The sequence below is a fragment of the Malania oleifera genome, chromosome 12, assembly GCF_029873635.1.
Source record: "Malania oleifera isolate guangnan ecotype guangnan chromosome 12, ASM2987363v1, whole genome shotgun sequence".
NCBI lineage: Eukaryota > Viridiplantae > Streptophyta > Magnoliopsida > Santalales > Ximeniaceae > Malania > Malania oleifera.
The window spans coordinates 46485599-46557687 of NC_080428.1; the positions used below are offsets into that span (position 1 = coordinate 46485599).

At 37.0% G+C, this 72089-nt stretch overlaps 2 protein-coding genes across 5 annotated transcripts in view; one reads left to right on the plus strand and one right to left on the minus strand.

The window, feature by feature from the left end:
- Positions 1–25809: 25809 nt before the first annotated feature.
- On the minus strand, positions 25810–51052 carry LOC131145036 (pentatricopeptide repeat-containing protein At5g12100, mitochondrial). 4 transcript variants are annotated; one of them, XM_058094073.1, is made up of 3 exons: positions 48093–51052; positions 27476–27614; positions 25810–26408 (listed from the first exon to the last, which is right to left on the minus strand). In XM_058094073.1, the coding sequence occupies exon 1, from the start codon at positions 50606–50608 to the stop codon at positions 48161–48163; it is 2448 nt and encodes an 815-aa protein (XP_057950056.1). In that variant the 5' UTR covers positions 50609–51052; the 3' UTR covers positions 25810–26408; positions 27476–27614; positions 48093–48160. The 4 variants fall into 4 exon arrangements, with proteins under 4 accessions (XP_057950056.1, XP_057950055.1, XP_057950053.1 ...); XM_058094072.1 differs by having other exon boundaries at positions 25810–26442; XM_058094070.1 differs by lacking the exon at positions 25810–26408 and adding an exon at positions 27235–27361.
- A 19624-nt stretch (positions 51053–70676) lies between these two features.
- The window catches only part of LOC131144606 (ER lumen protein-retaining receptor A), a 9783-nt gene continuing 8370 nt past the window's right edge, over positions 70677–72089 (plus strand). Inside the window, exons 1-2 of the mRNA XM_058093339.1 lie at positions 70677–70982; positions 71138–71403. Coding sequence (XP_057949322.1) covers positions 70892–70982; positions 71138–71403 — 357 coding nt within the window. The 5' untranslated portion in view covers positions 70677–70891. The remainder of the gene's footprint in view (positions 70983–71137; positions 71404–72089) is intronic.

Below are 72089 nucleotides of genomic sequence, written 5' to 3' on the forward strand. Positions count from 1 at the left end.
AAATTCGAAGACCTCAAAACGAAGATCCATTCCACAAAACATGTAGAGATTCCTTCCCTAATCCTTGCAGTAATGTCAGTTCGTCGATTCTAGCGATGAACGACGGAGAAATCTAGAGAGAGAGAGTGGATTTTTGAGTTCTAAAGAGAGAGAAAGAGAGCGAAATTAGGATATCTTAGCTTCTAAGAAACCCAAAATGATATTTATAGCACCTTTGACTTAGCCAATTTCATCGAAGAGGCGGCATCTTCGTCAATGAGCCAGCAAAGGAAATTCGTTAACGTAGTGGTGGTCTCGTCGACAAGCCTAAGATTTCAGGATTTCCCAAACCTCTCGGCTTCTCTTCATCAACGAACCTCTGGATTTCGTCGCCGACCAGTAGAAGGGCCTTCGTTGACGAAACTCTGGCTTCGTCGACGAAGCCTGCTTAAATTACTGTTTTAACTTTTATTTATTTATTTATTCCATATCTCACGCTTTGGGTTCTTATAACCTCCCATCCTTACAAAAATTTCGTCCTTGAAATTTGTAATATCTCATTTACGAACTCATCCACCCAACCAAATACATATACTCGACTCTAGGAAGAGCCGATGACCACTTACAAAGCAGCCCCATCACAATACATACATACCCTCACTTATGGCGGAGGAATATCATGGTTACATACATATACCGTCTCAGGAGTTCACAATAACACACATACCCAAAGACTAACGACCGATCACAATACAATAGCAGCATTACTTACACGTACCCAACTAACTCTATTACCCAAGCTACCTCTCAGAACAATCGTGGATACTTCTAGAATATCTTCTTTCTAATTCCCAAGAAGCTTCCTCAACCTTGTGATTCCACCACAATATTTTCACTAATGGTATATCCTTGGTACGTAGTTTTTGAACTTTACGGTTCAGAACCTGAATAGGTACCTCCTCATACGCTAAAGCATCCCCAATTTCCAAGTTCTCGTAACTAATAACATGCGATAGATCCAACACGTACCTCCTTCACATGGATATATAGAACACATCATGGATCCTCGAGAGCATTGAGGGTAGTGCAATCTTGTAGGCCACCAAACCCACTCACTTAAGAACCTCAAATGGTTCGATATACCTTGAGCTCAGCTTGCCTTTCTTCCCAAATGTCATCACCCCTTTCATCGAAGTGATTCTCAAGAATATCTTACCCCCCACCTTGAATTCCAACTCACGTTGGTGAACATCCACGTAACTCTTCTGCTGATTCTAAGCCGATTTAATACTATCCCAGATCAAACCCACCTTCTCAGATGGCTGTTGCACGAGTTTAGGTCCTAAAACCTGACGTTCACCAACCTCATCCCAACACAGAGGAGACCGACACCTTTGACCATACAGAGCCTCGAATGGTGCCATCTCGATACTAGCCTGGAAGCTATTTTTATAGGCAAACTCTACTAGTGGCAGAAACTGCATCCAACCACCACCGAAGTCTAACACGCAAACCCGTAACATATCCTCCAAGATTTGTATTGTTCTCTCCGACTGTCCATCAGTCTGGGGGTGGAACGCTATACTGAAAGTAAGGTTTGTCCCCAGTGCTTCCTACAAGCTCTTTCAGAATCGAGAGGTAAACCTTGGGTCTTGATATGAAATAATGGACACCGACACCCTATGCATTATGACTATCTCTTGCACGTACAGGTCTTCCAACCTACTCAAAGGGTAGCTAACCTTCATCGGTATAAAGTGAGCAGATTTCATCAACCTATCCATGATTACCCAAATGACATTCTTTTTGTGAAGCACTGGTTGCAATCCGGTAACGAAGTCCATGGAAATATGCTCCCATTTCCACTCTGGAATAGCTAAGGGTTGTAATGGTTCTACTGGCCTTTGATGTTAAGATTTAACCTGTTGACACGTCAGACATTGCTCCACGAACCGAGCAATCTCCCTTTTTATACCACTCCACTAGAAGGTCTCGCACAAAACCCGATACATCTTTGTGCTGCTAGGATGTATTGTATACAAAGAATAATGTGCTTCCTCCAGAATCATACTTCATATCTCATCATCGTTTGGACACATAGCCTGATTCCAAACCTCAACACAGCTCCCTCAAAATATTAAAATTCGTAGTCAACCCCTGTCCAAATTTCTCCACAGTCTCAACTAACTCCACATCACTAGCCTGCATGACTTTAATATACTCAAACAAAGTGGACTGGATCACCAAGCTAGCAATCAAAGTCTAATGATCTCTGGCCACCAACTCTATGCTAATGCTTTCCAAATCTCATCTGATATGATGCTAAACTACAACTGCAAATACTGCTGCATGCTCCGACTTCCAACTCAACACGTCAGCTACCACGTTAGCTTTCTCCGGGTGATAACTAATGGTGCAATCGTAGTCTTTGATCAGTTCAAGCCACCTACACTGCCTCATGTTCAACTCCTTCTGCGTGAAAAAATACTTGAGGCTTTTTTGGTCAGAAAAAATCTCACACTGAACACCACACAGGTAGTGTCGCTAGATCTTCAGTGCATAAACTACAGCTACCAATTCCAGATCATGTGTAGGGCAATTCTTCTTGTATTCCTTGAGTTTTCGAGAAGCATAAGTTATTACTTTACCCTGTTGTATAAGCATACATCCCAAATCCTTCAGAGATGCGTCACTATAGATCACAAAACCGCCATCCCTAGAAGGAATGGTCAAGACCGGAGCAGTAATCAATTGCTGTTTCAGCTCCTGGAAACACTGCTTGCAATCTTCGGTCCAATCAAACTTCACCCCCTTCATGTTCAATCGTGTTAAAGGCCCAGAAAACTATGAACCTCCTGCACACTCTTTGGCCTCACCCAGTCGACCACAACTTCAATCTTGCTAGGATCAACTGAGATACCGCCATTAGACACCACAGGGCCTAAAAACCCAACCTGATTCAACCAAAATCCACACTTCTTCGGCTTGGCATACAACTTCCTTTCTCGCAAAATCTGCAGTACCAACCTCAGGTGGTTTTCATGCTCTTCCGGACTCCTCGAGTATACCAGAATGTCATTAATAAACACCACCACAAACTCGTCCAGGTACTCATGGAAGACCCTATTCATTAGATCCATGAACACCGTCGGAGCATTCGTCAGCCCAAAAGGCAGGACTAAGAACTCGTAGTGGAGTGGCCATATCTGGTTCGAAAAGCAATCTTTGCAACATCCTCAAATCTAACCCTCACCTGATGATACCCTGATTGTAGGTTGATCTTCGAAAAGATCTGCTTCCCTTGTAGATGGTAAAAAAGATCATCAATTAAGGCAACTGGTAACGGTTCTTTACAGTCACCTTGTTGATCTCACGGTAATCAATGCACATGCGCATCAACCCTTCCTTCTTCTTCACGAACAAAAGTGGAGCTCCCCAAGGCGAAACACTAGGTCGAATAAAGCCCTTGTCCAGTAACTCCTAAAACTTCTCCTTCAACTCCTGAAATTCTGCTGGAGCCATCCGATATAAAGCTTTAGAGATCGGTGCCTTGCTAGGCAGCAAATCTATCACAAACTCCACCTCACGATCCAGAGGTAAACCGGGTAAGTCTTATGGAAACACATCCAAAAAATCGTTAACCACTCGAATATCCTCCAACTTCAACTCATATCGTGGTGGTTCCTTTATGCAAACTTGGTACCCCTGACATCCGTCCAAGAGTAACCTCCTCGCCTGTAATGTTGATAGAATCTGTGGCGTCAAATGCACACACGATCCTACAAAGTCATACTCCTGCTTCCCAAGAGGTCTGAACACTACCACCTTTCCTCGACAGTTGATCACAACATAACTGGAGGATAACCAATCCATCCCCAGTATGATGTCAAAACCAGACATATCGTACAACACAAGATTTTCCAGTAGTAGCCTTCCCTGAATTTCCACTAGGTAGCCTCCCAACATCCTTCTACAGGACTTTACACTCCCAGTTGGTGTAGCTACAAATAACTCCTTATTTATAACTTGGGTCTTAGCCCCACACAACTTTACGAAGCTCACAGATACAAAATAATAGGTTTCCCCCTAATCAAATAAAACAACAGCTCTATTTGAAAGCAATAACAAGGTACCTGTCACTACATTCCCCGCACGGTCTACATCCGCTGGAGTAAGAGAATATACCCTCATCGGAGCTGTGTTCGCCTGGATGGTTCCCTAAGGTATCTAATTACTACCTCGGTTTACACTAGATGCAAGCGTGTCTCTCTTCGGTGCGCAGCAGTCACGAGCCATGTGACCTGGTTTGCCAGAACTAGAACAGTTACCCCCAAATGACTGGCACTCACCCTTATGCCATCTGTGGCACCTGATACAACGATCATATGACTAATCCACTTAAACACCCTGATGCTCGGTATTCTGGCGGTAACCCGAGCCCTTTTTCTTCTTCTTCCATGATCCCTGACTAGAACCTAATGGCACTGGCCTCTTTTTCGATTCCTGATCCACCTCATCCTCCTATATGCCAGTCCTGATCATAGTGGCCTTATCCAACAAAGCCAAAAACTCACGGATCTGCAGCATACCCACTAATCTGTGGATGCCTTTCCTCGGGCACTTCTCAAACCTTCGAGTCTTCTCGTACTCGTTTAAGATCAAGTACGATGCAAAATGGGATAGCTCTATATACCGAATAGCATACCCTTGCACTGTAATGTCTCCCCATGTCAGAACAGAGAACTCATCAACCTTAGGCCGGAAAGTATCTCTCAAAGAACACTTCCTTGAAGCGACTTCATGTCATTTCTATAGGACCAGCTCTCTGCTTCTCCAGTAGACTCATTGCATTCAACCATCGCCCAGCCTCCCCAGACAACTAGAAGGTAGCGTAGAGGACTCTTTACTTATCTGTGTAGTGTAGGACCTCCAGAATCCTTTCGGTCTTCTCGACCCAGTCCTTCGCTATCATCAGATTGGGTCCTCCTAAAAATGTCGGAGGGTGCATACGTGTGAACCTATCGATGGTACACCCCGCAATAGTAGGAGAATGTTCACATCTCCTAACACTTCGCCTAATCTCCCGCATAACCTGCCTCATCAACCCTCGAGGCACAGAAGGAGACTCATCGCTCCCAATCTCCTCGAAGCAACTATCGAAGTTTTTATCCTTGGGCTCAATTCAAAAAAGAGAATAGGAATCAGTTAGAATTCCTACGTCATGTACAATTTACACAATCACTGACATCTAACCATGTTAACTACCAATCTCACGGGTCCAGGTTTTTCCTATCACACCGACACGAAACCATCAATGATTTGTCATGGTTTTACTGAAATCATCATTCTAGGAAAAACACAGAACACCACCAATGAATCCCTGTCTAGCAACAAAACAACCCTCGACCTACTTTACCCATTCACGACATCCTATGCTCTCGTATGTACACACATTAACGCCTAACTAAGTCTACAAGACCTAAAAACTTGGTTAGCTCTGATACCAAGTTGTCACGCCCCGCACCCGGCAATGGGACCTAGGGTGTGATGTAGTAACCTAACCTGCCCCTGTATCATACAAAACACAAATGATACTAAAATGAATGAGGGTCCGACCTCGTGGGGTTCCCGTGCACCTTATACACATTCACATACATGACATATACGCAGCAAAAAAATTTATTCCATACACACTTAGTACCATACCAGAGTTTATACAAACAGAGTCTAAGTTCCACATTACAAAACATAACCCACTGTTACAGTCCTAGTACTTACACAAGTACTTCATGCAGTAAACCAACCACCACGCTCCCAACACAAGGACGCTAGTTCCGGTTGAAATTGGAATAGCTTTCCCAAGAGGGGGATGAATTGTGTTTTTAAAATTTTTATTTTCCTTTTTAATACTTCTGTGTTTTAACAATTAGCACACCTCAAACACAATCAAAAAATTAATTCAAATCAACCACAACAAAAACAAAATAACCAATCACTTGATTCTTGTAACAATAGCCCTGTAGCAATATGTAATGCTTGATGAATATGTATAAGCCCTGTGTCAAAATTCACAAACACACTTCTTCCCAAAGTTCAGCTTTTAAATAAACTTTTAGTTTAATAAGTTAAGGATGATCAACCAACGTAGTCCCTTTCGGTTTCCGAAATCAATGCTGATCAAACCAAAATAAATTATCCTCCAGTCTATTTAACAACCAAACACTAAGAATTCAGAGTTTTATAAAGCATCCACGCAATTTATAAACTTTGCTGAAAAATAAAAAGTAGGGAAGAGAGGGAGAGAAAAACAAGGTTTTACAAGGTTCAGTTTCAACACAGCCTACGTCCTCGCTTTTGGCAAACCACCAAAGGATTCACTATTGTAGTTCCTTTACCGGGTAGAACAACACCGATTACAGCACTCCTTTGTTAAGGCTAGAGTCGGCCTTCTCCAAATGATGTACCCTCGTTCGGTCACTCCTTCAAATAGGTTAGAGCTCGCCTCTCTAAGCAATATCCCCTTACTTAACCAACGATCCAAACAATCCTTGGAATCGTCAATCTACAAGATACAAATCAAATAGATGTATAAAGAATTGCTCCTCAAAGAGCTGATTAGTACAGTTCAAAACTATATACTTCAATATAATTCACAATACGAAATTCAGATTGAAACTCTAGGAATTTTTCACCGTATGATTCTTTCAATGGATGAAAGAGTTGATAGTTGAAGCACAATATCAGTGAGAAAATTAGCAAGACTTCAGTAAACTTCGTGCAAGATTTGACCAATAAAAAGCTTTTAGAATTTTAGAATGCTTGAGAGAAATTTAGAATGCTGAATTTTGATTCTTGGTATTGAGTCAATGTAACTTGGGTGTATTTATAGATGTAGAAGTGTATCTAACTTGTTCCCCAAGTTTACTTGGAGTAGGGTCCAAGTTTTAAATAAATTTGAGCCTCACGTAATTTTAAAATTTCAAAAAATGATTGTTTGTTTTTCAATTTTACCGCGTGAAAGATGATTGTTAGTACCTTGGCAGTCGGCTGACAGTGTTTTTCACATTTAAATTGCACAACCAGAGAGGTGGCAGTTGCCTGTCACCAGCCAATCAGGCGTTTGTGACTTGAACAACCTGGTTTTTTAAAGCATTCAGAAAGGGGGCAGATGACTAGAAAAAAACACACAGTCATCTCAGTTTACCCTAACAGTCACTTTTCAACACTAGACAACTGACTATCATGCTTCTGTCTTCTTTATTAAAGTTCTTTAATATGGCAGTTGACTATCCATTGACAGTCAGTCGTCTGTCAACCAATTGTTTCTTAGTTTAAAACATTTTTTATCTCTCTCTTCTTTGCTTATTTAATCTTTGTTTAACTTTGAAAAATATGTTCCAAGACTTAAAACTAAGGTCTCTAAGTCTCTTTGCCTAATGAGCTTCAAAATGAAAAATCATACTTGAATCATATTTGAAGTACTTACAAAGCTTGTCCTAAAAACTAATTTGACTCCTCTTTGCATTAAGTTCACTTTGTCGCAAATGTTTGATCTTTCAACCTTCTTTGATGCTTTCATTATAGGTCACTTTCTTTTATGTAAGACCTTCCATATTCCTTGATTCTTGTGAGTTTTCAAGATATGTCATTTGAAGTCTAAGCTGAATGAGCTTTTCGGAATTTTCCCTTTTATCATCTGAAATTATCTTTGTCTTCAATAACTGAAATAGCATCACTTTGAAACAAATTAGATATCCTTACTTTGTTATCATCAAAATCAAGAGTCGTAAGCCTAGCTAGGCCAACAATCTCCCCCCTTTTGATGATGACAAAGAAAGAGCAAAGATACAAAAATACTCCCCCTTTCAATAAGCATAAATTTTAGAATACTCCCTCTTTCAATAAGCATAATTTCAGAAAGTATTATCACATTAAAGCTCAATTTCAAATTTAACATAGAAGCATAAAAATACATAAAAACATAGTTCAACAAACTAGAAACATAATACTTTGTGCACACAAATACTCCCCCTTTTGACATCAACAAAAAGGCATAATACAACCATAAGCTGAGCATGTGTTGCGTACAAACATCAAAACGTTTATACATCACAAAAGAAACTTAGACAAGCATAAGAAGCTGTATCACTATCAACAGCAACTACTTTTCCTTTAGATTTCTATGATTCTTCTTCTTCTTTTTCTTATTCCACAGAACCTTTATCTGAATTGTCTTGTGAACCTTCATTTGATGATTTTTGTGATCCATCATTATTTTCGTCACTCTCTTTATCAGAATCAGAATCATGAGGTGTTGAACTAGAGACACACTACTCTATTTTGTCAAGACGTTTATCTAGTGAAGAGTACTTATCATCAATATTTGAGATTTTGTCTTGAAGAGAGGTGAAGCTAGCCCTCATGTCAGAACTGAAATTGGAATAGTGCTGATAGAATGGAAGAAACCATACAGGCATATCCGCTTCTTCTGGAGCTGGATTAGGTTCTTCTGTTGCCGATCGTACAAGCCTATTTCCCCTAAACATCCATCCCTCAGTGTACTTCTTGTAACCCATTCTTTTTAGAGTAGTTGAGGAAAATACAATATAATGGGTTCGTTTTACTAGCTTGGAAGATGGAGTGATAGCTTGGAAGTGAGCAAAGACTAAAGAGAGAATGCCACCATACGGAAGTCCAATTCTAGGGGATTCTAGCTTCATGACCATCCACTTAAGAATAAGGCTTGCTAAATCTAATTTCTTGCCTTTGAGAATGCACCACAAAACAAAAAAATCGAAGAAGGAAATATAATGCACCACATAACAAAACAATCGAAGAAGGAAATATGATCAAAGGATCCTAATCTAGGAAGAATATTATAAGCAACAATTTTGTGAAGAATTTGAGCTTGCAAATTGAGCTGCTTATATTGTGGACGATTTCCAAAATAGACAGGTGGATCATTCATCACAAGAGGCAGAAATTCTTGTGGAGTAAAACTCTGCTCCATTGTCCATTGTTTTTCAATAGGATTGCATTCAAAATCACCATGCTTTATACGAAGTATTTTTCTTAGCAAATGTGGAGTAAGGGTAATCTTTTGGCCTAATACTTCAGTAGAAAAACCAATATCTTTCTTTACCAAGTTGGAGTAAAAAAGGTTGATCTGATCAGGATAATATCATTTAACTTGATGTAGAATAAACTTGTCCCATCCTGTGTTTTTAAATAGCTCAAGAATCTCAAGGAAATCAGCTTCAAAGAAAGCAACATCTAGTACCTTACCAAAAATTGGATCAATAGTGGAGATGTGATTTTGGTACAATGTTTTTGCATTAGTTGAAACCAACCATTTTTCAATTTCGTCATTGCTAACGGGCCTTGAAGAAGATGCTTTGTCCTTTTTCCCAACTATTTTAGTTCTTGGCATGTTGATGAAGCAGAAATCCAAAGAACCCTAGGTGAGGATGATTTAGGGTTTGATGGAATGAAGTGGGAAGAGGTTTGAAGAAGAAAAGCTTAGAGGGGATATGAAGAGAAACTGGTTTAGGGAAGGTTAGACAAGTAGACAGGCGTCTGGGACTTTAAAAAGAATGTTTTTTTTGTTAAGTGAGCTTGAACTGCCGCAAGACAGTCGTCTGTCTGCAAGGTGACAATCGACTATCAATTATCTTTCCAAATAGGCAATAGCCTGATAGGCGCCTGCTTGGTATCTTGGCAGTCGTGTACCCTGTAGAGAATTTCTTCTTTCTCTTAGTTGACTTCACGTATATGTAATATGCTTGATTTTTGCTTTCATATGAATTTTCTTTCAAAACTCTCTATCTTATGCTTGTATGAATCATCCTATGATTTTGGCCAACAATGTTATTTAATCTTTTTTATGTATTTCAATAAATACTTTGAGATTTTCAAGGCTTTTTATCTAGGTACCCATACCTTTTTGGGTCCGGTAGGTTTAACAAAGGATGTTTTTTTTACTCTCCATATTTGTTTAGTCTTCACACCCCTTCTTTTAAATGGGCATTCAAACTTTATATGTCCTTTTTTCTTACATTGATAGCAAATGGTGTTAGTGTAGGCATTAGAGGATGTGCTAGCATAATCTTTGGATGTTTTCGAAAAATAACCCATGTAAAGATTTTTTTTTCTTTTTTATTTTCAACCCCATTAAATCCAATACCTTCTTTGTTTAAGGTCATATTTTGTGAGCTTGTTGACCTTATAGGTCACGCCCGATTTTGATTATGATAAATACTCATTTTATCTAATAAGTGTTTGAGATATTGTGCAGGAACTTAAATTTTCAGATTATAATGCACATGGAATGAGTAAAGCTTGAAGACCAAATTTCCATTAAAGACTAAATTTTTTATGCTATATTATAATTCATTTTTTGTAATTGGTTTGTAATAGTAATTAGGGCTTTCTGTATGTAATAATCACACACATCACATGCATGTCTTAATACGTATGCTCATAATACAAATGACCTTAGAAAGACCTTAGGGTTTACCTTCGGTCGACCGACACTGGATTTTTTCGATGTCTTCAAAAGGACCCAAAAATGACCCTAGGACACTCACCATTGCACCTATGAATGTTAGACACTTGAATAGGGTTTGTGTGAATCATAATAGGACCGAAATGCACACTTTGTGCACTTTCGGTCGACCTACCTTGGCAGTTCATTCTGCCCCGGTCGATCGAATAGAGTTCCAAGTCACGGTTAACCAATGCCCCAGTTGACCGAACCATTGTAGTTCAAATTTCCTAGTCGACCGAAACCTCCTGAGGTCAACAATTTGATCACTTGGTCGATCGAGCCAAAATTGAATACCAACTACCTGGTCGACCAAGGGTCCTCAGGAGAAATCTCAAATGTCTGGCCGATCGAACCATTCAGTTCAAAATGAACTGATCGACTGAACCTCGAAAAAATGGAAAAATCGCCTCGAACATACTCGTACGGTCGACCGAGTCCCCAGTTCAAAAATGGCCCAGTCGACCGAACCATATTAACTTCGGTCGACCAAAAAGGTTCTGGTCGACCGGACCTCTCGGGTTGCCCTGATTTTTTACCATGGTTAAAATATTTTAAATAGGGTTAATTATTTTAAAATGATTTAAAACTTTCCAAATTATTCCCAATAGGTCCCTAACGGTTATATTTCAAGGGGTGTCTATAAATACCCTCTCATTTGGGATAATTAGCATGAGATTAGCCACTTTGATTAGGAGAGATTCTCTGAAATTCCCAAAACCTATAATACTCATATCTAAGCCCCAACCACTCATACTTATCTTCTATTATTGCCTACATCATTTGTAAGTTGATTGAGTGTTTGTGTTGAAAGGTTCGCTCTCCTTGTTTGGTGATTATTTGATATGATTTTTCTTGAGAGCTAAACCTAAGTATTCTTAAGGGACTTTGTTAATAAGTCTCTCCTAAGAAGACTTGTATTAAACTTCTAAGTATTGCATATCCATTGCAATATCTTGTGAAGTTTGTATTTGTTTGTGGATTGCAAAATCTCTTCAAAACATTTCCAAATATCTTGTGGGATTTATTTTGATATAACTTTGAAAAGATATTTGTTTATGTGATAGTGATTTTTGTTGCAATATTCATTCACTCATATATAATTTGTTGAATACAAAGATTACACATCTTTTACAAACCAAGCATATACATTATTTGATATTTACAAGCTTGAGACATCCTGCTGATTGAAATATTTGAGACTTGATATCTTTGTGTGAACTTATTGATTGAATATCTTGAGATACAAAGATTGTCTGTTGATACTCTCACGCACTCATCACATTGATAGAAAATATATTTGAAAGCTAAAACATTAGACCACACTGAGCTTACACATTAAATCATACTATGGTGTATGTAATTGCCCGTAGTTGGATACATATTTGCCTTACTTGAAAGCATAATCACTGTACCATTTCATTGATTGAGTGAATCAGTTGTATTTCCAGGCACGGGCCTAAAGAGGGAGACTAGCCCTGGAATAGTCTCGGATTGACTTAGACCCGGTTAGGAAAGTTAGGTGCGTCATCCTGTTAAGGCGTGTAGGTTAAGGTCAGCCCCGCTAATTGACCTAGTTAAAGTTGAGGTCAGCCCTGTGCTAATTGATCTGGTTGTAATCGGTGCCGCTCCACCCTTAAGTGAGCTATTAGTGGAATCCTCAAGCTTGCGAGCTAGAGGCGGGGACGTAGGCACAGTTGGTCGAACCCCGATAACATATTGTGTGTTTGTTCATATTTCCGCACTTTATATTTACCGCACGTATATGTTATTATGTGAATGATGCGCTTGATTTGAAGTTCTGTATATTATATTTATCAGCGTATTTGGAATTGCATAGAAAGACCCTAGGTTGTAATATTCTGCTAATATCTAACTCAACCTAGGAGAAAAGTTTAAAATTCCAATTCACCCCCCCCCCCTCTTGGGAATACACCAATTCTAACAGAGCCTGTCATTTTTTCAAAGTTTGCCTTTCCTTTTGTGAAGTTATAAATGATTTTTTCTTTATCTTCAATTTGATTTTTGAGATCATTTATCTCTATCTCTTTCTTGTCGTCAACCTTCTTTAGTGATTTCTCTAATTCTAGAGATAATTTTCTTATTTTATCCTCTAATTCAGAAATATATATATCTTTCTTATATTCCATAGAGGATAGGGATCGAAGGTCCTCTATCATCTTTTCATTCTTGCTTTCTAATTCTTTAACTTTCAAGTCTTTTTCTTTTTCAGCAAGATTTTTATATTCGAAGTCCTTCATTATACCTTCATTCTTATTTTTCAATGATGTGTTTTGTTTAGTTACTTTAATTAGCATCTTATGAACTTTGAATAAATCATTTTGTAATTCATCATAAGATGGCATACACTCACCATTAGATTCATCACTACAAGAATTATTTAAAGATTTAGATGAGGAGCTTTCCTTATTGTCCCAAACCATAAAGCACATATAGGCAACGTCTTGGTCACTTGATTCATTTTTCGAACTACTTGTACTCATGTTGTCCCAAGTAGTAGTTTTAATGGCCTTTTTGTTTTTATTTTTAGACTCTTTCTTTAGTAATGGACATTCCAGTTTTATATGTCCAGTTTTGTTACAATTATAACATGTAGGAGTTTTACTCTTTGATTTCTTTTTGCTAATTTCTTCTTCTTCTTTTGATTCAGAGCCTTGGTTTCTTCTTTTGAATTTATTTTTCATTCTTAGGATTTTCGCTAGCTTCTTAGATATGAAGGCTACTTCATCTTTATCCATCTCTTCTTCACTACTAGAGTTTTCTTTTGAAGCTTTGAAGGCTATAGATTCTTGGGCTTTAGTTTTTCCACTTCTTTCATTCATTGTCATTTCATAGGTAAGTAAAGAACCTATAAGTTCATCTAAAGAAGTGGTTTTAAGGTTCCTACCTTCCGTTATGGCAGTGATTTTTGGTTCCCATTTAGGTGGCAGCCCTCTAAGAATTTTCCTTATCATCTCATAAGTAGTGTAGGTTTTTCCTAAGGCATTTAGGGAATTTATTATGTGAGTGAACCTAATGTACATGCTAGTTATAGATTCATCTGGGTTCATCTTAAAAGCTTCATATTCACTTGTAAGCATATTAATCCTAATATCCTTAACATCTATAGTGCCTTCGTAAGTAACTTCTAACTTGTCCCAAATTTCCTTAGCCATTTTGTAAGCCATTACTTGATTAAATTCATTAGCATCTAAAGCACAATATAAGGCATTCATAGCACTAGAATTAACTTGCAACATCTTATGATCTAAGTCTGTCATATCATTTTTCTCCTTAGGAACTTGTCTTCCATATACTAGTTTAAAGGGAATTTGGTCACCTTCTATGACATTCTCCCATGCTTTCCAATTCATAGTTTGAAGATATATTTGCATTCTTTTTTTCCAAAAGGTATAGTTATGTCCACAAAAAATTGGTGGATGGGTTGAGGATTGGCCCTCACCAAAGGGAGCTACTCTTATATGTGCCATTAGATCTTCTAGTTCTTGTTAAGAATTACTATAACTAGTCTCTGATAACAATTGAAATCAGAATAGCTTTCCCAAGAGGGGGGTGAATTGCATTTTTAAAAATTTTATTTGCCTTTTTAATACTTCTGTGTTTTAACAATAAGCACACTTCAAACATAATCACAAAATTAATTTAAATCAACCATAACCAAAACAAAATAACCAATCACTTGATTCTTGTAACAATAGCCCTGTAGCAATATGTAATGCTTGCTGAATATGTATAAGCCCTGTGTCAAAATTCACAAACACACTTCTTCCCAATGTTCAACTTTTAAATAAACTTTCAGTTTAATAAGTTAAGGATGATCAACCAACGTAGTCCCTTTCGTTTTCCGCAATCAATGCTGATCAAACCAAAAGAAATTATCCTCCAGTCTATTTAACAACCAAACACTTAGAATTTAGAGTTTTATAAAGCATCCACGCAATTTATAAACTTTGCTGAAAAATAAAGAGTAGGGAAGAGAGAGAGAAACACAAGGTTTTACAAGGTTCGGCTTCAACACAGCCTACATCCTCGCTTTTGGCAAACCACCAAAGGATTCACTATCGTAGTTCCTTTACTGGGTGGAACAACACCGATTATAGCACTCCTTTGTTAAAGCTAGAGCCCACCTTCTCCAAATGATGTACCCTCGTTCGATCACTCCTTTAAATAGACTAAAGTCCGCCTTTCTAAGCAATATCCCCTTGCTTAGCCAACGATCCAAACAATCCTTGGAATCGTCAATCTACAAGATACAAATCAAATAGATGTATAAAGAATTGCTCCTCAAAGAGCTGATTAGTACAGTTCAAAACTATATACTTCAATATAATTCACAATACGAAATTCAGATTGAAGCTCTAGGAATTTTTCACCGTATGATTCTTTCAATGGATGAAAGAGTTGATAGTTGAAGCACAATATCAGTGAGAAAATTAGCAAGACTTCAGTAAACTTCGTGCAAGATTTAACCAATAAAGAGCTTTTAGAATTTTAGAATGCTTGAGAGAAATTTATAATAATGAATTTTGATTCTTGGTATTGAATCAATGTAACTTGGGTGTATTTATAGATGTAGAAGTGTATCTAACTTGTTCCCCAAGTTTACTTGGAGTAGGGTCCAAGTTTTAAATAAATTTAAGCCCCAAGCAATTTTAAAATTTCAAAATATGACCGTTGGTTTTTCAATTTTACCTCGTGACATATGACTGTTAGTACCCTGGCAGTCGGCTGACAGTGTTTTTCATGTTTAAATTGCACAACTAGAGATATGGTAGTCGCTTGTCACCAGCTAGTCAGACGTCTGTGACTTGAACAAACTGGTTTTTGAAAACATTCAGAAAGGTGGTAGACGACTGGAAAAACACACACAATCGTCTCAGTTTACCCTGACAGTCGCTTGTCAACACTAGACAGCTGATTGTCATGCTTCTGTTTTCTTTATTAAAGTTCTTAAATATGGCAGTTGATTGTCCATTGACAGTCAATCGTCTATCAACCAATTGTTTCTTAATTTAAAATATTTTTTATCTCTCTCTTCTTTGCTTATTTAATCTTTGTTTAACTTTGAAAAATATGTTCCAAGACTTAAAACTAAGGTCTCTAAGTCTCTTTGCCTAATTAGCTTCAAAATGAAAAATCATACTTGAATCATATTTGAAGTACTTAGAAAGCTTGTCCTAAAAACTAATTTGGCTCCTCTTTGCTTTGAGTTCACTTTGTCGCAAATGTTTGATCTTTCAACCTTCTTTGATGCTTTCATTATAGATCACTTTCTTTTATGTAAGACCTTCCATATTCCTTGATCCTTGTGAGTTTTCAAGATAAGTCATTTGAAGTCTAAGATGAATGAGCTTTTCAGAATTTTCCCTTTTATCATTTGAAATCATCTTTGCCTTCAATAATTGAAATAACATTACTTGGAAACAAATTAGATATCCTTACTTTGTTATCATCAAAATCAAGATTCGTAAGCCTAGCTAGGCCAACACCGATTACTCGAAGGACTTGAAAAAATGTACGTACGATAGGGGTGAGACACCTCTCGGTAAGAAAGAATAAGGTTATATCAGTGTGTGGCATATAAGTGTTATCATGACATGAAACATACACTGTTCCATATAATTCCAGTATTTTTCACCAAACAATTCCAATATCGTTCTCAACACACACATGATCAAGCAACCCGGTGTTGTCACATCCTTCGGCACGAAGCTGATACGCATTACACGGCATCCTCAGCACATGGCATAGCCCCAGGCTCCCATGGCATTGTATCGGTACATCTAGTGGATCCACACCCTTCGGTGATCAGCCGGTAAGAGGCGATAGTTCACTACCTCGGATATAGAGCGGGACACTCTTACCATTGGCAGGTGGTATTTCACACTCTCGGATATAGAGTCAGACACTCTTTCATAACCTGGAACAATTCAGAACTCACGTTCCTATATCTCATTTCAGCAAATCACAACCCAATGCATATTCATATAATAGTTGATTCCTCACTCATTTGGTAATCTCAAAATCATGATTTTCAAAATACAGTTTAAAACAAGTCAAGACACAACCATCTCCATAACACAATATATAACACAATATATCCACGGTTTTCTAACGAAACTAGAGATGCAACTCTATGCCCCCTTTTTCCCAAATCTGTAATATGAAAACCTTGTAATTTTCACCCGTTAGATTTCCCCAAATAAGTAGCCAAAACATACACAGGATCGTGAACCACAGTTCTACTGAATCCGATTTTAAAAATAATTGATATAAACAGAATCCTCTTACCTTTCCCCGAAAATCCCAACACGAACTCTATAACTTCTAAACCACGAACCGAGTTCCCAAAATCTATAAATCACAGTACAATAATTACTTACAATCTTATGCTCTACAGATCTACCAAAATGGAAATGAAATCTGAGTCTTACCTTGATTTTTAGGTCAAAACCTGAAGACCTCAAAACAAAGATCCGTTCCACAAAACACGTAGAGATTCCTTCCCTGATCCTCGCAGTAACGTCGGTTCGTCGATTCTAGCGACGAACAGCGAAGAAATCTAGAGAGAGAGAAAAATTAGGATATCTTAGCTTCTAAGTAACCCAAAATGATATTTATAGCACATTTGACTCAGCCAACTTCGTCGACAAGGCGGCGTCTTCGTCGACGAGCTAGCGAAGGAAATTCGTCGACGTAGTGGTGGTCTCGTCGACGAGCCTGAGATTTCAGGATTTCGTAAACCTCTTGGCTTCTCTTCATCGACGAACCTCTACATTTCGTCGCCGAACAATAAAAGGGCCTTCATCGATGAAAGTCTGACTTCATCGACAAAGCCTGCTCAAATTATTGTTTTACCCTTTTCTTATTTATTTATTCCATATCTCACGGGTCGGGTTCTTACATGTATTGCAACAATGTTATTATAGTTATAAAAAAAATAGTATTGCAAATATTTGGCAATAAATTAATAATAATTTATTAACTAATTTTAATAAATACATATATTACAAGATAATATTACAATTATAAAAATAATACTACAAAATAATTGGTCGTAGATTAATAATGACCTATTAACTAATTATAATAAAATAATAATTACTAGCAATAATCACCTATTAACTAGTCCAGTCCAAGTTTTAAAATCATTGATTTGAGGAATGGGACGTAGAGAACTCTTATTTGAGAACCATCCTCCAAAAATAGTCCCTTCATCATATTGGCCTTTTTTTTTTTTTTTTTTAAGAGCCAAATATCAGCTTAGTGTCAATTGTAATTTTTTACCCATTAAAATAAAATTGAGCTAAATATATGGAAAATTAGGTAAAAAAAATGCAAAGGGAAAGAAAAACAACATAAGGCGGTCAACCACTTTTGCTAGTCAACTGGCCCCTTTTCCCACCATTGTTGTTTGGTGCTCCCAATAGGTGGTTGATCAACTCATTCGGGCAATTGACTGACCCTAACAAAATTTGAAGTTTTGTGTTGTCTTTTATGTTTGTCCCAATGATGCCACATGTCAAGTAGCGACATTGACAATTGTTGGTTGATAGTTATTATTAATCAATTTTGATTTAAAATTTTAAAATTAAAATGATTTTTCTCTCTATTTCATTGGAGGTCTATACAAACACCTATTGGGAGAGAGACGAGATGTAGTGACCCGAAGAATAATAGTATTTAAATAATAAGAGGGAGGAAAATGGGAATAGGAACAGAATGAGGTAGTAGATTTCATCGATGAAGGTCTTCAAGATCTCGTCGACAAGGTCCCATTTCGTCGACAAGAAAATACCGAGCAACGGATTTGGGCTACTCTGAATTTCGTCGACGAAGGGTGAGGTTCGTCAACAAATTTACTGAAGAACTCATCGACGAGGTGACGTGTCTCGTCGACAAATCTAACCCTATAAATAGTGCAAACTCAGATTTTTAACCCATTTTCAATGCTCTTTCTTTCTCTCCTCTCTCTCCTACAGCCCCTCTCACTTCTCTCTTCGATTTCGGCCCCATCAGTCACTGGATCGACGATCCGCAGCCACCACGATGCTCTTGGTGAAGTCCTCTACAAGTCTGTCGGAGCGGATCATTGGTGAAACGAAGTTGGATTTCATTCCAAATTCAGGGTAAGGCCTTTTAGTCCATTTTTGACCTTCTGACAGTTATATGAAATGATGTAGGCATAGGAATACTTATATTTTGTTCTGGAAAACGTTATTTTCAAGGTGTTATGTAGGAGGCCCTGTGGGTATTTGACCAATATACCATAGGGGCTTTTCAGTAGTCAGGTAAGGGAAATATGCTATGTTAGGAAATTTTAAAGTATTATACAGTTTATTAAATTATGAAAATTATATATTAAAGTATTGTGTGACTTGAGAATATGAATATAGTACAGAGATATGTTTTATGAATTTCAGTATCACGATTTTATGAATTTCAGTACCATGATTATACGAATTCTAGTACCATGATTATATGAATCTCAGTACCATGATTATACGAATTTTAGTACTATGATTATGCAGTTATCAGTGTTATGATTATACAGTTCTCAGTACCATGACGTATGTATTACAGTTACAGTTTATGCAGTATCATGGTTATTACAGTTATTTCAGAATCATGGTAAATCAGATAGTGGTATATAGAAATATACTATATAATATCAGACCCTGTTGGACTATGCAATTACAAAGCACAGTACCATTGCTACAGATATTATGTTATGTTATGAGTGCAACCACCTATTTAGATAATACGTGGTAGTAGGTCGATCACCTAGGCCCTTGACGTGGACAGGCTCCCCATCAGATATGGGTTGAGGTGGGCAGATCAAACCGATGGAGTATAGTGATTTACACTGGTCGGCCAGCCAGTGTAGATCCCGCCTACAGGCCGCACAACCTTGTCATGAGGGGTTAAATCATAATACACAGTTATCCATAGGGAAATTTTTTAGTTACTATTATGTATATACAGATTTACAGAACAAGGAACATGCGTATGTACACTAGAAGTATTTTGGATAGTAACCTACGCTATTGTTATGTTAAGCAACGTGGGAAGGGTGGTGGATTTTATTACTTAAATTGTATTTACATATTCAGTTATACATGATTATATGAAAACAGATTTTTATAATATTGTAACTCATTTGCCACACACTAGTGATAGCATATTTCGTCTTACTAAACGTTGGCTCATCCCAGTGTTGAATCATTTTTCAGGTGATCCAGGTAGGCGAGTGGACTAGGCTCACAGATAGAGGGGCTTCAGTAGTGTTTATCAGTAGAGAGTGAGTATATTTTTGGGAATGTTTTTGTATAGCCCTCACCAATTGAGGATATTTTGGGAACAGAGATATATGTAAATTATGGGAAACTTGTTAGCACTCTGGTATTGTATATAATTATATATGGATATGTTTATTTGATTTATGCTTCTCGCTGCTTAGGTTAATGATTGGGTTTTCCCTAGTATGGTATCAGAGCATGTAGAGTGCCATTATAAAAAAAAAAAAAAACATGGAAATTAAGTAGGTCATTACACGAGAGCACGCGCAAGTGGGGGCGAGAGAGGATTTCCAAGAGTTTTAGTGTGATCAAATTGGGAGTGTGATTGAAAGAAAGAAAAAGAGAGAACAATATCTCACTATTTGTTTTGGTGCATTTAGGGAGTCTTAAAAGGGAGGCTCTTCCACTTGGTCTATAGAAGTAATTTTTTCAACAAGGTTAGTGTCTAACCCTTGTCCTCACTCATTTTCACTTATTTCATGTGTTTATGCATGTTATGGCATATTGATGCTTTATAAATGTTTGTGTTTATATGCTTCATGTTTTGTCATTATTTCATATCAATAATTGCATGTTAGATGTGTTAGGATGTTCTTTTTTTTTTCATAGAAAAAAACATGTTTGAAAATTAAAAATGCATATGTTATGTGAATTTGGCTTGCAGGCGGTCGACCAGTTTATTGAGGCGGTCGACTGCCCCCTATAAGTGATCAATGGCCAAATCCCATGAGTATATATATTTTACATTTTTTCATGAATTTATTAAGGATCTAAATTTTTTTTTAGGTGTAGTTGGTCGAGTTTGAGTGCTGTTTTATTGGAGGTTTTCATGGGTTTTCCATAAAACAAAAAAAAACAAAAAAACTAAGTTTCTCATTTAAAAAATGTTTTCAAGCAAGTTTCCACAATGTTTATAAGTTTTAACAACATTTTCAAATTTTCTTGGAGTCATATATCAATTATGTGGACTTTGGATGTTCTTCAACTCTTTAAAAAATTCATTTCAAGGAGGATATATGGTTCTCCCACAAAAAAAATCCATACTTTTTTAAGTTCAAACTTCAAGCAATAAAAAATTAGTTTTTTAATATTGTAACTTTATTTTAATCTCTAAGCTAGAGATTTTCATTGAAAAAATAGTTTTTTAATCAATAAAAAAATGATTTTTTTAACAAAACGTCAAGTGTTTTGCAAATGTTTTTAAGTGTTTCCAAGTGTTTTTTAAAAGGATCACCAAAATGTTTTCTAAAACCTATTTTTTAAAAATATTTTGAAACTACTAGTTTTTTTTATTTCATCAATGTAGGATATGTAGGTAATCAACCTTCGTAGATTTAGCCACAATTAAAAAAACATAAGTGTTTTCTTTGTTTTTTCATCTTTGACCATTATTTTGTGTGTGTTTTGTTTGAAAATTTTGATAAGATATCCAAGTAATGGAGTTTCCGTGAGGTATACCCGAATGGAATGTTAAAATGGTGTTTGTATATACAGTTATGGCTTTTCTAGGGTTCCCGAGCCTAGGGTTCGGTTAACTGACTTTAATTCTGAAACCAACTGTGTAAATTTAAATATGATATTTTTAAATTATAGTATTGGACTTTCTGAATGTTTTCACTGGTTGGAAAGTTGTTATTTCAAACCATAAGCTTGTTTTAAAACTAGCCAAAGACGGTAGGGTTGATTATGTCCATTTTTCCCGTATTTAGTTGTATATCTATATTTAGTAAAATAACAACTTCGAGATATTCATACCCCAGTTTTAGCAACAGTATTTACTTTCTCAAGCAAATGATTTATTTATGAGTTACCAGATGAAAATTATGTGGCATGAGTATAGTTTTTAATTGACATTAAATGAGCAGGTTTTGTGTAATACTGAAATGTAACGGCTATATGTCGAGATATGAAATATGATGGCTATATGCCGAGAGATCATATATGACGGCTAAATGCCGAGTTTATGAAATACCAATTTTCACCGAGCTAGTTTATAACAAATATGATATGCCGATTTTTACCGAGACAGTATCTAGCAGATATTTTCACAAAATTATGTATAGTTTATGTCCTGTACAGTTTTATGAAATGAATTATGATTACAGTTTTATACGATGTAAATTGCCATATATGATAGTGGAGCCCTGTTGTTATGATCTTATGTTAAGAGCACGGTACCGTAACTATATGTATGTAGGGGTGCAACCACACATCTCAGATAGAGTGTGGATATGGGAAAGGCGATTGGTGGCTTGGGTAAAGTACTCCCCAATGTAGAAATTTCGAGGATCCATCCGATCTAGTAATTGCAGATGACCCTGCTTTCGGGCATAGGGTAGACACCATCGTACTACTATTATGTTTGACTTAGCTGCAGTCGGCCGGCTATATGCTAGGTCCAGCCTCTGAACCGCACAACTTGTCATGGGGGAAAGCATGTCTATGTTTATGTTAGCGTGACAATGCTATTCTAACAATTCTGGTTGTATCTTCTAGGCATATATGGGCATATTTACTATAGAAAGGACTATATTGAGCTAGCAGTATGTATTTTTAGATTTACAGAACAATATAGATTTCAAAATGTCAATTAAATGTATTTAAATGTTAGCAGTATATGTACACACGAAATTTAATGCTCACCACACGTTGATGATAATATAATTCGTCTTACTGAGAGGTGTCTCACTCTTTTATACAAATCATGTTTTAGGTCCTTCGAGGGATCAAGTTTAGCATACCACCGGGTTGGTTTTGATCGTTGTTTGGTTTGTTAGAGTAGGTGAGTCATAGACAGTAGCTATGTTCCTTTTAGGGTTGTAATAGCAGAGTATGGATGTATGTATGTATGTATGTATGTATGTATATGGGAAACAGTTAGAAACTCTGGTACTTATTAGATGATATATGTATTTACGCTATGTATGTTTATACATATCAGTATGAAACACCCGTTTTTCCCTTGTTTGGGTGGGTTTTATATGTATGGTATCAGAGAGATGTATGTTATAAATGTTTAGTAGCACTCTAGGCCCACCTAGAGGGTCGGGGCGCTATAGTTTTATTGGAGGTTTTCATGGGTTTTCCATTAAAAAAAAAAAAAAAAAAACAAAGTTTCTCATTTCAAAAATGAATTCAAGCAAGTTTCCACAATGTTTATAAGTTTTTACAAAATTTTCAAATTTTCTTGGAGTCATATATCAATGATGTGGACTTTGGATGTTCTTCAACTCTTTAAAAAATTCATTTCAAGGAGGGCTTATGGTTCTCCCACAAAAAATCCATACTTTTTTGAGTTCAAACTTCAAGCAATAAAAAATTAGCTTTTTAATATTGTAACTTTATTTTAATCTCTAAGTTAGAGAATTTTCATTGAAAACTTAGTTTTTTAATCAAGAAAAAAACAAATTTTTTTAACAAAACGTTGAGTGTTTTGCAAATGTTTTTAAGTGTTTCCAAGTGTTTTCTAAAAGGATCGCCAAAATGTTTTCTAGAACCTTTTTTTAAAAAAACATTTTGAAACTACTAGTATTTTTATTTCATCAATGAAGGATATGTAGGTAATCTACCTTCATAGATTTAGCCACAACTAAAAAACATAAGTGTTTTCTTTGTTTTTTCATCTTTGATCTTTATTTTGTGCGTGTTTTGTTTGAAAATTTTGATAAGATATCCAAGTAATGGAGTTTCCATGAGGTATATACTTTTATATGAATTCTATGAAGGCCTTTTCGAAGGGTAGAGAGCAGAAAGTATGAATTTCAAAACAAATCAAAGAGGAAACCAATAGGAAGTGGTCGACCACTCTCTGCATGCATTTGACCGCCTGATCCGGCAAACATGTTTTTTTTTGCTATTTTTTTTTTCAACATTTTCTTCGATTTTTTAAAATTTTTACACACACATACTCGCATAAGATAAGCTTTGTAACTATTCTAGGAATGGGTACTTGAGGGGGCTAAACCTTTTAAAGCTCCGATTACAAAGATTTAAAAGTCTACCTTCTCTCTTCATAATGGTATTCTCCAATGGAACCTTTTTATTAAGAAATGTTTTCTTTAGTTTTACCTTTTCAAAACAATAACAAAAGTGGTGACTCTACTATAAATAAAATGGCAAGTAAATGATATTTCAAAATTTGGGAAGCAACCATACATCCTTCTCTGAGCTCAAAGTGTGCCAGGCCCTAACCACATAAATAAAAAACTACACCCTCTCTCAGTCCACCAAACTCCTTTTCCACTTTCTCAAATTTTTTACTTAAAAATATGTATGGACCATTCAACATGACTTCAGATGTGACTTGAAAGAATTAAATATAGAGGTAAAAGGTACCCAGTAGGCACCATTAAAATAAATGCATTGGATTCCATTTGAAGAAGTTGAGAGCTGCAGAATCGTGAGTGCATTGATAGAGAGGGCTATGAACTGTGATTTGAAGAACAGATATGCTCAAATCATTGACTGCCACTGCCCTCACATTCCTCACTCTCCCCCCCCTCTCTCTCTCTCTCTCTCTCTCTCTCTCTCTCTGACCTTTTTGGGTTTGGCATCATTTCTATTCATTGGGAAGGCTTCTGCGTGTCTAGTTCCTGAGGGACCATGCTCTGTTCAACTCATCATCATCATCATTATAATAGTATATGTAATGCAGTCTCTAATCTTGTTTTGGTTAATTCTTAGTATCTATCTCTCTCATTATCAAGTGGATTAAGATTCTCACGTGCTTGCCCCTTTGCGGCCGCCGTTAGGTATTTATTTGAAGGGCTACGTCCCTAGGCAACAAGGGGAGGTGTCCTATATACTGTTTCCTCTTGGGTAGGTGCCCTGCAGCCCCTACACATTCTAACTTAAAGTTTAATCCAGTGAATTTGGACATCCCCACCTTAGAATATTTTTTTGAAGAAAAAAAAAATCATGTGGGAAAGTAGGTTCATAGTTGAAAATTTTAACCACATCAATTTATTTAAATATTCCCAAAATTAATGCTTTTGAAATCAAATCATCGACTCAAATGGTTACATCGAAATTTTATTTTATTTTGAGCACACATAATAATAAAAAAAATTAGTCATTATGATTAAAACTTGATTGAATCCATAAAAAGTTAAATTGATTATTTCTATAGATAAATTTTTGCCAAAAAAGATTTCAATTGAAATCTCTCAAATGTCTGTTTTATTCCTTTCTAGTTGGTAATATATATATATATATATATATATATATATATATATATATATATATAAATTTATCTATGATATGATAATGATAATAATGGTTAGATCGAACCAATTCAATTTTTTAATTGACTTTAAAATTATTGTCCAAAACAAGCCTTGGATCCATCATGACGAGTTGAACAAATATCTATCTTTGCATTGACATAATTACATAGGTGAATTGATTCATAAAAAAAGAACCCAATCCTATTGATAGGTTAGTTTACACTTTAGACCCAAAATTAAAAAAATAAAATAAAATAAAATCTTTTGAAAGAGCATCGATGTAAAATTCATATATTATATGAAGAAAAATATTTTTTTTGGTCTCACACTTTGGAACTATTTGGTATCATTGTCAAAAGTTATAAAAACTAAAATCAAAAATTAAAAATGAAAATCAAAAAATAAAAAATTTAAAACTAAAAACTAAAGACAAGCAATCTCTTTGATTAATGTTTTCAAAATTAAAACAAAGAACCGAATTAAATTCATCTTTAGTTTTATCCTTGAATCAAATAATAACTACATGATTAAAACAAAAAAAATGAAAAAAGATTTCAAATTAGAATATGTTCTAATAAGAATGTAAAATATCATTAATTTATGTAATTATTATATCTCTAAACTTATATTTTAGTCCTCCAAGAATAATTGTAATAATTGTATTGTACATGACAATTGTAATGATATATATATATATATATATATATATATATATATAATTTTTTGAATAAAAACAGCCACATTTCTATAATCTGTTTCTTTATCGAGCAAAACAGACAAAAAATAAAAAACAACAAGGCCCTAATAAAATAAAATCAAACACAACCTACCAAAAATATTAGCTAGCTAATGGAAGAAATGAGGTGATCCTAAAGCCTAACTTGGTCCATCCTCAAAGGGGCTCTTCCAATCTGGCAGAACCATTAGACCATGACCCACCTTTTTTTTTTTTTTAATTTACATAGGAACTCCAACCACCAACGAGTCCTTCGGACTTCCACATACGACACCAAACCTACGGATTAACGTCTTCCGTCCTCAAGTCTCATTGATCAAAGTAAAGTCCGAATGCAGACACGACTTCTGTGTATCAGTTGAACGTTCGATCAACCCGATTTCCGAAACACATCTTCATTACCATCCACAGTCTCCGTTGCTCGCAGTCACGACCCACCTTGTTAAACTTAGCTAACAAGTCCAAAAACTGAAAGGCATTCACTATTGCACTTGTTTCTTCCCTTAGAAGAGGAGGATACGGTACAACCAATTACCAATTTCATTGAACATCCAAGGGGGCAAGAAACAGTTGATATGCACAACAGCTCTTTTCGTCTACCCAGTCTGCAACAGCACTTCATCAAAAAATGGGAATAGACTAAAATGAATTTCATTAGTCTTCAATCTACACATCATCCTTGGATATTGCCCTCCTTAAAAATGCAAAGCAAATAACTTTGAACTTTTATATTTCAGTAAAATCCATTATTCTATTTTTGAGAAGAAATTACATTTCACTTAACTAATTTAACCAAAATATATAATTAAAATATTAAATATATAATTTATAATTGTGATTCCATAATTATTATATAATTAATAATTAAATATAAATTAAATATTAAAAGCATATAATCATTTGTGCCTCTCATAATTAATTATAATTTGATTCGGTTAAATTTGATTAACCAAATTAACCAAAATTTGATTCGATTAAGGTTCAGGCAAAAAGGATAGTTTGGTCGGTTCAATTATGATGAATAATTAACCAAATTTCTTTGATTAATTGGTCGAATTGGCCAATTACACACCCCTACCTGACTGTCTGATCATTCACTCACTCTGTATAGACGTGATACGAAACAAAAAATTAAAAAATAAATTAAATCTGAACAAAGTTTTGATTTCACACGTCATTAATAATTGTTTTTTCTTAGCTTTGATCATATTAATTGTTTTTCATTTTAATAGAGTTTCAAATAAAACATAATACTAAGAAAAAGATGATTCTTATTTTTCATTTTCTTTTCCCAGATAAAATCTTGGGCCCAAATGGGCCTTAAGGAAATGAAGGGGGGTAAAAAATCATTTCACTTTTCCTTCTCTCCTTCAGACTTCCCACCTAATTTTCCATATTTAATGAGAAAGTTCGGTTGCTTGGAAAAATGCATAAATAAAGATGAGCTTCTTGATCAGGCCCTATGCATTTCATAAACAAAAAAGATGGTGAATACTAATATTACATGATTTACAGTTTTCCTTTTTCCAAAACGTATACGAGTGCCTCATATTTGCCCCTGCAATAGAATTTATGTAAGCTGGATAGGATTCTGAACAAAACAAGCAAAGGGCAAAAATTAAATTAGGCATTTCAAAGGGTAAAAAATAATTAGGCACCTATCTCATCATACCAGGTTTATCAAGTCAGCACAGCAGGTTAAATCAGATCCAGCAGCTTGCAGTGCATCCCAAATCTCCTAGTCCTGCTTCTAGGCATATAACCATGCCATATATGAACTTATGCACACAATGGCTCTCTCTATCATTCACCTACACAACATTCCGAGAGAGAGAGAGAGAAAGAGAGAGAGAGAGAGAGAGAGAGAGAGTGTTCTGTAAGAATGTCTGAAAACCTTTTATGCAAACCCAAATAAACAATCATCTCTCCTCATAATATAATGCCAAAAAGTTAAAACTTCTTCTTTGCATTATAAAAAATATTTAGCTATTCATCATTTCTCAAAGCAAAACAAACCCTCTTATTACCCCTTTCTGAAGTTAATTTTGAAGATGTAAAATAAAAGTTGATTTTTTTGTTTAAATAGTGTCACATTATTGAATCCAACTTTAATAACCTTTTGCCACATCTGAAGTTTCAAAGTCACTAGAGCTTTCATTTTGTTTAGGACAAAAATACCCAAAAATATAGTTTAAAGACCACTTATAACAAATATAGCATGTCAGTGGAAACTTTGAAATGCAATGGGACATGCTTGTGTTTTTGGCAGAACTCAAAGGACGAGTATTTTGCCATTTGCCCTTCCTAAGGTGCTATGAAAACTAAAATCCAAGCATCATACCCAAAGTTAAATTGCTTCCTTTTGTTTACATTAGTTAAACTTTCTCCGAACTACCAACTTTGGCTTACGACTGCAAACGAGCCAAGTATTTGAAAGCTACTCAACACTTGCCTCAATAATGGCTCATCTGAATTCATTCACCGAGATAAATGAGCCAAGCTTGAACTTCAGATTTGAAGCTCACTACCTAAATGAGCCAAGCTTGACACTGGCTTGCAGCCAATTCATTTAACCAGCTTTAAAGCCGACTTGTTTATAAGCTTAATAATAGGCATGTTCTATAGGCTTGAGGTTCACTCATTGAGTGAGTACGTAAGCTCAAAATATGAGTTTATGTACAAAAAATAGGCTTAGCTCAAAATGGGCTTTGTACAAAAATTATGAGCTTATGAACTTGTTTGTACATAAGCTCTATACACTTATTAAGAAGCTTGTTTACTAGCTCAACTTAAGAGCTCATTTAAAATAGGCGTCATTTTGGATATTTATTTTTAAAAAGAATTTTTCCTCAAGTAATCACTAATCACATATTTTCATTTATCTTGTAAGTTTTTTCTTTTCACAACACAATACAGTAAGACACAAATCAACACAGGGAAACCAAACTATCTGGTACTTTCATAAACAAGCAATTTCAGGTTTAGTTTTAATGTTATTATTAACCAATAAAAGCTTGAACAAGATTAGACCTAGTCATTTAGGCTCATTTTGAGCTCATTTAACAGATAAGATTTGAGCTCAGCTTGTTTAATTAAGAAGCTAAGGGTCACTTTTGAAGCTCGCTTATTAAATGAGTCAAGACATTCAAGGTCAGCATACGCTTGGCTTGATTGTTCGGCCCTAGTGGTGCTACAGTACTGTAATCTACCACTGCTGCCCACCTCAAAACCTCAAAACTCCATTAGCCATATTACTATAGACGTAAATACTCTTAAGAAGAAGAAGAAGATGAAGAGTTCCTACTCAGTTTTTTTCTAATTTTTACTACCTTTCCCCACTTCTCTAAATATGTATCCATTTTGCATGACCAGTTCCTGTATTTTATGGTTAGTGTTGGATGTTTTCTGACTCAAGATTTAGAATTCGTGATATTTTTTTATAACAAGTAGGTAATATTTGGTCTGGTTTCTTTTGCTTCAATCCATAGGCTAATATAAAAATTTTCTTCTAATTAGTTTATTTCACTCATGTCATGTTGGATTTCCAAAATGGAATGAGATACGAATGAAATGGAATGATATTGTGTCGATGAAAGTAGGAGTGGAGTGGAATCTAAGTTACAACTTTGGAGAATTGCATTAGAGTCCAAAGGTTTTAGTATATGTAGGAATAAGATAGAATATATGAAATGTAATTTCAGTACAGTAAGGAGTAGTGCAGAGAAGATTAAACTTGATAATCAAGAAATTATTAGCACAAATAGATTTCGATATCTTGGATCTATTATGCAAGTGAAAAGGGAAATTGAAGGATGTGTAATACATAGAATTAAAGAAAGTTGGGTAAAATTGAGGAGTGCATTTGGTGTGCTATGTGAACGTAGAAAACCCTTAAAATTAAAAAGAAATATTTATAAAACAGCTATAAGGCCAGCTATGCTTTATGGTTTAGAATGTTGGACAACTAAAAAATAACATGCACTAAAAGTAAAAGTTGTTGAAATGTGAATGTTAAAGTAGATGAATAGTATAACATTAAAAGATAAGCTAAGGAGTAAGCATATACACAATAATTTAAGCATAACATCGGTTAATAACAAGATAAGGGAGGGGCGACTTAGATGGCTTCGGCATTTCAAACACAATCCTAGTAGAGCACTAGTGAGGAGGAGTGAGTTAGTTATTGTTTCTAGCATGAAAAGGGGTAGAGGCAGGGCTAAAATAATTTCGAATAAGATAGTGAGGAAGGATTTAATAGCCCTTAATCTAGTAAAGGAAAATTCTCTCGATCGGGTGAATTGGAGAAAAAGAATTCATTTAGCCGACCACACCTAGTGGGACTTAAGACTTATTCTCGTCATCAAATAGTTTTACAATAATTTATCTCATCATAGTATTTTCTGTTATCATGACTTTGCTGCCACCATCGTATTCCCCCAATCTGTTTTGCAAGTACGCCCATCATGGTTTTAAATAAAGGCCGTGACCGTTACGTAATGCCGTTACATAACGGTGTTTTGGGTTACCGATACCGTTACACACCACGAAATCCGTGGGAAGAAAAATCACAGCTGTAGAGGCTGTTATGGACCGCAACCATTATGTAAAGTCCACTACGGCCGTTACGTAACCGCTACAGGACTGTTACACCAAAAACTTATTTTATTTTTTACTTTTTCCTCTCACTTTTTCCCTCTCTTTCATATACCATTCTCAATATACCTAGTGGCAAGAGGGGGAAAAGATTATAATGAGGATGATAATGATACAAAATTTACAATTTCTTTAAATACTAACAATAGATGCATTAATTAACAATTTGAAAATACTAACTTGTTAAGAAAATATTTTATTTTGATAATATAAGTAATGTGATATTTATGTCTATATTTTCAACTTCAACCTTCTTTCTTTTCTAGCTATTTTATATTTGTATTATTCGTATGTCTTATGTGTAATAGATTAATGGAGTGTATAATGTATTTTGTTTTATTAATTAATTTAGCAGACATAAGACTTTATCACAGATAAGAACAATGAGAAGTATAAATACGCACACACAGGTAATTTTTCTATCAATGGTGGTTTAAAACAAGTGTAAACTTGTTGCCCTTACCAAATAACTTAGTTACACCAACTAAGGGATCCAAAATACACTAAAACTCTTTCTAAGGGGTTAAAGCTTAAAACATGCAAATACGCTAATATGCACAAGATTGTGCGTGCTTCAAAAAAATTCACAGCCGTTACACCTGCTTCTCGTTATGTAACATCCGCTACTCCCGCTTCCCGTTACACTCATTACCGTTACGCTAAGCTACCCACTACCGCGATTTAAAACCATGACGTCCATCCATCCCAACTTCAAAAATGACTCAAAATAAAACCATCTAAGGAGTTAACACACAGCAGGCTAAGTGTATTGTCAAATAAATATGTGTTGAATGTCATTTCATATCCAGAGCCGAGACTCATCCAGCTTGATCATCAACTTGTTTAAACATCTGAGTATCACACATTTATAAACAGAAGTTCAACAAATCATGACGTCGATTTTATAATAATGAAAACATAGGTGGGGAGATCAACATTCACAAGAAAAATAAAAAATAAAAAAATAAAAACTTCAATCAAGCACAACTTGTGAAAAAGGGGGACAATTGGCACCTTACAACACAATAAGAAAGCAAAAGATAGAAGGAAAAAATTGAGTGCTATATTTGCCTTTTCAGTTAGGCTTGTAATGGTTTCAATGGGGCAATTAAAGGAGCAAGAAAAAAGTAAATTTAAAGGGTTCATTTTATTTTTTTAGTGCAGCTGTATGCTATTTTTGGAGCAGCAGGTCTTAGGGCAGACCTGAAGAGTTGTAACTTATCGTTTCTAGCAGAAGAGTTGTAATTCTATACTTTTGGAATCAGAATCATAATTTTCATAATTTTGAGTTAATTCCATGGCTTATTTATTGGGTGACTTTCAAGAGAGGTCCAGCAGTTTGGCTGTCAAGTTATTTGCTTCTATGTCAAATCATGGGTTGGTTTCAAAACTGCTTTGTTGTTTAGACAAGTGAAGTGTCCTAGTATGATTGTATACTTTTAAATTCCTGAGAGAGAAATAGCAGAATGAGAACTTCCCCACATTCAGAGTCTCTCTTGGCCATGCAGATTTGTGGTTGAGTGGATTTCTCGCAAATCCTAGGTGGATTGGTTCTATCCTTCTTTTTCTTCTCTTCTTCAGTTCTTTATTTATTCAGATTGGATTCTATCCCTACTTCCTCAACTTCTCCAATAACAAAACCCAAGTTTAAATTCTGTAATCTCCCATTGTACAATCCATAGAACGCTATCCATGTGCCTTGAATCTAGTAGAGGTGTCAAACCTAGAAAAGTTCAAATATGCAAATACACAGGAAATCATTATAGACAAATCCAAATGGGCGAGGCACTTTTCTGCTTCTCTTAAGGGGGATAGTATCATTTAGGTTTTCCCTAAATCTGTTATTGAGTAAAGAGTTGAGGAAGACTGCCTAAGCTTCTTCTATAAAGGTAGGAAAGGAAACCCGACAAAGATTTTTTGGGAGGGAAAGGATGCTTTGACCCTCAAGAGGGGCATACACAAACCATTAGGAACATTAAATACTGCAGGCTCATTTTATTCTCAACATTTACCTTTCCAAACAAATCAATAGTGTTTAGTTCCTGATTTTCAAATTCTTTTAGACAAGCCAAACAGTCATCATGAGTTCAGAGGAGAACAGAGGCACCACGAATAGCTGTAGGGGGAATAAAAAGCACAAAAGAGTGAAAGCTCAACTATTAATGAGAAGACAGAAACTATCAGGTGAAATGGAACAAAAGCTGGTGCTAGCATTCAGAAGAGGTCTAATTCTAAACATGGCGAGTGATTTCTAATGGAAGATTAAGAAAGAATGGAGGTACACTCTGATGGGGAAATTCCATTATACTCAAACTTCTCTACAAGAACAGTGGAACAAGTCCTCAAATCCATTAAGGAGGATAGGCATAAAATCCTCAATGGCTGTCCATGGACTCTCCCTGGAGCCCTCATGATGATCCACCACCAAATGCATCCCCTGACTAATGCAAAGTCGGTCAGGTTCAATAGCACAGCCTTCTGCGTCAGAAAATATTGGAGACATTGTGGAAAGGAATATTAATAAAGGAGATCAGTTCAAAAGTAAGATGAGACTACATGCTAAAATCAACATTGAAGAACCACTGCTTGCAGGTTTTTTTCCTGGAAAGGGAGCACCTGGGCCTCTCTTTAATTAATTTTAATTATGAGAAGGTAAGAAAAATTTGTTGCCCAGTTGTTTCATATGCCACCTTGAAAATACAAGCAGGAAGCCCCCACAAAAGCAAAGCAAACCATCTCAAGGAACCTTGAAGCTAGAGAAAGGAAGGCTAAAGCCAACATAGATGCGAATCCAGTGTCTTAACATGTACTCTGGGAAGAATAGAGCTTTAACAGTTGTATGTGACAGCATGAGAAGAAAGGAAGGGCAGACGGAGTAACAAGTTGATGAGCTAGATCTGAGCCTCAGAGGAAATTATAAACAAGAGAAAGGATGTAGCCATGACAGAGGTGTGGACCTGCCTAAGGATAAAGGAGGAGTGGACTTCGGAATATTGGACTTTGGGGACCAAGTTCAGAAAGCATATCCCCTTCTATCAGAGGATTGGGGTAACTTAATGTGGAAGGAAGATCATTAAGTACATAGAGCAAACCCTAGAAGAAGTTCACATCATGAGACAAGAAGAGACATTGAGTGACAGGACAGGACTAACCCACAAGTTTTAGTGTAAAGGAGGAGGTATGGAAGCTAAGGAAATTCAGAATCTCCTAAGGGAGAACCGTATTCACAACTTCGGTTTCAACAAAGAACAAGTTAACATAGACATAATGCGAATACAGTGAACTTCCCAGACAGTCAAAGATTCATACACTTGAAGAATACCCTTAAAATTGAAAGGGAAGTTTTATAAGACAGCTATAAGACCAGCAATGCTATATGGATCGGAATGTTGGGCGATGAAGAAACATAATATCCAAAAAGTAAAAGTTTCTGAGATGAGAATGCTTAGATGGATGAGTGGTATAACATTGAAAGATAAATTAAGGAATGAACATATTCGTGGTAAGTTTGGTGTAGCTCCGATGGAAAATAAGATAAGGGAGGGATGACTCAGATGGTATGGACACTTGCAACGTAGGTCACATAGTGCACCTGTGAGGAAGAGTGATTTAGTTATTATGGGGGGCAGTAGAAGGGGTAGGGGTAGACCTAAAATAACTTGGGAGGAGATAGTAAGGATTTAATATCCTTGAATCTATCAAAAGAAATGGTCCATGATCGCATAAATTGGAGGAAAAAGATTCACATAGCCGACCCCACCTAGTGGGACTAAGGCTTGGCTTTGTTGTTTTGTTGTTGTTAAGAAGCACAACGAGCAGCATAAGAAATCCTCCTTAGAAGATACAAGAAGAAAGAGAAAAAAACAAGAAAACAAAACAGCACAGCCAAACAATCACTGAGACATCCAGCTGCAAAAACCGACAAGGAAGCCAAATACTCAATTATATCCCAAAGCATTATTGAAGACGTATTATTGAAGACACACTCTTCCCAGTAAAAATATGAGCATTCCTTTCCAACCAAATCCTGCACAAAACTACAAAAATTGCACAACTCCATAGCGCTGAAGCATCTTTACCCTTCCAAAACCAGTAAAAGATATAGCCAACAAATGCTCCACCAACTCTGTAGACACCCAACTCTATCTAAATAAGCCAAAAAGGTTATTCCACAGCCTCCAAGAAAAGATCCATTGGCCATTTTGTCCCTTAGAAAAAAAGAAAAGAAAAGAAAAAGACAAATTTCACAATACATCATATTTCACACCCAACTCTCTCAAATAAGCGAAAATAGTTATTCCACACCCTTCAAGAAAATATCCATTGGCCATTTTTTTCCTGAAAAAATGCAAATTTGACAATAATTCATATTTTCCATACCACACTTCTCCTCATCTCACAAATTCTATCTAATATAAATTCAGAAACCAGTTACTGAATGGCTCTAAATCTAGTAGAGGAAACTTTTCTCAATCAAGAGTGAATTGGAAGAAAATGATTCATGTAGCCAACCCCACCTAGTGGAACTTAAGGCTTGTTGTTGTTGTTGTTGTCGTTACTGAATTTCTAAAAAATTCAGTTTTCAGATTCAGGCACCAATCCAGTTATAATTAGAACCAGGTTTCTAGAAGAACTACCACAAGTATTCAGCACTTCCACACTTAATTTTATCGAATGCCCCCAATGAGCAAGAATGGGGTCAAGTACAACAGCAAAAGAAATTTATACAGTGATGTATCCAAGCCAAATCCTGATAGGACCAATGGAATAACCATACGGGACAATGATAATTGATTGGGAAATAATTCCACAAACCCTGAATGTCATATCCTCACCCATTGACCGAGGTCGTGGCACGGCAAAAAGAGATCAAAAAGAAAGAAATTAACCAAGTTCTCAAAGGTTGAAAACCCATGGAATAAATCAAAGATCACAAGTCAAATGAAGAAGAAGGCCCTAATGCTTGGGGCAAACAGGACAAAGCCAAGAGACTTAAGGTTGAGAATAATGCAGTTGAAGGAAGATAGAACTTGGGGCAAACCATCAAGATCTTTTCCTACAGTAGAATGAAGGTTGAGATAAGTTTGCTATTCCTATTAATCTGAGGTTTGATGGGTGGTCCACAATAGTCCCCATGAATGATATGATCATCTTAAAAAAGAAGCCTAGATAAGGGTGATACGGCTCACTTAAAGAAAATAAAGCTTCCTTCATCCCATGTAGAAACTTAAACACCTTTGCCACAATTGGATTCCAAAATCTCACAAATCTAGTCAAAGGCCACTATAAAATACCATCCCCCACTAAAGAAGCCAACTCCAATCATCTATTCAAACAAATATTAATACCAGCAATCCCACCCTTCCCCAATTTTACTTTTAAACTCAAAACCCCCTCTGAAAATTGCAAAATTGTAAGCACATTTATAAGACCCTCCACGATCACCTAAGAAAAAGGTAAATACCATCTGCAAACTCAATGTATGAAACCACCATCCCCTCACTCCCCACCTCAATCCCTCTCACAAAACCTATAGCCACAACCCTATCTAATAATATACTCAAGATATCTATAGCAAAAACAAACAAACAGAGAGAGAGAGAGAGAGAGAGAGAGAGAGAGAGAGAGAGGATCACCTTGCCTAACACCACTAAAGGCCTTAAACTGCCCCTTGGTTGGTTCCCTGTTAATGATAATAGAAAAAACAAGCATCGGACAAGCACACCCTCATCCATGTGTCCACCTCTCACCAAAATCATTTGGAGAAGATCTTATCTAAAAAAAATCCAATCAACCTGATCATAAGCCTCTTCAAAGTCCAATTTAAACACAACTCCCTTCTCTTTTCTCTGATGAATATCCTCCACAACCTCACTAGCTACTAAAATAGCAACACAACCTATTTACTCCCAACAAATGCACTATGAGCCTGAGGAATAGTATCTCCTAACACAAAACTCAACCAGTTCACTAACACCTTACAACAATGTTATATACACTAGTTACAAAACTAATAGGGTGATAATCAACAACCTTAATAGACTAGCTCTTCTTTGGCACCCAAGTAATGAAGATAAAATTAATGCTCTTGCCCAACACCCCATTGAAGTAAATTTCATTAAAAACCTTCACAAATCCTCCTGACCACATCCCAACAACCTCGATAGAATGCCATATCAAAACCATGTGACCCTAAAGCCTTCTCCAAACACAACAATCCTCCCTTCATTCTCTTCAAAAAGCCTTTCCAACCATTTCATTTGCTCACTAGATATAGGATTCCACTCCAAAACCTCAAACATAGGCCTACAAACATCTTCCTCAATTAACAAATTTGAAAAAAATAGAATGGCATAACATCATCGAGAATCAAACAAGTTTCTGATGACACCTCACCCTGCCCCCTTCCCTTAGTTCTAATTCCCTAATCAAATTTTGCTTCATTTTGCCATTTGCCATTCAACGGGAAAAAAATTCAAATTACAATCACCCCTTCTAACCCATTTAAACTTGGTCTTCAACCTCCAATTCTTCACTTTCCCAAAAATCACCACCTCTTAATTTTTACAATGAAACCCTGCTTACCACTTCATACTCTAAAAGACTTCCTTTTTTTTTTCTTTCCTATCCAAAAAATAAAGCTTGCATAAATCCGCAAAAACATCAATATTCCACTTCTTCAACACCTCCTTTAACCACTTCAACTTTTTCATTAACCCCCTCCCAACCCCTCTCATACTCCTCACACCAAGTCTATTTAACCAAAAGAATAAAAAGAATGATGGTCAAACCACATATTTTCAAACCAAAAGGCCCCACTTCAACTTTCTCAACTCTAGCAAAATTGGGAAATAATTTGACACTAGTCTAGACAAAAGATTATAGGAAAGCTTAGGAAATTTATCATTCCACTCACTACAAAACAAAAACCTATCTAGATGACTTGCAACATTTTTCTCCACCAACTGACCAAGAGAAAAAAGCATTATCAAAAGAGATATCCTTCAAATCACACTCCCTAATAAATCTATCAAAAGACTACATACTCAAAGTAGTCCTACACCTGCCTCCCTTTTTTTCTCCCTTGGAAACTTCACCACATTAAAGTCACCCCCAAAAATGCACCTAGGAGCACAAAAATCATGTACCACAACAATCTCATCCTAAAAATAAGATTGAGGAGTGGGCCTAGAAGGACCTTCCACCAACGAAAATTACCACTAACCCAATACTGAAAAAATGATTTGAGTATCCTACATGGTAAGAATTCATCTAGCCACCTCCTGAGACAAGAGAGCATCCCACTTCTTATGCAGATTCCCCTATATACTCCTTACACCTTCTCTCCCCAAAAAATAAAATAAAATAAAATAAATCCACAATCTCAATAATTGTTTTTTGAACAAAAACAATATCAAGGGAATATCATCAATCTTGTAAAACTCACGAGGTTCTGCAAATGTGTTTAGCCTACTTGCCTCCCTCACTAAATACACGTTGCTCACGGAGGTGTTGTTAATGAATTACATTACTTCAATGTTTACCGCTTACTTACCATTTGCTTCCATGAATTGCTTACTGATACCACTTCTCATTCAATTGTTGTGAAAGTATTCTTGTGGTAAATTGGGGTATCATTGGCTGACTAGTTAAGCAAAGTGCTTTAGCTAGTGCCAAATGGCCGTTCAAAAGGTGTGAAGCGTTTGGCCCGTGACAGTTGGTATCAGATCTTGGCTAATTGCTATGTGAATTCAATTGCCTTTGTAATGGGATTGTGTGAAGCATTGATAGGAGACCATTACAACTAATACCAAGAGAACTGAAGTGCTAGAGACGCAAGTTGATACAATCAACAATATGGCCATGGGATGGCCAAACTTGCTAAACGCGTTGATGCATTGGAGGGATCACAAAAGCATCAACAAAGTTCTATGGTGGAGATGTCAAAGGACCACCATGCGACGGTAGAAACTTTATAGGCTCACATGGCGGATCTAACTGCCAAGATGAACTTGATGGTTCTTGCTACAAAGAACTCCAACACGATGGAGTATCTAGGAATAAAGGTTAAAAACCCAGAACGTATGGGGGTGCCTATGATGCTAAGTGGAAGAATTCTTATTTGACATGGAGCAATACTTTTGTGCGGTGAGATCGACTCAGAATAGGTGAAAGTATCCATGACAACAATGTACTTGCTTGGTGATGCTAAGCTGTGGTGGCATACCAAGTACAAAGAAATTGAGAATGGACGATGCATAGTTGATTGTTTGGCCAACTTGAAGAGAGAGCTAAAGACCTAATTCTTTCCTGAAAATTATTGAGTACAATGCTTAACGAAAACTGCAAGACCTTACACACAATGTTTCAATCAAGGAGTATGTAAAACAACTTTTCTACATTGAGATTGGATATCCAAGACATGTCGAAGAAAAAGTTCAAGACATGCCTACCACACAAGCGGTCGCAAAACACTTGACTGACCATGCTGGAGAGAGTTCCACAATGTCCAAAGAAAGTGGTGCGGGTGAAAATAGCGAAGAGTCTTTCAAGATGAGCAAACCCAAAAGTTGTGGAGCTAAGACCAAGGCATCAACTTCAAAGGAAGCTTTGTCACCTCAATCGTTCAACGTTTCCAATGGTAAGGGTAAGATGACATGCATCTTATGTCGAGACCTTACAAAGTTGTTAATTGCCTACACAAGACATAACTCAATGTCTTACAAGCTTCTATTGCAGAGGCAGCACTGCAAGATAAAGAGGATGAAGAGAAAACCCAGAGGATGGGTGCAGTGGAGTTACTCAGTGCATTGGAGAGGCAGACGAAAGAATCAAAAGTTACTCAGGCTAAAGGATTAATGTTTGTAGATCTATGGATCAATGAGTAGAGCACCTATGCTAAGGTTGATACTAAGGCTACCCATAAGCAAAAGCACAAAACTTCTAAGAGGACTCAAGACGCGTGAAATTGTAAACTCAGTAGGTCAGCCTACTCTGGAGTAGCCAAGCAAGTGACTATGAAGCTCGAACAGTGAACGGGACATGTGAATTTCACAATTGTGTCATTGGATGGTTTCCAAGTAATTCTTGGAATGGAATTCTTAAGGGAGACTAAGGCAATAGCAATGTCTTTGCTAGTTCCCTTTCTTTGATGAGAGATCACTCTTGCATGGTGCAAGTTGCTAGGAAGAAAGGGAATGATGAGAAGTTCCTCTCAGCCATGCAACTTAAGAAAGGCTTAAGAAGGGGTGAACAAACATACCTTGCCATGTTGGTGGTTGATGAAGATGTGGGCCAAGAGTAGGTACCTACTACCATCCAAGTTATGTTGAATGAATATAAAATTGTGATGCCAGACAAGCTACCTCATGACTTGCCTCTGAGACAAGGTGTAAGCATGAAATCGAGTTCTCACTACAAGTGAAGCCTCCCGCTAAAGGGCCATATAAGATGATGCCACTAGAGTTGGAAAAATTAAGGAACTAGCTTTACAAGTTATTGGGAGTGAGCTATATACATCCTTCCAAATCACCATTCAAAGAAGCAGTGTTGTTTCAGAGGAAATATAATGGGAGCATGCAGATGTGGGTGGACTACTATGCACTTAACACGGTGATTGTGCACAATAAGCATTCCATTCCACTGATTGCAAATTTTTTTTACTAGCTAAGTTATGCAAAGTATTTCACCAAACTTAACTTGTAGTCAGGTTATTATTTGGTGAAGATAATATAAGGGGATGTACCAAAGATGAGATGTATAACATGGTATCATGGGGCATACGAATTCTTGGTGATGCCCTTCGAGTTGATGAATACGCCAACAATATTTTGCACCTTGATGAACCAGGTATTTCAAAAGTAACTCGATAAGTTTGTCATGGTTCACTTGGATGACATTGTTGTCTACAATTCCACTTTGGAGGAACATAAAGAGCATCTACGAAAGGTGTTCAACAAACTGAAGGAAAACAATCTTTATGTGAAAAGAGAGAAATGTTCTTTCACTCAATGGAGCATCAAATTCATTGGTCATGTAATTAAGCAAAGTCAAATCTGAATGGATATGGAGAAAGTGAGAGCTATTCAAGATTCAAAGATGCCAATGATGATGAAGGAGAGGGGTTCCTTTCTTAGACTTGCCAACTATTACAGAAAGTTCGTGAAGGGGTGCTCGAGGAGAACTACCTTGTTGATAGAAATGCTGAAGAAAGATCATAGGAACTGGACAAAGAAGTGTTAAGGAGCCTTTGACAACTTGAAGGAAGCCATGATGCAAGATCTAGTACTTGCTCTTCCAGACATCATGAAACCCTTCAATGTACAAACAAAAGCATCAGACTATGCCCTTGGGGGAGTCTTATTATAGGACGAGTATCTTGTTGCATAGTTGCATATGAGAATTGCAAGCTTAGTGAAATTGAATGGCGATACACAACTCAAGAGAAGGAGATGCTAGCAGTGATACATTGTCTTCACATGTGGTGGCATTACCTACTTGGGTCGAAGTTGGTGGTAAAAAGATAACTCGACTATTAGTCACTTTTTTACACAACAAATATTTCACCCAAGCAAACCCCGTTGGCAAGAATTCCTAGCAGAATCTGATTTCTTATTTGAGCACAAGGCAAACAAATGAACCAATTTGCAAATGCATTGAGTAGGAAGGCCGAGCTTGCAACCTTACAAATGGTAACTCACTTAACAGTACCTTGCCAAAGCTCCAATCGCCCAAAACCTCATGAAGTTGGCGGAATAGGACAAAGTGTGCTAGTTCTGGTTAGAAGATGGATTGTTGATTGTAACTGATTCTTCTTGCCTCGAGCTGGAGATCTGAGGAAGACATTGCTGAGAGAGTGTCATGATACCATGTGGGCAAGTCATCCAAGATGGCATTGCACTTTGTCATTGATGAAGCAGAGGTATTACTGGCCACATATGCATGATGATGTAGTCAAGTATACCCAAACTTATCTAACCTACCAACAAGACAAAGGTGGAGCGAAAGAAGACTGCAGGACTATTGGAGCCTCTTCAAGTACCAGTGAGACCATGAGAGAGTATCTCACTTGACTCCATCACCAGCCTACCCAAATTGGGAGGCATAGGGTCTATACTTGTGGTTATAGATAAATTTTTGAAGTACGATACCTTCATACCCGCACCAAAGTACTGTTCGACAGAGGAGGCATCACAAATTCACAATTGTTTTTTAAACATATTGCAAAGCATTAAGGTGTTTCCCAAGACATTATCAATGACTGAGACTTAAGATTCACTAGCAACTTCTGAATAAAACTTTTCAGAATCCTCAATTTAGAGCTTGACATTTCTTTGAGTTACCACCTGCAAACAGATGAACAGATGGAAAGATTCAATGGACTACTAGAAGAGTACTTGTGCAGCTTGCGCCATTTCATCACCACTAATCAAAAGAATTGGGTGCAACTGCTCTATGTGGCTCAATTTTGTTTCAATGCCCAAAGGAGCTCAACACCTAGTAAGAGTAATTTTGAGCGTGTTACAAGCCAGCAACCGCTATTACCTCACAGAGTGGATGATCCATACAAAGGAAAAAATCCAAAAACATATGTCTTCACCAAAGAACGGATACAGAATGCAGAGATCACTCGAGCTTACCTGGAGAAAGCTTCCAAGTAGATAAAAAAGTCGGCAAATCAAGGGTGAAGATCGTTGCACTTCAACGTGAGTGACTTGGTGCTTGTTAAGCTTCATCTTAAATTAATCAAGCCACCACAGGGTCGATATAGGAGACTACTTTGCATATATAAAGGACCACTCCCTATCTTGGCTAAAGTGGAGAAGGCCTCTTACAAGGTTAATAATCCAACTTAGATGAAAGTGCATCATGAGTTTCACATTAGTTGATTCTGACCATTCAACACCAACACTGAAGGTCCAAGCAAAACCCAGCCAACTAAAGCACCATTGAAAACAACACAACCTAACAGAAGAGAAGTTAAAGCCATACTTGCAGACAAAGAGTTCACATCATCAAAGAAGAAGCTGCACAAGTTCTTAGTGAAGTGGAAATGCCTTGGAGACGAAGAAATTAGTTGAATTTTAGCAAAAGACTTACAACCGTTTGAAGACAAAGTTGAAAAGTACCTAGCATCAAAGTCATGAGGATGCGGGAGTATAACTCCACAAACAATTTGATGTCTCCAAGTGCCAGAGCTTAAATAGCATACAAAGCTCTTTAGGGGAGGGTGAATGTTCATTAGTCTTGTAAAACTCTTTAACTTTTGTAAACATGTTTAGCCCACTTGCCTCCCTTGCTAAACACATGTTGGTCACGGAGGTGTTGTTAATGAGTTAGGTTGTTTTAATGTCTACCACTTGCTTCCTATTGACTTTTTGAGTCCGATCCGTATTTTGATCATGACAAACCACAGTATTTCATTTGTGTGTCAAGTTTGTACAGGTCTATCTTTCTGAAAAGCACAGATGATGATGCAATATGAAAGCTATGAAAAGCTCTTACACGATTATATTCCAAGGCGTATTCCATGGAGCTTTTATAAAGAGCAGAACCTGAAGACTTTACAATTTTTAAGTTGCAATAGTAATCAGGGTTTATTTGTGCATGCATGTTTACATGATTTAATTGAAGCTCAAAACTGACCTAGATTGACCTTAGGAACCCTAAAGATAAGAAAACCTCTTTATACTTAAAGATGAACTTCTACCAAAGGTTTAAAATGATTTTAAAATTAAACAAAGGGCCAAAACTCAATTTTTGTTAAGGCCCGGTTGACCGGCCGTTCAAGCCCAGTCGACCGGAGTGACCATAAGTGCAATTTTATAAGGGCCCAGTCGACCGGCCTCCCATAAGAATACTTGGGCCAGTCGACCAGCAATAGCATAAGGCTAAAACTATAATTTGAATAGGCCCGGCAGACCAGCCACTTTAAGCCTTGCTAGCCTAGTCGACCGAAATGAACAAATGGGCACTTATATAAGGGCCCAGTCGACCGGCATCTTGAAGGCTTAGTTGGCCCAGTCGACCTGCCATATGATCTGACAGACCGAATCTTGAGCCCGGTAGACCAAAGCTCGCGAAAAAGGACACCACCCTTTGGTCGGTTTACCGGACCTTGGGCCAGTCGACCGGACCTCTCGAGTTGCGCCAATTTGAGCTTCAAGCGGTCTAAAAAATTCAAATAATAATATTATTTTAATGTCCAACGGTCACCTAACAACCATATTTCCAAAATGCCTATAAATACTTGACCAAACCTCATTTGAAATGTTAGAGAATTATATTGAAAGTATATTTGAATATTCTTTGATTTCATCTTATATTTTCTACTCCATTTCAAAGATCAAATTCGTTTTCCCATATTCTTTCATTTGAAAAATCTTTTTGGGAAAATCTTGGGGTTATACAAGTAGGCTTTGAGCATTTATTCAAGTTATATATCTTACTTGAGAAGCCTCTTGTTCTTGAGATTTCAAAGATCAAATTGCTATTTCTCCATCTTTCTTTTTGAAGATACCTTCTTGGAGAAATTTTTTTAAAAGGTTCTTCAAAAAGGCTTGAGCTCATATTCATATCATATATCTAGCTTGAAAGCCTTTTTATTTCATTTGGTGTTAATCTCAAAGATCAAACTCTCCTATACACTTCATCATTGAAAATTGTTTATGGAGAAAATAAAGAGAGCTTTGAGCAATATATTCATTCATATATTTTTTCCTGAAAAGCTTCTCGGATTTTGATTTTACACAAGGTCAATCTTAAGGAAAAACATTTTCCATACTCTCAATTTTTATTTGAAAAAATATTTTGAGAGGAAAATCAAATACTCTACCGAGCTTCATTTTATAAATCATTTGAAGAGTGCATTTAGTTTTCAAAGTGTACAAATAAGCTTGTTAGAAGCATTGTTTATCGTACGAAAAATTTTATATCTTTTGTATCCCTGCGGTTCGGATAGTGAACCGTGTTCCAGGCATGAGGTATCGCCTGAGGGGGAGGGCTCCATCGTGTAAGGAGTGTGTCAGGCATGGGGTATCGCCTGAAAAGGAGAATTCCATCCTTTAAGGAGTGGTTGTAACGGTTTCTGCTCCACCCGGTTAAGTGAGCAAGGTTAGTAAAATCTTTAGGTGGTTTGCCCAAGGCGAGGACGTAGGCGGGATTTGCCGAACCTCATTAAAATCGCAGTGTTTGCGCTTCCTCTTTCCCTATACTCTTTACTTTATAACACTTTTATATTTATGCTTGACTTATTGTGATTGTTGTGCATGATATAAAAATTTGCACTTGCATACCTTATATATTCGCTAGATTTGTGATTGCTTAGAAACACCCTAGGTTGCTTAATACTGGCTGAGGTTTTAAAATAGGAACATACTTGACCTAGATTTTTTAAATATCCAATTCACCCCCCCCCCCTCTTGGATTTACACCATAACTATCACTTCCCATTTTCTTCCATGAATTGCTTCCTACTTCTGCTTACTTTTCACTCAACTATTGTGAACTGTGCTTGTGGTAAACCGCAATAATCTTTGGCTAACTAGTTAAGCAAGAATGCTTTAGCTAGAGCTACACAGCCCTTCACAAGGTGTGAATTGTTTGGCCCATGACACCAGCCCACGAGGGTGGTTGGGGGGTGGTTGTTCAAGAAAACTGACACAAAAAAGCTGAAATTTAGAAATTAGTACAAAACATGCAAACTTTTGAATCGTTTGTAATAATGCAAATCCATTTTGTTTCTCCCCTACTATTGATGACAAAATATTTGTCTTGGTGCTTCCGTGTAGACTATTAATAGCTCAACAGTATGACTATTAAAGATATATTTATAATTCTTGTGATTGATGAACTTTTGGATGAGTTACATGAGACATGGATTTTTGCTAAAATAAGCTACACAGAAGCTATCACCAAATCCAAGCCAAGGAAAATGAAAACCACAAAGCAACTTTTGACACTCACTAGGCGCATTAGAATTCAAAGGGATGCTTTTCAACTTGCAAATGCTCCAGCATAACATTTCAATCTCTTATGAATGAAGCTTTTGCTCCTTCTCTTTGAAATTTTTTCCTTGTCTTCTTTATAGTCCTAAAATTCATGCCCATTTATTGCCCTATGAAAGCACAAAATTTTGCTTAAAAATATAAATATGTTTTCAGCTAAAAACAAACTGACTATTTGGGGCTGTAGACCCGTGCAAAATAGAATGCATGGTGAATTGGCCTAAGGCAATCTCTCTTGAATCATTAAGGGGATTTCCTAGTTTGACCAGATGATATCACAAATTTATACAAGGGTATCTACCAGCCCTTAAATGGTTTGCTTAAGAAAGATAATTTTCAGAGGAATTAGTTTGCATAAGAAGCCTTTGAAAAATGGAAGAAGGCAATGGTAAATCCCCCCGTTTACATTACCTGATTCCCCAAAACATCTGGCAGACAGATGTTTGTAGTAGAGAGAGATTAGGGTGGTGTTGATGTGGCAGGGAATACCTATAGCTTATCTTAGCAAACCTTTGGTTCCTCATAGATTGAGGCTTTCGACCAATGAGGAGAAACCATTGGTGATTATTACAGTGGAGACTACTAATCAGGAAACCATTTACTTCATCATACGCATCACAGTTTGAAGTATTTCTTGGATCAGAGGGTGACTACATTGCTCCAACAAAACAAAAACAAAAAACTAAAAATGTGGCACACCAAGTTACTGGGATTTGATTATAGTACTGAATGTGAGAAGGGTTCAGACAATCAACTCGCAGATGCATTATTAAGGCAATTTGATGAACAAACCCACAACTTTCAACTATTTCTTCAGTCCAACCTGCTTGTGTGTTTGAGATAAATGTATAATTATGCTTCTGAAGAGCAAGCTCAACTGCTTATAACTGCTGTCCTCCTAGACTTAGCAAATTTGCCTTAATATAGCTACAGGATGGACTATTACAGTATAAAGGCTGTTTTTATGCAGGAGCTAAATAGCAACTTTGCTTGACGATTATTGATGAAATTCATTTGTCTGAAATGGGGCAACAGTTGGTCATTCAGGGAAGTTACTGCAAGGTGAAACCCTTCTTTTATTGGCCTAGCATGAAGAGAGATATTCAAACTCAATCCGTCAGTCAAACACAAGCATATGTTTGTCAGTAAAACAAATCTGAGATCACTCATATAACACATATTGTGGCTGACTTATTTTTGGATCAGATCTACGAGTTCCATAGCTTGACAGTTCCTTTTGAAAGATACGGATACAATCTTTCTCAGTTCCTTTTGGCAGGAGTAGTTTTGTTTAGTGGGCAGAAGTTGCATACAAGCACCCACTTGCAAATACTCAAACAAATGGTAAAAATGAGAGACTCAACAGGTGTTCGGAGACTTACTTGAGACATATGAGTAGCTACTAGCCATTATCCAAAACAATGGTGTGAATGTCTTTACTTAGTTGACTGGTTGTGAAACACCAACTTTCACACAATTCTTGGGATAGACTGCGTTTCATGCCAAGTACAAATATCCACCTTCTCAATTTTCTTCAGAACTGGAATCTTATGCTTTTTTTGCTGTTTGGAAGACTGTCAGACTCTTATTCTTCTTCTCAAGAGTAATTGGAGCAGCTCCAGGACTGTATGAAGACAATTGTTGATAAACGCCAAACAAAGCACTCCATTGAAGTTAGCAATTTTGTTGAAGCGGAAAATTCAACCATTTAGACTACATCCAGTTGCTTTTCACAAGACTCCTAAGCTTTCTAGTAAATATTATGGCCCTTTTGAGCTCCAGCTATACTTAGCCCTGCTGCACATTGCCTGGACTTGCCTCAAGGCTCTCAAATTCATGCAATGCTATATTTCGCATCTCACTCTATTAAAAACATATTGCTGCTTTCTACTCTGCCCAGGGTGGATTGCGCTGGCCAGATTAAGCTTGAGCCAATTACTATTCTCCAATGCCTGGTCAAGTACAACCACCTACTTGTAAATCAAGTGCTTGGATAATGGTCAAATTCCTAGGCAGAAGATGCCACTTAAGACAGCAATAATCTCTCCCATACCCACACTCACAACCTTAGGCTCTCAAAATCCTACAAATCAAATCGTAGTGACTCTTCTCTGAAATGTTCACAACCCTAATTTTCAGCATGTCTATAAGGCTATAACTTTCTTATGAGCAAAGTTTCTATCCTGACTTTCACCCATCAAAACTCTAATCAAACCCCTAAAGTCTAATCTATTTATTTATTTATTTTTGGGTTCAATCAGTTTTTCAATAACTCTAAATCTAGTTAAAAATCAAAATTCTCTTAGGCTGCATTTGGGTAGATATTTTAAAATTACTGAAAATTTTGAAATTCTGGGATTTTAAACCCTATGATTTACAAGATCTTGCTATCACTATCACTGATTTCATATTAAAATATGTTATAGATGATTGCATTGGAAGATTATAGAATATACATGTATATAAGCATGAACATAGGAATTTCTGTGTATAACATTATAGATAAATAAATAACATCCCTGCCATGTTCAAGTATCAACAGTAACAAAGGAACATGGAAAGAAAAAAAGGACAAAAAAACCACCACAAACATACAACTCAAAATAATAGTACAGGTTCTGAGCATCATACCTAGTTTTTCTTCAGCAATAAAAGATTGAATCAAGATATTAACAGCCTCAACCATCTCTCCACCACATTCAGGCATGGGCAGATTGATCCATGACATTGTCCCCATCATTCACACCTTTAATATTCATTTCAGAGCAGAGAATCTTGACCTCTTGGAAACTTTCCTCATTATTAAGGCCAGCTATCAGCTCATTACAAGTACAAGCATTTGGGAGGAAACCATTCTCATACATTTCTCGGTACCAAACATACGCCCCACTGAAATCCCTAAGTTTGCAACACCCCTCAATCAAAGTGTTATAAGTATCACCTCTAGGAACCAATCCACTAGCCTTCATATCGTTGACAAGATTTTTTACTCTATGCAACTTTCCTTCTCTAAAATGCCCCAGAATCAAACTATTATAAGTCATTCTGTCAGGCTGAATTCCCCTGCTTACCATGTCATGGTGCAAAGCAAATGCCTTTTGAACATCTCCATGCTCTGCATGAAAATGAATTAGGGCATTATATACAACTCTATCAGGAACCACATCCATCCCCAACATTTCTTCAAACAATTTCTCTACTAGGATCAGTTCTTGCTTACCACACCCACTAATTAGAGGATGATATGTCCTCAAGGTAGGAGCAATACCTGACTTCTTCATAGTCTCATACAACTCAAAAGACTTTTGGATGTTTCCCACATTGGAATAACCTGATATTAGGGAGTTGTATGTAATCAAATCAAGACTTAGACCTTTTCTTGTCATCTTAAAAGCCAAGTCTTCGGCTTCCATTACTCGCCCCTTTTTGCAAAGCCCATTAATGACTGTATTGTATGTTACAAGCGTAGGAACAATCCCATTTGGTAACATCTCATCAACAAATCGGAGAGCATCATTCAACTTCCCTGCTCGACAATGACCATCAATGAGCATGTTATATATTTGTGCATTTGGTGAAACCCCCCTGTCCAGCATATCCCTAAGGATTATTTGAGCTTCAAGAAGCTTAGCTTCCTTGCATAAACAATTTATCAGAGAACCATAGCTTATAACAGTGGGTTTTAATCCCTTATTTTCCATCTCTTCAAGAATCTGGAAACACTTCTCAAAATGGCACATTCGTCCATAGCCATCAATTAGGATATTATATGTCTCCACAGTCGGGGAAACTCCCCTTTCTGCCATCTTTCTAACCCACTCCTCTGCCTTCTCAATATTTCTCAATTCACAGAATTTCTTGATCAAAGAATTGTATGTAATGAAGTTAGGCCTTAGTCCAAGGGTTTCCATCTTTTCAAATGTGGACAGGGCTTTTTCCATGTCACCAGCTTGACAATATCCTTCGACAATTGTGTTATAAAGAACCTCTGTTGGGACAAACCCATCATCCAATAACTTCCTCAAAACCTTCTCTGCCTTATCCATTTTTCGTTCCTTGCATAAGCCATTTAATAAAATACTACAAGTATAATCATTCAATTGAAACCCTTTCCTTATTGCTTCCTCATATAATGCAAACGAAGCATCAGCATTTCCACGCTTTGAATGTCCATCAAAAAGTATGCTATAAGTAAATCCATCTGGAACAAATCCATAAGCTGCCATCTCATCCAGCACCCTATTTGAGTCCTCCATCCTCTGACCCCGACACAACCCACTTAGCAAAGAATTGAATGTAACAAGGTTTGGTGCTATATTTTCTGTCTTCATCCGTTCTCGAACATTAAAAGCTTCCTCCAAATTCCCAACCTTACAATACCCATCAATCAGTGTATTATAAGTAATCCTATTTGGCGCCACCTTCTTCTTAAGCATTTCATTAAATAAGTCTTGTGCATCCTCCATTCTCTTCTCCTTACAAAATCCTGAAATCATAACATTATAAGTAAACACACCAAGGTTCACCCCATCTTTCCGCATACAATTCATCACCTCCAAACCCCTCTTCAAATTTCCTAACTTCACTGCTGCCTGGACTGCTTTGTCATATGCAAATCGCTCAGGGCGAATGCCCAAATCGACAACTGCTGAAAACAAATTCAGGACTTTGTCAAACTGCTTTGAAGATATAAGAGATTCAAGTACGCCTTTGAGATTAGACATTGATGGAGACATACCACACGTCTTCATTAACATGAACAAATCGACCACTTCTGCGGTCATGTTCCTTTCTGAACATACAGACAAAAGCTCGCTTGAGAAAGCGTGTTTCATTGAGGGAGAAGAAAGTGAAAAATGGGTAAAGAGATCAGAAGGTGAAGAGAAAGGAGAGTTTGGAAGGATGAGAGATTCTATAAGCTTCCGGGCGGAGTCAGAGCGACCCTGCTGAAGAAGGATTCGAAGCTTGCGTATTTGCTCATGGCGTTGGTGCTCTTCAGGGTTCGTGGAATTGTTGTTTGTTGCGTGCTGAGAGTCTGAGAATGGATTGAGATTGTCTGGTGCAGAGTTGGAGCTGAGACACTTGCAGAGTGGAAGCGATGACGAACTATGGGGCAATTTTGGAAGAAGATAGACCCACCTTGCCATTACTGCTTCTGGTATTGCTACTTAGCCCCGAGAACAAACTACAATGTCCAATCGGAGAAAGAGAATTACGGAAGGAAGAGAGTATAAGAAGACGAAAACAACATGCCCAAAGGCTGTTGCGTCGAGTTTAGGACCCCTGAAAGAACATATAACGACGCCCCGGAAAGCAATACAGAGAATAAGAAGACGGTGGAGAAACTAGAAGGCGAAGAAGAAGAAAGAGAAGATATGGACATGGCTTCTAGCAGGTGCATCGAATCCAGGAGACCTGCAATATTAACCCCCTCAAATAGACAAAAAAGAAGACAGAGAATGAGGAGTAAGCCTAGGGTTTTGCGAGGGAACAACGCAGGGACCGTAGCGTCTTCGACTTTTTGGAGGGGGCAAACAACGGGTTGTGTCGACCGGACGAACCGGGGTTGACCGAGTTTTGTGCAATTTTAAAACCTAGTGTTGTGCACGTGCGACGTGCATGGTGTCATGGTGTTTTTTTTTTTTTTTTTTTTTGCTATTTTAAAAAACTCGTAGAAACATCTCTCTCTCTCTCTCTCTATATATATATATATAAATATCCCACAGTATTCGCTCATTTTTAAATATTCTACCTTAATTGAAATATAATAATTTTTAAGGTAAAGAATTTTTTTTTTTCTAAAATTTGATAAAAAAATAAAAATCTTTCATGAGATTTTAAAAATCCCAAAAAAATTTACCAAGATTTCAAAAATCTCAAATGTGTTTCTAATATTTGACTTTGGAATATTTATACCTCTTAAAAAAAATTTCTTTTAACCAAATATAAGAAAAATTTTATATCCTTTTAACAAACTTTAAAATTTTAAGGTAAGTTCCTACATTTTTTAACTTCAGCGAAGATTTTTATCTCTTTGCAAAAGCTTGAGACAAGTCATTGTTTATTACTCTAATTTTTATGAAGTTACGACGTAACATTATAAGCACTCCTAGCATAAAAAGATAATTTATATTTCTTACTAAAGACAAACATGATATGATATAATATTGACAACTAATCTAGTAGTACCCATCGTAAACTTTCTTATATTAACTACAAAACAATTAATCATAATTTTAATCAAATTATTTCTCTCAAAAATTTAAAAAGGAAAAAAAAAAGTTAGGAGGAAAAATGCACTTATACAATAAGACAACATGCCAATTTATCTAATAAGACTAAGTCATAGATTAATTTATTTGTCCGCTTTTACAAAATGTTTCAATGACATACCGAGCCACTAACCGCCATAACAATTGTTTTGCCCAACTCATCCATGTTACTATCAACAATTAAGAAACATTTCAGCGCCAAGAAACATGAGTTGCGATTATTAGTTATGTTGGAAAGGCAGTAAGATCAATTCAAAACAAGTGTATTATCCATCCAAGTCGACCGCAATGTTTGATTCAAATTTAAATAATAAAGCTAATGTTGGTATAATACATTTATTATCATATTAGAGTTGTGTTTTTTGAAGTATGTTTTGCTCTTTAGTGCTCATTACTCTTCATCGCCATCCTAAAGAGAAACACAATTACAAGCATAATTGTAATAACCAAAAAAAAAAAAGTAGAATAATAATAATTGTCATTTAGTTAGTATCAAAACGAAAGTATTTATCTGTTATGATCTTTGATTCCATGTTTGATGCCTAAGAAAGACCTTATTTAAGCGAGTGCTCAAAGACTATTGCGGTTCAGTCGCTCCCTAGAGGTCAGTCCGATCAAAATGAAATTTCATGGGATAAAACAGGGTAGACACTGTTTGTATACGTAAATAAGTACGTAAAATAATGTTTTGACTGACATAATTTGTAGAAATATATGATAAAATAATAATAATATAGGTTCTATGCGGGGCCCACAAGACCGTGTGGCGCCCGCATGAATCTTGAAGCCGTGTGGGGGTCCACTTGAGTCTCGAAATTGTGTAGGGCTCATAAAACTGTATAAAAACTATGGGAGTTACGTATGATCCACTTAGGTCTCGAAGTTGTGTGGGGCCCACATGAGTTTTCAAAATTCAAATTTAATTCTTAAAAAAAAAACTAAAACATGGCTTAAAAATAATAAAAATGATAATAATAATAATAATAATAATAATAATTTAAAAAATAAAAAAAATAATTAAGTAAGTAATTAATTAAAATTTAATTAAATGAGAGTGGTGGCAAACACTCTCACATGACCTCCATCCCTATCTCATACTCAACCCATACCTAACTCATCCCTTACCTATTCTTTAATTTTAAAAAATTATAATTTCACCCCTCTCCCCACACTTTTACAAATTCTATTTCTTCCCCAAAATTTTCCTATAAATATGAAGCTCTCAACCTTCATTTTTCACGAAAATTTTCAAAGGAAGAGAAGGATTAGTGAATGAAAGAATTAGTGTTGGAGAGAGAATTTTTTTGTAAGTTCTCACTCACCTACTATTTTTTATCTCATTTCTTAGAGATATTCATTATGTTCGTAGTATAATTTAAAAGAAGAGGTAAATAAATTTGATTAAGTTAGTTTTTTTTTTATTTAAAATTCATATCCGAGTTTATTTTGTAAGTAAATTTCAATTATGTTAGTTAGTTCCATAAAATTTCCATGAATTTATTTTTTTTTACGTATATTTAATTATACCAGTTCTATCTTTAATATACTTGTATTTATTTTTGGGTTAAAAAATGTTCTAATTTTCTCGGGTAAATTTTCAACATTTCTTTCTATTCAAAAAGAAATTATATATATTTTTAACGCAAAAATTGTGTGGCATGAGTTTATTTCTACGTTACATTTTTTTCATGAAAATATGAGTAAATATGAGATTTTCACGAGATTATTTTAAATTGCATAAATTATAATAAAATGGTTTTAAAACCGCTTATAGCAAATGAAGTTCAAAGTTACAGATGCTCAGTACCACAACTTACAGTTTAAATGGATCAGAGTGCACCCACACTATTTACAGAGTGGTTATTTATATTAGTGGATTTCTCCTGAGTGCACATCTGGTTTCGGATTAGGACTTAATAAGGAAAATTTCACTTAATGTTTATGTACGTTGATTTAATTTGGTCGATTAGCTAGCTAAGTCCAGTCTTCGGACCACACAACCCAATCATGGGGGCAAACATGACTTACGGCTAACAGGCCTAGGGGTGATTTTTACAATATATGTTTATACATATTTAATTACGTGTATAGAGTTATTAATGATTTGAAAAAAAAGTATAAGTTTATAAGAAAATGGTCATTCTTGTGTCTAAATGACAATTTAAAGAAAACGTATAAGAAAAAGTATATGTATGTATATAATTAAATATTTTTATAGTTTTAAAGTTAAAAGTTTAATTTAACAGTCACAGTATATGGTTATTAAATTTTACTGTTATAGTTGATGATAAAAGTTTTATGTGGAAATTTTTAAATTTACTTTTATCTTAGAAATAGTTTTGAAATTATAGTATTAAATATTATTTTACGAAATTTTTAAAAGCTCATTTTGGCCACACACTAATAATAATCTTATTTACTTATTGAGCGTCGTCTTATCCTAATCATATTTTACATTTCAGATGACTCTGAAGGGCATATTGGAAATCAGGCATAGCAAGCATGTAGGTGGGATAGAAAAATAAAGATTTATTAGAAATATTAGTATGATGCCAGATAATTATCTATTGTGTAATTTTTATTTTTTGAAAATAAATTATTGTAATACGGTTAATTAGCACTCTGGTTTAATAATAATTGAGTTTATTTACTTCCGCTGTAAATCAATTATAAAAAGTAAATATCTCAGACCCTTCGGGGTTGGGGTATTACATTTGGTATCAGAGCAATAGGTTATAGGTTATGTAGAATTTAAGAAATAATTTTACCAAAACATAGGCATAAACCATGATGTGGGTAAGATCGGGTAAACTAGGGTGTTTTTCTTTTGCCTATAACTTTGATTAAACTTTAAAGATAAGGTTATGATTTTAAAATAACTCTAGTTCTTTCCTTCAGAATGGACCCGAGGAACAACGTGAGTGTTGAAAGAAATGAAAATAATATGAGGACTTGCAATGGAGAAGAAATCAATGCTACTACGGTATTGCGGGATATGACACAAATCATGGTGGAACTTCTGCCAAACTCCAAGGAACGAAATTGTCCACCAACCCATGAAGGTTGTACGGTGGAACTGTTCAATCAAATGCAACCTCCGACTTTTGAGGGGAAAGCTGATCCAATTGCTGCAGAAGATTGGATGCAATCAATGGAAGAAATACTACGAGTCCTTTATTGCACGGATGAACAAAAGGTGTTATATGCTGCCTATAAAATAACTGGAGAGGCCAAACGCTGGTGGAACTCAAAAAAGTTACTCCTAGAGGATGGACCAAATCTAACAATCCTTACGTGAGAGCATTTTAAGGAAGTCTTCTTTGAACAATTTTTCCCAAAAACCACCAGAGATGCTAAGGTTAGGGAATTTTTGGAGTTGAAACGAGGAAATATGAACATACAACAATATGCAGCAAAATTCATTGAATTATCCCATTTTGCATCATATTTGGTTCCGGACAAATCAAAGAAAGCTCGAAAAATTGAAGAAGGCTTGAACTCAAGGATTTATGAAATGGAAACAGTATTCGATCTCGAAAACTTCTCCCAATTGGTGAACAAAGCAACGAAGGCAGAAGAAAGTCTACAAAGGAGTGCAGAAATATCTGACCAGAGAAAGAGGCCCATGCCACAAGGGTTTCACTCTGGTAGAAATCAAGGATCTTGGAAAAGGAGCAACAACAACAACAAGAACAATAATGTAGGGCAAGGGCAAGCAGAGAGAAATCCAAATAATGCACAAAGCATCCCTTGTCCAAAATGCAACAAACTACATGGGGGTGATTGTCGGGCCGGATTAGGGGTCTACTATAGGTGTGGTAAACCAGGTCACATGCAACGAGAATGCCCACAAAACAACTCCTACAACCCAAATCAACAAAGAGGAGGCAACCAGGCACCTTGAAACAACAATCAACGGAACACCGCTCAGGCGCGTGTCTATGCCCTCACTCCAGGAGATGCAGAAAATGCTAATGATGTGGTGACAGATATTATTCCCATATTCTCTAAGAAAGCAGTAGTATTATTTGATTATGGAGCCACACAGTCCTTTATATCTACAGCTTATGTTAAAATATGTGGGGTAAAGACTCAGTTATTAGAAACTAAGTTATCTGTGGCTACACCAACGGGAACCTTGGTAGTATGTAGAAAAATACTTAAAGGTTACCCAATTTGTGTTGAGGAAAGAATACTACCAGCTAACTTCGTAGTATTTAGTATGCAAGGGTTTGACGTAATTCTTGGGATGGACTAGCTAACTTCTAGCTATGCTAGTATAAATTGCTATAATAAGGAGGTGATGTTTACTCCTAGAGAGCAAGAATACAAGTTCAATGGAACTCGTATATGCCCTTCACCACAAATATTGTCAGCTATCCAGGCAAAGAGATTACTCTTGAATGGATGTCAGGGGTACCTAACATGCGTGGTGGAGGCACCAAGCGAAGAATTAAAGCTTGAGGATATCCCAATAGTAAGGGAATTCTCGGATGTATTCCCTGAGGATTTACTTGGGTTACCCCTTGATTGCGAAATCGAGTTTGTTATCGACCTACTACCAGGGACGACACTGATATCCAAAGCTCCATACAGAATGGCACCAGTAGAATTGAAGGAACTGAAGGAACAATTGCAAGAGTTGCTGGACAAAGGATTCATTAGACCCAGCGTGTCACCATGGGGAGCACCGGTACTATTCGTTAAAAAGAAAGACGTGTCGATGAGAATGTGTATTGATTATCGGGAGATAAATAAAGTAACAATTAAGAACAAGTACCGAATACCTCGCATAGATGACTTGTTTGATCAACTCCAAGGAACACAAGTCTTCTCTAAAATTGACCTCCGATCAGGGTACCATCAAGTGAAAATCAAATTAGAAGATGTTCCAAATACTGCATTCCAAACGAGATACGGTCACTATGAATTCTTAGTCATGCCATTTGGACTGACCAATGCTCCTGCTGCATTTATGGACCTTATGAATAAGGTCTTTCGTGAATATCTAGATCAATTTGTGGTGGTCTTCATTGATGATATTTTGATTTATTCAAAAAGCCCCCAGGAACATGAGAACCATTTGAGGCTAGTACTCAAAGTACTAAGAGAAAAGAAACTCTATACCAAACTTACGAAATGTGAGTTCTGACTAGAAAAAGTTGCATTCTTAGGGCACGTGATATCTAAGGATGGTAATTCTGTGGAACCAAGTAAAATAGAGGCACTAGTGGATTGGGAAAGACCGAAGAATATTCATGAGATCAGGAGTTTCTTAGGTCTGGCAGGATATTATCGTCGATTTGTGGAAGGGTTTTCTAAAATATCTGGTCCTATGACGAGATTGACAAGAAAGAATGTGAAGTATGAGTGGACTGATGAATGTGAGCAAAGCTTTCAAGAATCAAAGCAATGACTCATCACTGCCCCGGTGCTAACAATTCCATCAGGAGAATATGGTTTTGTGATTTACAATGATGCATCTCGGAAAGGGCTCGGGTGTGTATTAATGCAATAGGGGAAAGTCATTGCATATGCTTCTCGATAACTCAAGGAGTACGAGAAGAATTATCCAACACACGATTTGGAACTGGCAGTTGTGATATTCGCACTAAAGATCTGGAGACACTATCTGTATGGTGAAAGGTGAGAGATTTTCACAGACCATAAAAGTCTCGAGTACTTCTTCACTCAAAAAGAATTAAACATGAGACAGAGAAGATGGTTAGAGTTAATCAAAGATTATGATTGCACCATCAACTATCACCCGGGAAAAGCCAACGTGGTAGCAGATGCATTAAGTTGAAAGTCAATAAATGCGTCAGTCTCAGCAATGGTGACCCGACATCAAATCATGATGGACCTGGAAAGATTTTGTGTGGAAATAGTGGAAGGAAATTATCAAGCTCTCATTGCTAATCTGGTAATCCAATATACCTTATCGGAAAAGATTAAGGCTGCACAGATGGAAGATGCAAAGCTAGTGAAGATTATGGGTAAGGTACAGAGTGGACTAAAGGGAGACTTTAACATCTTTGACGATGGACTTTTGAGATTCCAAACTAGATTGTATGTGCCCAATGACAAAGATATCAAAAGAACTATCTTAGAAGAAGCTCATCAATCTCTTTATATAGTGCATCCGGGAAGCACGAAGATGTATCGGGACCGTGATTACAACTCGATGCATGTGATGATTTCATTAATGAATGAAGAGGGGATGACTCCTTCTATGTTTTATTTCTTTTATTAAACATGCGATAGGTAATAAGTCTTCTTCTTTATGATTCATTTAAAAATAAGTGGCTAACAATTATAGGTCTCATCACGTTTGGCCAATTAATGTTGGAACTTGTGAAGCCAATCTCTATGTAACCTCTCAAGAAACATTTGTAAGAAATATTTACTTTTCATATAACATTTAAAATTCACCAATCATGTAATATTGTATTAACTTATAAACTTATTAAAGTGGTGCAAAAGGCATATCATGGGCTCACCTCATTATTACAACCGACATTAAATTATGTATTTCGTTTGTGTGGATTTAAACATAACATATATTCATTTAAATAATGTCAAGTGCCGTCATAGTTCTACTCAAATTCTAAATCTTGTATAAAAGAACCTACCCTCACAAATCAGCTGAAACTTCTTTTATATAATTAGTTATTTTTTTAGAAGTTGCGCCCACTTGAATTGCTCGTAAGGGGTGCGGCAGGTTTAAAATGAATTTAAGTTTAATTTATTTTGAAGTTTAAAAATAAAATAATTAACATTTTATAGATATTACACACTAATTGAAAGAGTTCATAGAGGCAAATTAAGCATTTAATGTCTTGTACATAATGATTACCTTTGTAACTTTATCAAACTAAGTTCACATATGGTACAACTAATATAAATTTCAAATTGGTGAATTTTAAGTCTTTATTCTTTACAAGTCTTTCTCATAATAGTCTCCATGCAAATGTGAAATGACCAGCCTACCCCCTATGCCTTAGATATCTCCTGGTCCTTTTCTATTTTATTTTTTTTGGTTTAAAAAAGAAAGAAAAATTTTCTTATACTGGAACTGGATTGTGAAAATAATGGAACTGTATTGTGTTATGTTTTATATCGAAATTACACTTATGTGCCACACACTGATATAACCTATTTCTTTCTTTTTGAGAAGTGTCTCACCCCGAATATACAAATGTGTTTTAAGTCCTTCGAGTAGCCAAAACTAGCGCCTTAGCGTTCGGGAGCGTGGTTGAAGATTAGTTGTGCATAGTACTTGAGTAAGTACTGATTTTTTGTAACCAGGTGGTCATTGTTGGGTTTTGTAGACACCCGGGGTATGTACTATATTTTGGAGCGTAGACTCTAGTTATGTGTAGACTCTGGTATGGTGCGTTGTATGTATTAGAAAGAACATTTCCGCTGTGTATGTGATGTGTATGTATGTGTATGTGAATGTGTATAGGGTATACATGTACCCTACGAGGTCAGACCCTCATTTAGTGTAGTATCATGTGTATTTTAATTGATACAGAGACAGGTTAGGTTACTAAATTCACACCTAGGGCCCATCCATGGATGACAGCTTGATATCAGAGCTAACCAGGCTGTTAGGTCTTGTAGACTTGGTTAGGCGTAGTTATGTGAACATACCAGAGTATAGGATGTAGGAAATGGGTAGAATAGGTCGAGGGTTGTCTTGTAGCTAGACGGGGACACTTTGGCATGGTGTTCTGTGTTTTTCCTGGAATGACGATTTCAGTAAAATCACGACAAACTATTAATGGTTTTGTATTGGTGTGGTAGGACAGACCTAGCCCCGTGAGAGTTGTAGTTAACATGATTAACTTTCAATGATTGTATTAACTATGTATGATATAGGAATTCTAACTGATTCCTATCTTACTTTCAGAATGGAGCCTAAGGATTACAACTTGGATAGTGATTCCGAGGGGACTACGAGTGACGAGTCTCCTTCTGTGCCTCGGGATGTGACAAGGCAGATCATACGGGAGATTAGGCGAAGTGTTAGGAGACGTGAGCATTCTCCTACTGTTATGGGTTGTACCATAGAGAGGTTCACCCGCATGCACCCTCCGAAATTTACAGGAGGACCCGATCCGATAGTAGCAAAAAACTGGGTGCAGATGATCAAGAAGATATTGGAAGTTTTGCACTGCACTGACCAGCAGAAGGTTCTTTATTCTACTTTTCAACTGGCAGGAGAAGCTGAAAGATGGTGGACGGCTGTGAGTCTGCTTGAGAATTAGAGAGCTGGTCCATCTAGTATGACTTGGAGCCGCTTCAAGGAGGTATTTTTTGAGAGATACTTCCTAGCTTCCACTCGTGATGCGAAGGTCGATGAGTTCTCGAGCTTGACTCAAGGAACCCTGACGGTGCAGAGATATGCTGCCAGATATATTGAGCTATCTCGTTTCACGCCGTGTTTGATCTCGAACAAGTATGAGAAGACTCGAAGGTTCAAGAAGGGTCTGAGGAAGGACATCTGCAGGCTTGTGGGTATGCTGTAGATTCGAGAGTTCTTTGTTCTGGTGGATAACACCACCATAGTTGAGGCTGACCTCCAGGGGAACGAGGTGGTACAAGAACAAAAGAAGAGGCTAGTATCTTCTGGTTCTCAGACTGGTTCTCGGCAGGGATCGTGGAAGAAGAAGAGTTATGGTTCGGGTTATCGCTTGAATACCAAACGATAGGGTCCTCAAAGGGATCCGTCTCTCGCAGAATGCACCAGGTGCTATAAATGGCATGATGGTGAATGCCATCCATTATGGGGTAACTGCTACAATTATGGCAAACTAGACCATATATCCCGAAACTGTCAGGCACAAAGGAGCGATATGCCTGCACCGAGCCAAAATCGTGGAAGTAACCAGATGCCTCGAGGAAACTATTAGGCAAACACGGCTCCAGCGAGTGTGTACTCTCTTACTCTAGCAGATGTGGAACATGCTGGAAACGTGATGACTGGTACCATGTTATTGTTTTCGAATAGAGCTGTTGTCTTATTTGATTCGGGAGCAACCCATTCTTTTATATCTGCAAGTTTTGTGAAATTGTGTGGGGTTGAAACCTAAGTGATGGATGAGTGGTTGTCTGTGGCTACACCGACTGAGAGTGTAACGATCTATAGTAAGATGTTAGGAAACTGCCTAGTAGTTATTCATGGAAGGCTGCTACCAATGAATCTTGTGTATGACATGTGTGGATTTGACATCATACTGATGGATTGGTTATTCTCTAGTTATGCGGTGATTGATTGTTGTAGGAAGGTAATAGTGTTCAGACCTCCTAGGAAGCAGGAGTATGAGTTCGTAGGATCGTGTGTGCGTTCGATGCCATAGATTCTATTGACTATACAGGTAAGAAGGCTACTTTTGGATGGATGTCAAGGGTATCTAGCTTGCATGAAGGAACCACCTTGGGATGATTTGAAGCTCAAAGATATCCAAGTGGTTAACGAATTTTCGGATATATTCCCAGAAGACTTACCCGATTTACCTCCTGATCGTGAGGTGGAGTTCGCTATTGAATTGCTGCCAGGAAAGGGATCAATTTCAAAAGCTCCATACCAAATGTCTCGAGCTAAACTTAGAGAGTTGAAGGAGTAGTTGAAGGAACTAAAGGATAAGGACTTTATCAAACCTAGTGTTTCGCCATGGGGAGCTCCAGTATTGTTTGTGAAGAAGAAGGACGGGTCGATGTGAATGTGCATTGATTATCGTGAGATCAACAAGGTAACAGTGAAGAACCGATACCCATTGCCTCGTATAGATGATCTGTTTGACCAGTTGCAAGGAACGCAGGTCTTTTCGAATATCGATCTACGATCATGGTATCTTCAGGTGAGAGTTAGGACTGAGAATGTTGCGAAAACTGCTTTCCAAAACCAAATACGGTCACTACGAGTTTATGGTCATGCCATTTGAGTTGACTAACGCCTTGGCGGTATTTATGGACCTAATAAATAGGGTTTTCCATAAGTACCTAGATCAGTTTGTAGTGGTATTCATCGACGATATTCTGATATATTCTAAGAGTTTGGAAAAGCACGAAAATCATCTGAGGTTGGTACTTCAGGTTCTATGGGGGAAGAAGTTGTATGCCAAGTTGAGGAAACGCGAGTGAATCAGGTCTTGTTTCTAGGCCATGTCGTGTCCAAGGGTGGTATCTCAGTTAATCCTGGTAAGATTGAAGCAGTGGTCGATTGGGTGAAACCGAAGACCACGCAGGATGTTTGGAGTTTCCTAAGACTGGTTGGGTATTACCGACGGTTCGTGGAGGGATTCTCTAAGTTATCTAGCCCTCTGACACAGTTGACGAGGAAGGGTGTGAGACTTGAATGGACCAATGAGTGCGAGCAGAGTTTCTAGGAGTTGAAACACCGACTGGTCACTACTCTGATTTTAACCATCCCATATGAGGACAATGGTTTTGTGATTTACAGCGACGCATCGCTAAAGGGTTTGGGATGTGTGCTGATGCAACAAGGGAAAGTAATTGCTTATGCTTCTAGGTAACTCAAGGAGTACGAGAAGAATTACCCCACGCATGATCTGAAGTTGGCGGCAGTAGTATATGCGTTGAAGATTTGGAGAAACTACTTATACGGTGAACAGTGTGAGATCTTTACGGACCACAAGAGCCTTAAGTACTTTTTCACATAGAAGGAGATGAACATGGGGCAGAGAAGGTGGCTTGAACTGATCAAGGACTATGATTGCACCATTAGCTATCATCTAAGGAAAGCTAACGTGGTAGCTGATGTGTTGAGTCAAAAGTCAGAGCATGCTGCAATATCTATAGTTATAGTTCAACATCATATCAGACGGGATATGGAAAGTCTTAGCGTGGAGTTGGTGGATGGTAATCATTAGGCTTTCATTGCTAGCTTGGTGATTTAGTCAACGTTATTGAGAGGATTAAAGCAACCCGGGCTAGTGATGTGGAGTTAGTTGAGACCGTGGAGAAAGTGTAGCAAGGGTCGACTACAGATTTTAACATCTCCAAGGAAGGTGTGCTAAGGTTTGGGACCAGGCTGTGTGTTCCAAACGATGAAGGTATAAAGAGGACAATCTTGGAGGAGGCGCATCGTTCTTTGTATACGGTACATCCGGGTAGTACGAAGATGTATCAGGATTTGCGCGAGTCCTTCTGGTGGAGTGGCATGAAACGAGAGATTGCCTGGTTTATGGAGCAATGTCTGACGTGTTAGCAAGTGAAAGTTGAACATCGAAGGCCGGTAAAGCTGTTGCAGCCATTGAGTATTCTAGAATGGAAATGGGAGCATATTTCCATGGATTGTCACCGGATTGCCACCAGTGCTTCACGGGCATAATGTAACTTGGGTGATCGTTGTCAAGTTGACGAAATCTGCTCACTTTGTACTGATAAAGGTTAGTTACTCCTTGAGTAGGCTAGCAGATCTATACATGCAAAAGATAGTTAGAATGCACGGTATACTAATGTCCATTGTTTCATATTGAGACCCGAGGTTCACTTCTCGATTCTGGCAGAGCTTATAGGAAGCACTGGGGACAAAACTTACTTTCAGTATAGCGTTCCATGGCCAGACTGATGGACAGTTAGAGAGGATGATGTAGATATTGAAGGATATGTTACGAGCTTGCGTGTTAGATTTCGGCAGTAGTTGGATTCAGTTTCTATCGTTAATGGAATTTGCCTATAAAAATAGCTTCCAAGCTAGTATTGGTATAACACCGTTCGAAGCATTGTATGGTCGGAGATGTAGATCTCCTCTGTATTGGGATGAGGTTGGTGAATGGTAGATATTGGGTCTCGAACTCGTACAACAGGCTTCTGAGGAAGTCATACTGATTAGGGATAGAATTGAATCAACTAAGAGTCGGCAGAAGAGTTACGCGGATGTTCACCGTCGTGAGTTGGAATTCGAGGTAGGGGGTAAGATATTTCTGAGAATCACTTTGATGAAAGGGTTGATAAGATTCGGAAAGAAGAGGAAGCTGAGCCCGAGGTATATTAGGCCATTCAAGATACTTGAACAAGTGGGTCCACTAGCCTACAGGATTGCATTACCTCCAATGCTCTCTCAGATCCACAATGTATTCCATGTATCCATGTTGAGAAGGTATGTGCCGAATCTGTCACATGTGACTAGTTACGAATCCTTAGAGATTGGAGATGCTTTGGCGTATGAGGAGATACTCGTTCAGATTCTGGACCAGAAAGTTCAAAAGTTGCGTACCAAGGAAATACCGTTAGTGAAAGTGTTGTGGCGGAATCATGTGGTTGAGGAAGCTTCTTAGGAATTGGAGACGGAAATAAGCCGGAAATATCCACAGTTGTTCTGAGTAGTAGCTTTGGTAGCAGGATCGGTATGGGTATGTATGTAATATTCTGTTATCATAGTAATGATGTGTGTGGATGATCTCGGGGAGAGTTTTGTAATATTGTGAGCTCCTGAGATGGTATGTATGTAACCATGATATTCCTCTGCCATAAGTGAGGGTATGTATGTATTTGGGACGGGGCTGCTATGTGGGTGGCCGCCGACTTTTTCTAAAGTCGGGTATGCATTTGGGTATGTTGTTAAGTTGGTAAATGAGAGATTACAAATTTCGAGGATGAGATTTTGTAAGGAGGGGAGGTTGTAAGAACTTGACCCGAGATAGGTATATTAAATAAATAAGAAAATAGAAGGAAAATTTAAAAAGGTAAAAATCAGCAGGGCTTGTCGACGAGGCTTCTTTTCTCGTCAACGAAGTCTCTTATGAAGCTTGGCGATGAAACTCAGTAGCTCGTTGACGAGGAGATAACGAGGGATTTTGGAAAATTTTGAAATCTTAGGCTCGTTGACGAGTCTACCTTGACGTCGACGAACTTCCTTCTGCAGCTCGTCGACAAGGACGCTATCTCGTCGATGAGTCTGGCCGGGTCAAAGGTTTATAAGTTGATTTTTCCATTTCTTCATGATTAAGAAATAAAAATCCTCTCTCTCTCTCTCTCTCTCTAGAACTCAAACACTCTCTCTCCCTGTCTCTAAGATTTCGAGTCGTTCGTTATCGGAATCAACGATTCGACGTTGCTACGTGGATCAGGAGGAGAATCTCTATGTTTATAGCGGATAGGAATTTCATTTCAAGGATTTTCGGGTTTTGACCCAAAATTGAGGTAACGCTCTGAATATGTTTTCATTTCGGTAGATCTGTAAAGAATAGGATTGTAAGGAAGTATTGTTTTTCATTGTTTAGGTCTTGGTAACTCGATTCGTTGTTTTGGAGCTGTTGAGTTCGCATTTTGGTTTTTGGGTTAAAGTAAGGGGATTCTGTTTATATCAGTTATTTTTGAAATCGGAATCGGTAAACCTATAGTTTATGATTGTATACATGTTTTGGCTACTTATTTGAGAAAATCTATTGGGTGAAAATACGAGATTTTTGGGTTACAGTTTTTGGGGGAAATTGGGGGTCCAGTATCATCTCTGTTTCTTTTGGAAAATCATATATTTGTATAAACTGTGGTATTGAGATGATCGTACCTGTATTTGTATTAAACTGTATTCTCGAATTGAAAACGATATGTTTTGTTGTATACCCAAATGAGTGTGGAATGAACTGTTGTATGTAAAATGTTCCAGGTTTGTGAAAACAGCCATGACGACTAATTACCATAAGCTGAGAGGCATAAGAACATGAGTTCCAAAATATTCTAGGTTTTATGAAATTTCCATGTCTCGGCTAATTACCATGGGCAAATGCCATGTCTCGGCTAAATACCGTGGGCGAGAGTGTACGACTCTATATCCGAGGGTGTGAAATATCACTTGTTTGTTCCTGTTGATCACCAATGGGTGTGAGTGAACACCGTATTAGGAACGATATCGTTGTGGGGCTTCGACTAATGCCAGGGTATCGGGAGCTCCATGTAATGCGGTCGGTTGCGGCCTAAGAGTATGACGACACTGACCATATGTTTTGTATCGTATGTACTAGAACTGGATTATGAAAATACTGGAACTGTATTATGTCATGTTTTATGTCGAAATAACACTTATGTGCCACACACTGATGTAACCTGTTTCTTCCTTATTGAGAGATGTCTCACCCCGAATATACAAATTTGATTTAGGTCTTTCGAGTAGCCGAAACTAGCGTCCTAGCGCTTGGGAGCATGGTTGTCGGTTAGCTACGTATAGTAATTGAGTAAGTACTGATTTTTCGTAACCGGGTGGTCATTGTTGGGTTTTGTAGACACCCCGGGTATGTACTCTATTTTAGAGCATAGACTTTGGTTATGTGTAGACTCTGGTATGGTACGTTGTATGTATTAGAAAGAACATTTTCACCGTGTATGTGATGTGTATGTATATGTATGTGAATGTGTATAGGGTATACGCGTACCCCATGGGGTTGGAATCTCATTTAGTGTAGTATCATGTATGTTTTAATTGATACAGAGACAGGTTAGGTTACTAAATTCACACTTGGGGTCCATCTGCGAGTTCAGGGCGTGACATCTACGGTTCCGATTATGGAAGAGAGGGAGAGATGAAAAGGAGAACCTAGGGTTTCAAGCAGAACTGAGTCGTAGAGGATAAACCAAGAGAAGGTAAAGAAGAAAGAAAGAAGAAAGGTGAAGGAGAGGAAGAAGGGTAACAACTGAGAAGGTTGCAGGCATTGAGAAGTTATAGAAACCCTTGGGCTTTTGAGTTAGGTTTTTGATGGAAGAAGGAGACTAAGAATGAGAGAAAGGGAAAAGTAATAGAGAGTGTGTTCGAGAGAAGTGGAAAAAATAAGAAAAATGGAAATTTTTAGTTTAAATATGCCCTACCTCGGGACCCAGGGAATCTGACATGTGGTACCTCCCATCATCCTACGATTAAGGTTGTGCACAGATGAATCCCGGCCATTCGTTATGTGTCTGTCTTAAATGCATCAGATGAAGCCACGTTGACAACAAATCCATCACCGTTCGATTTGGGTTTTCGTGGAGGGCCATGATCTCGTCAACGTTAGCATCTCTGACATGTTTAATTGTCGCCGCTCGATCTAGATCCATTGGATGGCAACAATTTGCCCTCATCAACTGCTCTAACACGCTCAACTAACACCGTCCAATCTCTGCAGCGTGTCAATGGCCCAGATTGCCTGTGGTAGTGGTCATTATGAAGCCTTGCATGCTCCCCCGCATCAATACGTGGTGCGTTTGTCCCCCCTCTACATTAATGCCTGGCGGCCTTCCCTGGTAGCCGTTAGATTCACACCTTAACAGATGCCCAAGATTGATCCAATACACGAATCCCCACCAGCATCCAGGCCACCATTCACAACGAGACTTGTGGCGCACCTTTTCTCGTGTGCGGTAGGCAAAATGTGGCCGTGTCTCAACCGTTAGATCTTTGCCTTCAACAAATGTTCAAGATGATGCCACATCTCCAATCCTACTCGCAGGGTGCCAGCCGCTCGGATGCCGCCACGTGGTGCTTTGGTCCTAACTTGAATCTTAAATCGGTCTCCCTCGGATCGGTCAATGTTTGACCGGTCTTCCCCCTGAATCGGCTTCACCTGATTCGTCTCTTTTTAACCTTTTCTTATTTGATTTTGAATTTCAAATAATTCATAAAACTTACAAAAAATTCATAAAAAATTCCTAAAAATAAGAAAAAATACAGAAAATGCAGGAAAATTCTAGAAAAAGTGTTTTTGCTTAATTGTAGTTGTGTTATTTCAATTAAAAATCCAGAACCACAAATCATGTTTTTAATTGCTTTTTGGAAAATCACATAAAAATTCAGGAAAAATCATAGGAAAATATAAACAATATTTTTTTGTTGGAAACCTCATTTTCACAAAGTTTTTATCCCCAAATAAATTCAAAACCTCAAGAAATATTATTTTCATACTTAGAAAAAATTCTATAAAATTTCAAAACCCCGGGAGCGTATTTCGTACTGTATTTTCTCGATTTTCCAATCTCGATTATTGCAAAGGAAGACAGTGAGTTTTTTGAAGCACGATATGCCCCAATTCCGAGGGAATACTTATATGGTATTTTATTTTGTGCATTTTCTTTGTTTTTTGAAAGGTAGTAATTTTCGAAGGCTTATCAAATTTATTTTGGGATAATTTTCGATTAATTAGGTACAGTTTGAAAGAACGGGCGTGTAAGAGGTGCTAATACCTTCCTCTCTCGTAACCGAACTCTCGAGCTTGACTCTGGTAGTGCAGACCGATTCTACCCTTTACCAGGTAGTAATCAAGTGTTTTAACCACACTAAAAAATTAGTGACAACTCTATCACACACTATTTTTCACGAAAATCACATTTCTAAAATCACACATTTCATTTCATCATCATTTTGATTTGTCCCAAGTTCGCATCCTCAAAAGTCGTGACAATAACTATGCCAGCATATACATTGTCCAAGATATACTCACTGGTTTGCTGCTAAGCGGGTTCTCTGCTATCTCAAAGGAACAATTGACAATAGCTTGTGGTATCAAAAGGGATCTCTTACTCTTCAAGCCTATTACAACTTCGTTTAGGCTAGTAATCCTGATGATCACCATTCGACTGCATGCTATGGTGCATTTCTTGGTTCCTGTTTAGTGTCTTGGATTACTAAGAAATAAACTATTGTAGCACGCTCCAGCACTGAGGCGGAATATCGGGCTTTAGCAATCACCACAACGAACTCTATTGGGTTAGAATGCTTCTCAGAGACCTATGTATACCTATATTTATCCCTCCTACAATTTGGTGTGACAACATTGGTGCATAGCTTCTAATCTTGTCTTTCATGCTAGAACCAAGCATATCGAAGTGGACTACCATTTTATCCGTGAGAAAGTTCTTAATAAAGATATTACACTCAAATTATTTGTTCCCAAGCCCAGATTGCTGATGTTTTTACAAAAGGATTAAGCACAAGTCGATTTTGTGAGCTTCGGCACAAGCTGCAAAGGTGCCTACCCCCTTCCAGCTAGCAGGGGGATGTTAAACAAGAGAATCAGTCCACTTCCTCAAATCTCGACACAACAGATTTCTCGCCAACGACTTCAACATCTGCAACAAACATATCGGCTCCAACAACCTGATTTAATTTTAATTTTTGCTTCCGCATATCTTGTACTCAATATTTATTGTTTGTATTTCAAATTCCAAATGTATCATTGTAGCAACTTGCGTTGTATAAATAAACCAATACACGGATTGGTTTGGTATTGAGGTCAGAACCTTTTATTCATATCTTATTTCTTTCAATATCAACATATTTTAATTTCAATAAGAAATAAAAATCAAACCTTTTTTTTTTCCTCTTGGACATAACCATGAATGATTGAGAAAATGCTCTAATAACAATTAATAATCAATTTTTGAAACAATAACAAAAACATTCTAATACAATAGAATGATTTTCCAAATAAATAATAGACAAGTGAAAAAAATACAAAAAATAATTTATAGGTGTATATCTTGAACCATGATTTCTATTATTAACATTCGAAGAGTTTCACTATGTCCAAGGAGCTCACTATCATCTTCCTTTCTTGGATGTGTGTGTGAGTTGATGCACAATAACAATAAATTAGGGTGATGGTAGGACTTCTCCTTGTTATTTGAATATCAGTGTAAGGAGACCTTACCCATCATGGGTTCTTCACGCGAGTATGACCCACACAGTAAAATCCAATCGATTAGTGCTTTAAGCCAATAACTTTAATATGGTTATCACTTACCATAAGGCTCATTAACTCCAAGCTTCCAAAATGTTAATATTCACTTACTTTGGGTTTTTAACGGTTAAACGGGTGGAGCAAGTGGAGAAGAAAGCTTTTGAAAGGGTGATATCGGACTCATATATATATATATATATATATATATATATAGAGAGAGAGAGAGAGAGAGAGAGAGAGAGAGAGAGAGAGAGAGAGAGAGAGAGAGAGAGCCCAAGTTATTTATAATCGGAGAGAGAAAATGTGACTTGAGAGAGTATTTTGGCATAAAAGGCTAATGCGTGGAAAGAAGAAAAGGAGCACAAAGGGAATAATGATATTTGACTTACTAATTAATTCAATTTTTTATGAACAATTTTTTTTATAAAAAAAATTGGCCTATGAGAGTGAGAGATCCAAACCTCCAACCAATGAAAAATTTCTTTTATAAATTTAAGAAAATTAAGATAGGAGGGGATTTGGGCATAAAAGGAGGATGCAAGAAGAAGAATGGGTGTAAATAGAGTAGGAGAATTGACTTGTTAATAATTTTTTACAATACAATTTTAAATAAAATTAACCACAAGAGTGAGAGACTCGAATCTCCAACCAATGACATTTTATCTAAAAAATTAAAATTTTAAAAACTTAAGATTGCAAATTTGGAAAATTAGTGAGAATGATTTATTTTAATTTACTAGTATAAATATGCTTTTACATTATTAATTTATTATAATTATTTACTTCTATTAGTTTTTTTCAAAAGTTATTCAACTTATTCTTACTCGATCAATTTGAAGTAGCATTTATTTCAGAAACATCTTTTACTTTTATTTTGAATAAAAGACATTCAATTTTTATAAGACTTGATAAAAAGATAAAAACTTCTTATAATATTTTAAAAATATCATAGATTTCTTTTGAAATTCTAAACATGTCACAAACCTCTCTTGAAGTTTGATAAAAAAATTTAGATATTTCCTAAAAAATTTATTTTTTTATAAAAAGATAAAAATAAATTTGTATTTTTTTTTGGCAAATTTCAGGAAAGTTTTTGAAAATTTTGAAATTTGAAGGAGATTTTTGAAAATTTTGAAAAATTAGGAAAAATTACTTTTTTTTTTTTTTAAAATTCAAATTTAGGGGATGTCATGTTTTTCCTCTTTATTTTTTATTTTCTTTTATTTTATTTTCTCCATAAAAGGAGAAAGTAAATTTTGATTGCCAGTTGCGGCGATGGCGTGGTAGCAAGGTCCTATATGGAACTAGTTCTCACCGGTTGGAGACGCGTCACCCCGTCTCTCAAAATCCCCTTCGTCTCCGTTCCACTTCCCGAGTTCCTCTAGATCCTCCATCAGACCATAACTCGTCATCTCTCTCTCTCTCTCTGAAATCTAGGTCACAGCAGCAGCATAAGCGTCTCCATTTCACCTTCACAGCCATGAATATCTTCCGATTAGCTGGGGACATGACGCATCTCATCAGTATCATAGTCCTCCTCCTCAAAATCTACGCTACCAAATCATGTTCAGGTACCATTTCATTTCGAATACACTCTCCTTCTTGTTCTTCAATGCAAGAACTTGGTTTCATTCAGCTCTCAAAGGCAAGAAAAAGTTGTCCATAGGGGCTTCAATTGATCATTTTCTAGGGTTTTGTTCAGTGAGTTCCTTTGCTGTTTGATTAGGGATTTCGCTCAAGACGCAGGAGCTGTATGCCCTGGTGTTCTTGACTCGCTACTTGGATCTATTCACCGACTTCATCTCCGTGTACAACACTGTGATGAAGATTGTGTTCATTGTAACCTCTCTGGCAATCGTGTGGTGCATGCGGGTGCACCGTGTAGTGAAGCGGTCCTATGACAGAGAGCTCGACACCTTTCGTCACTACCTTCTCGTTGCCGCAAGCTTTGTCTTGGCGCTCCTTGTTCACGAGAAGTTCACATTTCAAGAGGTGACTCTCTCATTGTCAACTTTACCAATTTGTCATAGTTACTTTTGTCATTGAAACTAGCGGACTGTGCAGGAGATCCCTTCTTTGAACCAGGTTCTCCCATCTTCCTTAAAAATATTAATGTTCTCTTAGCTTATTTGAAAACCTTACTATAAAAATGTCAATGCTTCCATTGCCCACTTTACCAATTTTTAATTGTTACTTTCAAGTTAGTTTCACCAGCGGGCGGTGGAAGAGAGTCCTTCTTTGAGCCAGGTTCTCTTAGCTTATCTAATAACAATACTGTTCACTTAGCTTGTTTGAAAACCGCACTTCCATAAAAATGCCAATATTTTGTTGAAATTTGATGAAATATTATGCTTTAGTTGTCAGCTCTTTCCAAGTTTTTGTAGAGGCATTCTTTGGATGCTTCTTTGGAGGCATTTTTCACTTTCCCTTACTATTCTTGCTATTTTAATTGAATTACATTTTATTGTATTTCATATCTTAAAGTAGGTCTGAGAATGATGTAACTTGAAGATCTAGGTTATGTTTGGTTCGCAAATAGAATAGGTTGGGAATGGAATGGTCATTATATAGGAATATAATAACTTACAAAGGGAAATCTGTACCTGTCAAAAGGAAACGGCCTTGCAAGAAATTTTATTAATTCATAACATGGAATAGGCAATGAAGACTATTCCCAA

Excerpts from the sequence above, each read along its gene's own strand:
- LOC131145036 (XM_058094073.1), bottom strand. The coding sequence starts at position 50,608 with ATGGCAAGGTGGGTCTATCTTCTTCCAAAATTGCCCCATAGTTCGTCA.